A 70,952-nucleotide genomic window follows, 5' to 3' on the forward strand; every position below is an offset into this window, starting at 1 on the left:
GATTCGATTTCCATTTTGATTTGGGGCGCTTTAAATTTTCCCTCTGCAACATGCATGATTGATTCGTGGTGACCCTACCTTTCCCTCTCAATATCCTGGAGTGGGTATAAGCCTCAATGTTTCAAAAACCACAATGAGTAAATGTGCAGATGTTTTGCTTTTTTCGAATTAACTCACTGTGCCTCAGAGCACAGTGCCTCAGAGCAAAGTAATCTTCCCTGATTGGACAAGGCATCAGTTCAAAGACTTCCTGGTTCCCGGTTGCAAGGCTTCCCTTAAAGTGACTGCGCTCCCTTAGTCCTAATTTCTCTCAGCAGAGATTTGCCTTATTTCCCCCTCCTCTGCTGTCTCCAATTCCCCGCTTTCCCCCGCCCCCCCTGTTCAAGAAAAGAAAGAGACTCCTGCTGTGCTTGGCTCCCTTCCCCGCTCTGAGCTTTCCCAATGGAGTACAGAACACTTTGCATTCTGCACTTATTTTGTTTTTTCCACTGTGGATCCTGCTGAATTCAAATAGATTTGAACTCAGGTCTTCCTCTATTCCCCCACCCCACCCCCCGCTCCCATTGAAACAGAAAGTGTTCTGCACTTGATTGGGAAAGCTCAGAACGGGGAAGGAAGGCAAGCGCAGCAGGAGCCTCTTTCTTTCTTTTCTTGAATGGGGGGAGGGGATTATTCAGCTTTTAAAACATTCAGAACAAGATAAATGCATTCAGTGGTTCAGGACATGGCCTGGGCCATGTAAAAAAGGTGGCGTTATTTTATTTTTATTTTTATTTTTGCATATATATACCGCCCTCCCTTGCGGTTCAGGGCAATCTACAGGAAACATTCAATGAGTAACAGCGTGCGGAATAAGTTTGGTAACTGTGACCACAATCTTCATATCAACAATCTTTAACCCCCCCCCCCCCCCGCTCTGGAGGAGCGGGAGGAATAAAAGAGTAAGGGCAAGTGGGGAGGAGTTAGGGCGGGCCCTGTCCAGGATAAAAACTCGGGGGGCCCAATCAGGAGTCGTGAAGCGGCTCCTGATTGGGCCCCCCGATTGTCCATCCAAGGCCAAGCGGCCAATGGGGAGCCGTGCAAAGCGCGGCTCCCCATTGGCCGCTTGCCCAAGCCTCGCTTGCCCTGGCTGGGGAGTCACCGCACAGACAGAAGACGTTGCCTGCCCGGTGAGTCCTCCAGCCATCCTCCTCCCACTAGGGGAAGGAGCAGGGACGCCGCGTCAAAGACACGGCGTCCCTGCTCCTTTTCCACCCCAGGACCCTTCCTCACGAGGCTTCTGCCGGGCCCAGCTGCTCCCTTGCTGCCGCGAAGGAGCGCCCGGGCCCGGCAGAAGCCGCGCCCACCCACCCCAGCCTCGCCCGCCCACCGCCACCCTTTTCCCGGCTTCTGCCGGGCCCAGGCGCTTCCTCGCAGCAGCGAAGGTGCGCCTGGGCCCAGCAAAAGCCTCGCCCTCCCTCCGCCGCCGTTTTCCAACTTCAGCCGGGCCCAGCCGCTCCTTCGCGGCCACGAGGGTGCGCCTGGCCCCGCAACAAGCCACCAACCTTCTTAGGCTTCTGCCCGGCCCCGGATTCCCCTGGGCCCGGCAGAAGTCCACCCAGCACACACACACACTGCTCTTCCCCCTGCCCAACCCACCTCACCTCTGCCTTAACCCTCCCTTCCCGACCCACACGCACGCACGCACGCACACACACCTTTTACCCACACAAATGCGCGCGCGCGCACACACACACACTGCCATCTCCCTCCCACTTCCCCCCTGCCAACCCGCCCCTTCACATATACCCCTCTCCCATCCCATTCTATCTACCTCCCTGCCTTCTTCCCTTCCTTCCTTCTTTCCTTCCTCCCTTTCTCCATCTCCTTCTTCTCTCTCTGTCACTCCCTCTCACTTACTTCCTCTCTTAATTCCTTGATCCCTTCCTGTTCTTCTCCCTTCTATCCATCCCTGCAAAATCCTCTTCCCCTCCTTTCTCCCTCCCACTCCTCCTCCCCTCTTCTACCTTCCTTCGTGACATTCTTCCTCCCCACGCACTAGCGCCCGCTGTATTTCCCTTCACAGCGGGTTTTATTTCTAGTTGTAGCATAATTCATCATATTCAGGTAACCATATCCACAGTCTTAACAACAGTCATAGAATCACATATCGGGAAAGACTTTCCAGTGGGGGTCAGTCTGAAGTTCAGTGTCCCGACATACTATCTGGGAGACCCGGGTTCGAATCCCCACTCCATTCTGAAAGATTACTGGATGGCTTGCAATCAGCCACACATAAGGGGATTGTGAGGATGAAATCGGGCAGGGAGAAGAACGTGGATGGATTAGAACTGTGCCGGAATGGAACGGCTCAGAAGGTCACTTTCATAAGTGATAAGCAGTGGTGTGCTGGTAAATGTTTAACAACCAGCTCTCCAAACAAAATAAATAAATGTCCTCGCATGCCGAGTTATTGCACCTTTCACGCCGCTGCTCCCAAATGGCTTGTGGATAGAGTGGGGGTTCATTTGCACTGCGCATTGGTACGTACCGATCCCTCAGCTGCTCTGAAAGCAAAATGGCCAACCCCAAATTTAGCAAGGCAGCCCATGTGCTGGCAAGGAGAGTTCCTTCATAAAAGATCCACCCTGTGGACATTCCAAGCCGTATATGCCCCAGGGGTAGGGTTGCCAACCTCCAGGTGGGACAGGGAGATCTCCCAGTGCTCTGTTCTTTATTTACAGTCATTTAGACCAAAATTTCAGATGCGCTAATAAACAATGGCAGTAAAAAAAGGAAGGTAATACATAGGGAAAAGGTTAGAAATGCTTCAGCAGTAAAGCTTTAGAACTTTTAAAACCATAAAAGCAATAAAACTAATAAACTATTAAAATATAGAACTAAAAGCAAGATTAAGGGACGAACCATGAAAGCTACTAACCCAAAACATAAGCAATTCTATGGACCAATTGGCAAAGTTATTGCTAACTTTTATTGCTATTATGTCTCATTAAATATTGACTCTTCTATGGTTTTAAAAGTTCTAAAGTTTTACTGCTGAAGCATTTCTAACCTTTTTCTTATGTATTACTTTCCTTTTTTTACTGCCATTGTGTATTAGTGCATCTGAAATTTTGGTCTAAATGACTGTAAATAAAGAACAGAGCACTGGTAAAAAAGAGAGAGAGAGAGATCTCCCAGGATTGAAATTAATCTCCAGACGACACAGATCAGTTCCCTGTAGGAAAATCCTTTGGAGGGTGGATTATACCCTGTTAAGGCCCTTCCATTTCCAAATATCTAGGAATTTTGCCACCCAGGGTTGGTGACCTATTGTGTCCCTGTGTCACTGTTCATGAAGAACATGTTTCCCCTTGGGGAAAGGATCTTCAGAGGCCCTCAGCCCTGAGAACCAATATTTTTTGAAAACAAGATGTTGGCAGGCATTACCCAGAGGCTAATGTCAGGTGGAGGCAACAGAGTTTGCAGTGGATGAAAGGAGGGACCGAAAGCAGCAGCTGCGTTAGCTAGCACCCGCAAATTCTATATCTGTAAAAAGGGTGTACAGGCGGGGCAGCATTGTCGGAAAAGGCAACACTGTAGTCTGCATGATTTCATAATAAAGCTGTTTATCCAAGCTGCACCCTTCTTTGTGTATTTAAAGTCCGCCAACACCAAAAAAACAGGCAAGGACGCAGTACACTTCATAGCACTTTGTGTGGCCCACTCTTCAATTTGTTCATTTCTAATTGAAGCTAGGGGCAAATCCCCTTGCATTCAGGAATACCACGGACGCTAGATTGGGTATGTGTGTGTGTGGAAGAACTCTGAGGAATGGTGGGAGGGAAACGTTATCAAAGTGGGGGGGGCAGTGATTGCCCATAGAGAATACATGCTTGTCCATAGGGAATAACAGAAAGCATGATTACCTATAGGAAATAATGCAAGCATGCTTTCAATTATTCCCTATGGGCAAGCATATTGTCTATAATTCCCTATGGGCAAGTGTGGCTTGTACTATTCCCTAATGGGCAAGCATGGTTTGCCGCATTTCCTATGGGCAAGCATGGCTTGCATTAGTCCCTATGGGCAAGCATGGTTTCCACCATTCTGGCAAAAACTCTATGATAAATATGGTTTTTGCCCAAATATCACTGGATGTCACTGATGTCACTTCTGTATCCACAGGAAGAAACATGGTTATTTCCGGTGCCAGCTTGGTGTAGTGAAAAGCGGCATATAAGAACCAACTCTTCTTCTTCTTCTTCTTCTTCTTCTTCTTCTTCTTCTTCTTCTTCTTCTTCTTCTTCTTCTTCTTCTTCTTCTTCTTCTTCTTCTTCTTCTTCTTCTTCTTCTTCTTTTTATGGGCAAGCATGTTTTCCATTATTCTCTATGGGCAAGCATCCCTTCCTTTATTCTCTATGGGCAATTTCTGTCCCTAGTTTTAATATGTCCCAAACAGTGATCCCCCTGCCAAAAAAAGAATACCCTTTATGAGCTCCTGTGCACTTTTTGATTTGGAGAAGGGTGCCATCCCCCCACTGGAGGTGGGACATCCCCCAGCTCTGGGTCCCTCCACTGGTCAGCTGGCCAGTGGGGGGGATTTAATAGGAGGAGGAGGGAGGCCCAGGCTGTGTTGTTGGGAACCTTGACAATGTTGCTTCCTGTGTATACCAGAAGTGACATCAGTGACATCCTGTGATATTCGGGCAAAAGCCATTTTTATCATAGAGTTTTTGCCAGAATACCAGAACATTGCTGGGATGTCCCAACATGATGGCCTAACTTAAATCATGCTATGTCTCTGGGTGTATAGCCTGAACCTTCCTCTCATTCCTGGTAAGTCCCCCCCCCCCATCCCTCACCATTTGCTAGGAGGGACATGGTAACCTAATTTTGAGAGAGGGTGTTGAGCCCCACAAATGGCTGCCACAGAAGTCAGAGCCAAGTACAAAATGGCCACCTCAGGAGGCAAAGACAAATTCAGTGCCTGCCTGCTAATGAATCTGCTTTACGTGTAGATATACCCCAGCTTCAGAGAGTTTGTACTTACCCTGAGGTTCTGGAGAACCACAGCCAATCAGAATGTTCAATATTGAGCTAAATGGATCAATAATCTGACTTGCTATAGGTGAGATGGATGCACCGTGTATGATTTGCATTTGCAAGCTCTTGTGAGCAGCAGGGGAAGACCGTTTCATTACATATCATATCATTCAGCTGACGGGTCACTTCTTGACAGGTCATCATATGGTCAGCCAGTTGTGATCCATCTCAGCTCTGAAGGCAAGGCAGCTCATTGGGTGACCTTAATTGACAGTAAGGATGCCAGGTGGGGCCTGGAGATCTCCCAGAATTCCAGATAATCTCCAGATTGTAAAGATCCATTTTCCCTGGGTAAAAAATGGCTGCTTTGAAGTGCAGACTCCATGGCATTGTACCCCGCTTAGGTCCCTGTCCTCCTCAGGCCCCACCCCCAAATCTCCAGGAATTTCCCAACCTAAATCTGGCAACCCTAATCAACAGGTTTCTTCAGGAGCTAGCAATCCCTAAACCTTGCCCACCCCACCCTCTTTGCGCCCCACATGTCCCAATAACAGGCATTTCTTTCCCTGAAATAAATAGGACATCGTTTCATCTCAAGTGGCATTTCCAAGATGTTTAATGATGGTGGCAGCACTTTCTTCTCAGCTGTACCAAACGAACTGAAGTTACTCGTTTCTCCCCAACAGTTTCTCTCTAACGGGTACGTTTCTCTCTTGCTCAGTACGAGGTCGCAGTTTCTTATTATTTGCATGGCCTGTGTGTAAGGTGGCCAGGAAATTCTAAGACCGTCTGTCAGCCAGGCAAGAGATGTTCGGAGGTGGTTTCCCATTGCCTGCCCCCCAACGTCATGACCTTGGCATTCCTCGGAGGTCGCTCTTCCAAGGGCGTTTCTGAAGAAGATCATTTCGAAAGCTCTTCTAGCCGCTGCGATATGTGTGTGTGTGATTTGTAAGGCTTTCTGACTTTTTGTTTGTGGTTGCCTGTGGAATGTCTGTAGAATGACCTTACGCGGTTCTTCTTGTGCAGCTTCCTTGTTCGTGTTCGCTTGCCGAGTAGTCGTCGGAGCTGCCTGTTCCTAATGCAGCACAGGTCAATGGATGTGGCCTCCTATGCAAGTGTAGAAATGTTCCAAATAGATTTAAAAAATATTTTTCATTGGGAATGAGTGTCCCCTTTCTCCCGCTTTCCCCCCAGTGCTCTAGTGTAGTGATCCCCAACCTGTGGGCCGCGGACCACATGTGGTCCTTCGACTAATTGGAGGTGGGCCCCGAAGGATGCTTTCTCCCCCCCCCCGGCCCTTTACTTCATCCCCCCCCAGCCCTTTACAACATATTTCATTGTTGTGGCGTGTCTCAGAGAGCGCTAGGGCAGTGGTTGAGAGTAGGAGTAAACTACCCCCCCCCACCGGGCATCAGTAAAAGGCGTTGAGTGGTCCCCGGTGAGTGGTCCCCAGCATTGAGTGGTCCCCGGTGATAAAAAGGTTGGGGACCACTGCTCTAGTGTATGGTCGGATGTTTCAAGGAATCACCTTTTTCGCTTTCTCTTCTTATGATTTAAAAAAAAAAATCCATTCATTAAATATGAATAAAAGAGAAAGTAAGGAAGTCATGCATTTTACAGCAGGGGGATCAAGAGTCATTCAAAGGACCCAGAGTAGAAGATGGGGAATTGGGCAACAATATGTGCCAAGATGCAATTGTTTTATTCCCCCCCCCCCTTTTTCCCCACTGCTCTAGTTTATTGCAGGTTGTTTCAAGGAATCATCTTTTTTGCTTTGTCTTCTTATGATTAAGAAATCAATTTATTAAATAGGAAAAAAGAGAAAGTAAGAAAGTCAAGCATTTTAGGGCAGGTGGATCAGGAGTTATTCAAAGGAATCAGAGTAGAAGATGGGGAATTGGGCAACAATATGTGCCAAGATACCCCCTTTTTTACCCCCTTTTCCCCCACTGCTCTAGTTTATTGTCGGTTGTTTCAAGGAATCACCTTTTTTTTGCTTTATCTTAAGATTTTTTTTAAATGCCATTAAATAAATGGGGAAAAAGAGAAAGGAAGGAAGTAGAGCATTTTAGGGCAGGAGGATCAGGAGTTATTCAAAAGAACCAGAGTAGAAGTGAAATTGGGCAAAAGTATGAGCCAAGATGCACCCTGGGTAAATCAAGCAGGCTGGAGGCTTATCTGTATTCTACACCCATTATTTTAATGAGATGGATCAAAGTCTCCATCTTTGGAAATTTTTAAACAGAGGCTGGATAGCCATCCGACAGAGAGGCTGATTCTCAAGGAGGTGGCAGGTGACCATGTATGAGCCATAGGGTTGTGAGTGTCCTGCATAGTGCAGGGGGTTGGACTACATGACCCATGAGGTCCCTTCCAATTCTACTATTCTATGAGGCTATGATTTTATGAATGTCTACCTCTGTTATGAAGAAGCACGTAGAAGGCAATGTATGCAATTATGAACACAATCCCCAATCCAAGTGCAGCATGAGCAAACCTCCGTGCCATCTTGGATGCCTGCTGGGCACCAGTGCCGTCCCCAATGCGGTTGGCGTATCGGGTCTCAAGAGAAAGAAAAATGTCATGAATACATGAAACTGCACAACAGCAAAGCATCTCTGGCATGCAGAAGAATGTTTTCCAAGACCCAGCAGAACTTTCTGTCGGCTTACAAAAGACTGTTTCTATCTTGACCTCTGAAAGACTCGTCAGCCCCAAAGGAAAACTCATCTGTCATGAAATAGGCGACATATACAATGGCTCTAGCCGTACACATTCCAAACAACAGCATATTGTTGGGAGTTTCAACCAGGAGTTGTATAGACTGTTCACTGCTCCCATGGACCACCAGAGTCTCTAGCTGGAAGAGGGAGCTTACAGGCTATTCCAACCAGGATATTATCATAGCATTTATTCATTCAAATGTTTAAATCCCCATAACATGCAAAACTGAGCAAGCTTTAGACAAATATTTGCCTGTCAAATAAATGCCCTGAAAAGCACTCTTGCTATGTGCCAGATACCAATGGAGAGAGGGCAAGCTGATACCCCCATGGGAGTAACATCCAGAGTCTTGTGATGTGTGCTTTGGCCTTGTTCACGAGTGACAAGGGGAGAGGGGTATATATTGCACAGATTTTGAAGCACTGTCCAAGCAGTCTGAACATTCTGGGTGAAACCCTGGAGCCACCTGAACAAATGAACACAACAGAAAGATTTCAGGAAGGACGCCATGTTAATGGAGCCCTGAGCACATTGGGAAAGAAGCAAATGACTCTCCATGGGCCCCATGTTCAGAATTGCAGCAGGAAGCTATAATTATTCCAAACTGGAGAAAAGATAGACTCAAATACATAGTCCTGGTCTTATGGCCAGATATTCTATGCACCAGGAGATCACCTGCTAGGCGTCTATGTCCGTATACGTCAGTATTCTCTAGCTGCAAATGACGCCACATCAATAAAAACTAAACAAAAGTAACATCCAAAGCTGCTCTTTGATTCCAGATTCCAGCAGTGGCTTTGTGCCATTAAAATGTGTTCATCATACTGCAGCAAAAAAAAAAAAAAAGAACTAGCCCCACATCCCTGCCCTGCCCTCAGTTGAACTGACTGTATTGTTCTTTGGGGATTTTAAACGAAGGGTTTTTGCCTTCCTTTAGTCATAGAGCAGGGGTCATTGGGGAGGGGGTAGGGAGGCAGCTGTGAATGTCCTGCATTGTGCAGGGAACTGGACTAGATGGCCCTTGGGTCCCTTCCAACTCTCTTGTTTCTACATTTCTAAATAATGCTATGCCATTTTTCCATTTAAAAATGATGTACTCTCCAAAATGGCTTGCAAAACCTGATGCTGGCAGACAACGGTCATGAATAAAAAGTCAGCCCCTGTATGATCCCGGCAGAAGCCAGCTCTTTCGTTCCCCAAGGCACAGTAGAAAGGGGGGTCCTTGCTGGTGCTGGATATGAATATTAGGAAGAAGCAAGATCCTTAACTCAGGTCCCCATCCCCCAACTCCCCTCTCTCATTTTGCTTCTTTAAAAGATGAAACATAAACATAAACTTGGCTTGAAAATCACAAGCACTGAGGACCTCAGAGGAGGAACCGCTCCTTGAGATACTGAAGAAAATATGCCATTAATGATCCTAAAAGTTAAAACCAGCCCATTTCAATCAGGCTCTCTGATCAGTCACAGCAGGCCATCTCCCCCATCCCCACTGCCAGTAGCAGATCAGGAGAAGACTTACCTTTATCGAGTAACCCCAAGACACCAGACCCAGAGGCAAGAAACAACAGACTGTGGTGAAGATAGCATAAAACATGTATTCCGGTTCATGGGTTGGCTGTAGAGGTTCAGCAAAGGTGATGGGCTGTGGAGGTTGAAGGACCAACACTTCACCAGGGGCTGCACCCTGTGGGGCATAAGGAGACTGATACGGTAAAGTAGAGTAGGCCACGATGCCCAGGGCGGTGGGTGCTGGCCCACCAGCAGGAGGTGGCTGCTGTTCCAAGGTGTCATAGGGTGGTGGTTTCTGGGTAGATGGCACAACACTAGGGGTCTTCTCATAGTCTGGGTGGTCCATTGCTCTCTTCTCTTCTACTCAGCTCGGCAAGAAGTTTCTCGATCCGTTCTCCCTGAGCACAGTTAGGCGTTCCTTTCTCTCCCCTTGGCAAACATCAGTGTTGCATCTGCCTTCCTCCCATTCTGTGTGAGCTTTCTGTATCTTCTGGCTGCTTGCTTCCTTCTGCCCTGCTCCTCTGCCAACTGCTGCCTTAAGTAGCTCTCAGGATGCTGGATGAAGCTGCCTCTCTGTGCTTTCAGAGCTAATGAAAAAGAGAAGAGATGAGAAAGTCTGCAAGAAGTAGCCCCAAGAGACAGATAGATGAAAGGGTGGGAGAGCTCCCAGAAGAAGAAAGAAGAAATTGTGCCTTTCACACTCTTACTAAGCACAGGGAGCACATGGACAGGGAGCCCTGACCTGTATGACCCAAGAAAAGAGTCCAGTCACACATGAAAGACTAATAATGCAGCTGTATCTGAAGGGCCCATTATGCACGGAGTGGAAGGTCCACATTCGTGGTGGAATGGTGGCGGCTAAAATCACCAATTATGCACACTGCAGACGGCAACCGGGCGCAGAGTCAACATATGCCGCCGAAAAAGCCGCGTTAGCGAGATGCAGAAGAAAGTGGAGCTTCCCGGGACCAGGGCGCAACCAGAAGCGACTCCAGAGTAGCCACGTGCATAATCGGATACTCTGGGTTTTGCTGCCGTTGTGTTCCGTCCCATGCATAAGTGGTTTGCTTTGCTTCTTCCTCCTCCGCGTTCTCCATGCCGCCGTTTCAGCAGCTGTGCGTAATAGGCCAAGAAGTGAGCAGTGGCTCATGAAAGCTCCTACCTTACCGCAAATTTTGTTAGACTTTCAGGTGCTTCAGGACTCTTGCTCTTTTCTCCCGCTACAGACTGACTACATGGCTACCCATCTTAATCTATTTGGATGGCCCAAGCTAGCCTGATCTTAGTGTCATATCTGCCCTCCTGTCTTTCATGGGAGAGTTGAGTTAGAAGTATAACTGAGAATCATCTCCCCCCCCCCCATTTGGTGAAGTTCCTGACATTTTTTCTGAACCTTCCCCCTCGCCTCTAGTCACAAAGTTTTATGGTCCAGAGAGGCCCTCTCTCCCCCACTGTGAGAACTCGCTCTTATCTACTCATGTCCTCGGTCTGTCTAGTAGGTGCTGGAAATTTGCTGCCAAAACAACCAGTAGGGCAGACTGGATGTCTCCTAAGATTCGTGCCTTTTTAGATCAAAAGTCTTTCCTAAGTGAACCCTTATATATACCCCATAGGGGCTACCTATGCCTGTCTCTACCTTCAATAAAAGACGCCTGCCAATTCAACCCCCTTCAAAAGACCTGGCAAACAGGCAGGACTTTCAGCATCTCCTGAAGACCTCCAAGGAAGAGATCCACTCACTTCTTCAGGGAGCCCATTCTGTAGTGCTAGAGTCAACATACAAACAGCCCAGGCTCCTGTCAGTGTCAGAGGGACTACCCTGACCGGAGGGATAGCCTGTTGACACAGTTTAAATATGCAAGAGTGCAAAGCACCATATAATGTATGTGGACAACCTGTGCCACAGAGCTGTATGTAAATCAAGGCTTAGAACCTTCACAATCATAACCAATCATTCTCTGAATAGGGATGTTAGCTATGGTCCAATGAACTGCTCCCATTAAGGACCAATCAGGTCCTTTGAAGGGCATTCCAAAGTGCATAGAAATTCATGTTGTATCTGTGTTTCTTGTTCGGTGTTTGGAGTTGGTGTTGGATAGAATAAAGAGCTGTTTGATTTGGAAGAACCTCATGGCCTGTGTTTACCGAACCCACAGACTCTTCACACCAGCTGCTTGAAAGAGTAAAGTACTTTTATGAAGAAGAGAAACAAACTTTGTGAGTAAGACTCTGACTGGAAAGAAAGCAGGCATTCAGTGTACTCAAAGGAGCAGGGCAAAGGAGATTATTTGAAAATACCAGGACATTCGTCATCTAAATATGCTAACCACATATCTCCTGTGATGCCCCCTGTAGGATGTTCTTCTTGAACTGTTAAATCATGCATATTCTAAAATAGCCAACAGATGACTGCCTGATAACTGCAGTTGACACTCAAGGACAAGAAGAGACTGTGGATGCATTTTGACTTCCTCGGCAGTCAATAGTTATGTTTTTTGTATTAGGGATGGCAAAAAGCAAACAGTGAAAAGCAAAATGAATGAGATACAAAACCAGAAAGCAGGAGAAACCATGCTGGAACAAAATGAACAGGGAGCATTCTCTTATCCCTCGTTTTTGTTGATGTCATTCCAAAATAGTTAAGGTTGACTTCCTTTTTGACCCTTCTATCTACATAAAAGCTGCTTTTCAAATTTTGGGGCAGTCCAGAAACAGTCAAACATAGGGGCATGCAGATTAAAGGGGGCGCTGTGCAAAGATAGGCTTGGTCCTTCATGACTCACAATGAAATCTTCAGAATTTGTTGTTGTTATGTGCGAAGTTGTGTCCAACCCATCGCAACCCCATGGACAATGATCGTCCAGGCCTTCCTGTCCTCTACCATTCCCCGGAGTCCATTTAAGTTGGCACCGACTGCTTCAGTGACTCCATCCATCCACCTCATTCTCTGTCGCCCCCTTCTTCTTTTGCCCTCGATCACTCCCAGCATTAGGCTCTTCTCCAGGGAGTCCTTCCTTCTCATGAGGTGGCCAAAGTATTTGAGTTTCATCTTCAGGATCTGGCCTTCTAAAGAGCAGTCAGGGCTGATCTCCTCTAGGACTGACCGGTTTGTTTGCCTTGCAGTCCAAGGGACTCGCAAGAGTCTTCTCCAGCACCAGAGTTCAAAAGCCTCAATTCTTTGACGCTCAGCCTTCCTTATTGTCCAACTTTCGCAGCCATACATTGCAACTGGGAAGACCATAGCCTTGACTAAACGCACTTTTGTTGGCAGGGTGATGTCTCTGCTTTTTAGGATGCTGTCTAGATTTGCCATAGCTTTCCTCCCCAGGAGCAAGCGTCTTTTAATTTCTTTGCTGCAGTCCCCATCTGCAGTGATCTTGGAGCCCAGGAAAATAAAATCTGTCACTATCTCCATTTCTTCCCCATCTATTTGCCAGGAATTGAGAGGGCCAGATGCCATGATCTTCAGAATACATTGAATGAATTGCAGTCAAGGAATAAAGTTGGGATGTGGCAGATAGAAGGTTCAAGTAAAGGCTGGGAGGATAACAGCTAGTCTCTTTATTCCCTATAAATGTATGGGGATTAACTAAGCTGCTGCATTGGAAGATCACATTCTTTTCAAAGCCAAACATATCCACCTACTCCTCACAATGGGCTTCCACCTCCTGTTGACAAGAACATGAATTCACGCAGTCCATGCACAACAAGGAGCACAAAATCCTCCCACCCCTAAAAATCCTGTAATATTGATTCTGGAGAATGTCCAAGGTGGCTAACTAAAGAAGCTGATCGTACCCCTCATTAAGGCCAACAAGTGATAATAAGATCACTCTAAATGACAGCAAACAAATAAAAAATTGAGTGAGCTGTTAGGGTAATGTAAAGAACTGTGGAGGAAGAGGCTGAGAAAGAGTTCCATCACATCAAGGTGCTGTTCTGGAGAAGATGCTTTCAAGGAAAGAACTGTCGCTCAGTGGTAATAAATTTGCTTTCCATGCAGAAGGTTGTGGGTTCAGTCCCTGGCACTTCCAGTCTAAAGGACCACCAGCAAAAGATAGTGGGAAGGGCTTTTCTTGTCCTGAGATCCTGGAGAGCCACTGCCAACCCAAATTACCTATATAATGAACGGGATGGACCAATGGTCTGACTTGGCTTTATGCAACCCACCTTGCTTCTGAAAACCCGATGGAGGATGATCTTGATTTATGGTTAATTTTTGTTCAAAATCTACTATACCTTCATCCTCAAAACTGGTTTGCATTCTGTTTCTGCAATACACAAACACACACACAAGAGTAAAGGAACACAAAAAAAAGGAAGAGCTAAGTAGCAAATTATATACATCAAAAATCAATAAAGGTAAAGGTAAAGGTATCCCCTGTGCAAGCACCGGGTCATGTCTGACCCTTGGGGTGACGCTCTCCAGCGTTTTCATGGCAGACTCAATACAGGGTGGTTTGCCAGTGCCTTCCCCAGTCATTACCGTTTACCCCCCAGCAAGCTGGGTACTCATTTTACCGACCTCAGAAGGATGGAAGGCTGAGTCAACTTTGAGCCGGCTGCTGGGATTGAACTCCCAGCCTCATGGGCAGAGCTTTCAGACTGCATGTCTGCTGCCTTACCACTCTGTGCCACAAGAAGCTCTCAAAAATCATTATAGACCATCAAATATAGAACAGAAAGAGAGTTTGCTCCTTAACATCCCCTTCATTATAATCCTCAAAACATTCTCAACAACATGCAATACAGGTATTTTAAATTTCAAATGTCATAACCACATATTTTACAGCTATATTATTAATTTCATCATTACTATGTATTTCATATTCTTTTTGACATATTTGATACGATCAATATTCCCACTTAAATAAAAAGTCTATTATTTGTCCCATGTTGAACATAGGGATAATTTCTGTTCAAAATCTATTTTTCTTATAAAGGTAAAGGTAAAGGTATCCCCTGTGCAAGCACCAAGTCATGTCTGACCCTTGGGGTGACGCCCTCCAGCGTTTTCATGGCAGACTCAACACGGGGTGGTTTGCCAGTGCCTTCCCCAGTCATTACTGTTTACCCCCCAGCAAGCTGGGTACTCATTTTACCGACCTCGGAAGGATGGGAGGTTGAGTCAACCTTGAGCTGGCTGCTGGGATCGAATTCCCAGCCTTATGGGCAGAGCTTCAGACTGTATGTCTGCTGCCTTACCGCTCTGCACCACAAGAATATATTTTTCTTATATTCATCCTCAATACTTGTTTGTATTCTATTTCTGTAATATAATGCATTTATATACATTACAATACATTTTTATAAAACTTTTAAACTGTTTCTCCTTCTAGGTTTATCTCCTGCTTGCATAATGAACACTCCATCTCTCCTTGAATTTCAACATTGATCTATTTCTCAAATTAGTTAATTTTGCCACTCATCAACAGAGAATCTTAATTAACAAGAAGGTTTGTATGGGAGAAAGTGTCCCTTTTGTACCCCTGTTCTATCTCAATGGCAGACACTTCTTATGTTACAATAAACAGGACAGCATTTCATCTCATGTAGCATTTCAAAGAAATATAATGATTATTGAAGTTTCTTTTGAATTAGTTATATCCCAAAATGATCTTCCTAGCTGGTATAATGCAATTTACAGTATTAATTCAAAGTATGAAATGCAGAAAGGGTTCAAACAACTATCTTTTCAAATAGTTGATCAGCCAGTCTATGCTACTTGTATTCTTTCTTTGCTCCTTTTACATTACAAATGTTATAGAGGTTTGATTATAAGCCTTTAAGAAAATTGTTTTCTTCTTTGGGAACAGGCATTGGTCACAAGCAGATAAACAATGTTGCATAAATTGGGTACCACAAAGGCTCCATAGCATCCTGGTGAAAAATCAAAGGTTTATATTTTAACATTCCTAATTCATTGTCTAATTCACTGTGTGTTGATATGTCAGCTCTGTTGTTTCTAACCATATCATATCTCTTCATTTAACATCAGACTTGGAATAACTTTTTGTTGAAACTGTTACCGTACAAAACAAACCTTTAATTAAATAAAAAAATGCCCCAGAAATCACTGATTTGCATCATTTATGGTGTCGATACTAATACACTCAGGAAGTTCCTGGTGGCAGTGGTATCGTTGTTGATGATTGACTGAACTGCCTCAAAGATCAGAGAAGGACAGGGCAGGCAAGAGAGCCTTGAAGAACCATTGGCTGGATTTCTCTGAATGCAAGAGAAGGGTAGGACAAAAGGATTCAGGGGAGAGAAGGCAACAAGCCAAGGGAATCTGAGGCCATCTTAAGACAGGAAGGTCCAGAGTTGTTGGACAAGTCAAAGAAAAGCTGGCAAAAGAAAGAGCGGAGATCCACCTAGTCAGATGTGTGAAGATAAAGATAAAGAAGGCTGGGAGTTAATCTGAATTATAAATCCACTAGAAATTGAGCCTGCTGTATAAAAAATACAGCGGGCGCTAGCGGACAGTGGGTAGGTGCGGAAGGTTCCCCCCTGGGCCCCTCCCCCTTGCTGGGAGGGAGGGAGGGAAGGAAGGCAGGCAGGCTGACAGACATAGAGAAAGGGAGAGAGAGAGAGAGAGAGAGAAGGGGAGAAAGGAGAGTAAGCGATGGGAGAAAAATGGGAAAAAGAAAGGCAGAAGAGAAATGGATGGATGGGAGTGAGAAAGGAGATTAAGGAGTGGGTGGATAGAAGAAAGAAAGAAAGAAAGAAAAAAAGAAAGAAAGAAAGAAAGAAAGAAAGAAAGAAAGAAAGAAAGAAAGAAAGAAAGAAAGAAAGAAAGAAAGAAAGAAAGAGAGAGAGAGAGAGAGAGAGAGAGAGAGAGAGAGAGAGAGAGAGAGAGAGAGAGAGAGAGAGTGTTAAATGGAGGAAGGCAGGGAGGAAGGAAGGAAAACAGGCAGGAAGGAAGGTAGGTGCCATGAAAGGTCGACGGGACAGGGTGGAAGGAAAGGGGGAAAGGAAGGGGGGAAGGATTGGGCTGCTGTGGGGGGGGCGAGTTGCAAGGGGGGCGGGGAAGCAGTTCAGGGGGAGAGAAGGGTGGGTGGCTGGATGTTTGGGGGCAGGAAAGCAGCAGCGTCAGTGTGCAGCGAGGCAGCAGCAGCGGAATGCGGGGTTGATTAACAAGGGGGGCAGCGGGGAAACAGTTGGGGGGAGAGAAGCCACAAAGCCCTCTCCCCCCCCCCCGGACCAGCTTCCCGGGGCCTCTGGGCCTACCTTGCCTCTCGGCGGCCAGCACATGAATGGTTGCCATGGGGCAAAGGTGGCCCATGATGGGGGGAGAGCGGGTTGGGAGGCGCTTCACGCCTCCCAACTGGTGAGTCCTGGGGCAAGGGGCCGATCGGCAGCCGCGCTGTGTGCAGCTGCCGATTGGCCCCTTGACCTGAGACTGACAAGTGGAGGGCCCAATCGGAAGGCACACTCAAGGACCTCAGTGGAATATAATGCTATTGAGTCCACCCTCCAAAACAGCCACTTTCTCCATAGGAACTGACCTCTGTTCCTGGAGATGAGCTATAATTTCAGGGGATCCCCAGGTCTCACCTGGAGTCTGGCATCCCTATTTGATACATGAGTGATATTTAGGGTTGACATTTGCCTACCCCATGTTGTCCCTGCCATCTTTCTGGTGAGCGGGAGGGGGGGAAGGCAGATACCAGAATGGTACCCCGTGACATCAATTCTGGCTGTGTAACAGGAAGTGACATCAGGGTATGTTTTAAGAGAATGCTAGAGTATCTGGATGTCGTGACTTCACTTCCTGTTATGTGGCCCGGAACGATGTCAGGACTGGAGAGATGTCAGGACTGGGGAGAGCCAGTTTGGTGTAGTGGTTAGGAGTGCGAACTTCTAATCTGGCATGCCAGGTTCAATTCTGCGCTCCCCCACATCCAACCATCTGGGTGACTTTGGGCTCGCCACGGCACTGATAAAACTGTTCTGACTGAGCTGTGATATCAGGGCTCTCTCAGCCTCACCCACCCCACAGGGTGTTTGTTGTGGGGAGAGGAATGGGAAGGCGACTGTAAGCCGCTTTGAGCCTCCTTCGGGTAGGGAAAAGCGGCATATAAGAACCAACTCTTCTTCTTCTTCTTCTTCTTCTTCTTCTTCTTCTTCTTCTTCTTCTTCTTCTTCTTCTTCTTCTTCTTCTTCTTCTTCTTCTTCTTGATGGCCTGTTAACAAGGAACTCTGATAGCAAATATGCAAAGCTTTTGCTTCCAACTCTCTGATTCTATGTCACAGAATGATGTTAGAGTGGATCTCTGGATCTCCACCCCCCCCCCCAGTCTCTACTAGTTGTATTTGATCTTAGAAGCCTGCAATCTTCTGATGTCAGTCGTACATAGAATCATTTTGCAATGGGGGCTTGCATGCTGACCGGATTACGGGAATTGCAAGGAGGCATGTTGACATCGCAAAACCAAACATAGTGCCTTCCCTTTCTACGTCCATCCCTTATGCGGCATTTCTGCTGAATGAAGTTCCCCTTTCATATCTAGCTAAGCAAACTGAAGTCCAGAAAAGCACATGCTTCATCAAATATATTAGCCTTCCAGACTCCACAAAGAAGCCTTTTAGCTTTCATTATGACAGATTCCCACTGGCATTTGTGAACGCCCCAGCACCGATTTGACGTCATGGAGTCATTGATGCCTGTTATGCCTAAAAGGGCATTTTGCTGCAGTGGCTGAAACAGTGAATACAGCAAGGGAGGGGCCACTCTGATTGTCAACTGGCAGCTTTTTGCTCACAAGTATGCTTCTGCACGAGGGTATTGACTCCATATCTCTCCTTCCTCTTAATAAGGTCGCTGGCTGATAAGAATGCCAAAGGACACGAGACAGCCTTCGTACCACACAAGTGGTTTTGACAAGCATTGGTGTGAAGTTGTAGCAAGGTGAAACTCCCTTATATTTTTGGTCCATCAAGAACACTTTTGATGGCACGTCCAGACTTTGGGTTGAGCAAAAGCTTCCCATACATGTTTGCTGAAGAGAAAATTTACACTGGGGACCTTTGGTGTGCTCCACCATTGTGTTCTGGCTCTTGAAGAGAACAAGAGGACCTTTACCGCATGGAGGATGTCACATCGGGATGCCACCTAGTGTTTCAGCTGGGCGAGGTACCCCTGCCTCATCCCACTCCCAGACAGGGGAGCAATTGGCCTGCTGCACCCTGTCCACTCTGGATTTGCGTTCCCACACAGCAGCCAGGTTGGCAAGGTTCTGCCACACTGCAGAGTGGAGTGAGCCTTTTAAAGAATTATTTTTAAGACCATGGTATTTTAAAAATAATAATAATAATAATGCCCTAGAGCTGCCTGGGTCATTTTTTTGTCAATTCTGGGATGCTGTACTTGGGCATGGATGGGGAGGAGCTTAGCCACGTTGGCCTGATTATTCCACAGCCACGTAGTCCAGGCCTGAGATAGGCCCCCTTGACACCAGGGGCAAAAAAGGACTGTGGATGTCTGTGCTCCCTTGCTGTGGGGCAAATGAGAGCCTGAGTCCGGCAAGGCCTGGGACAGCCCCAGACTGGAACTGACATCATACGCAACAAGCGATGAGCCAGGCCAAATTCCTGGTGCAGAAATGGTTGCCCAAAACAAGACGAAACATGGGGAAATTGGAATTTATAGCAAGAGGCTGGCTAACTGCAGAATCTTTTTACCAATTTTTATGGGGTCCTTTTCCCAAGAAGAAACCCTTTCGAAATAGGGATGACAATTTAGCTTACAGTCAAGGGGATTTATTTGAGGAAAATATTGGAGTACATTCTAAACTCTCACACACAAGAACAAAACATACAGGTTCCAAAGAGGTGAAATGGAAGGGATGAAGGTGTTCATAGTATATTTACCTATCCAGAACTGTTGAGGAGTGGAGGAGACTGACACGTGACCAGCGGCATGACAGCGCATGGAGGCCTCTGGAGCCAATAGGCAGCCCAGGGGGGGCTGATCACTGAGCACACCAATGGGGCAAAAACTGGCCTTTTATGGCTAAAATGTAGCTTCTGGTCATGTCCTATAAACAATAACTTGATGAAGAAGAAGAGTTGGTTCTTATATGCCGCTTTTCTCTACCTGAAGGAGCCTCAAAGCGGCTTACATTCCCCTTCCCTTTCCTCTCCCTACAACAGACACCCTGTGAGATGGGCGGAGCTAAGAGAGCCCTGATATTCCTGCTCGGTCAGAACAGCTTTATCAGTGCCGTGGCAAGCCCAAGGTCACCCAGCTGGCTGCCTGTGGGGGAGCGGGGAATCAAAACCGGCTCGCCAGATTAGAAGTCCGCACTCCTAACCAAGACAACCAAGCTGGCTCGCTGATGGGATGAGTTGAGCAATACTAAAGAAAGGTCAAAAGGTTGGCAGTCTGTCCAGGAGTTATCATGATGTCACTGGAGGTTAATGGCTGGGGAAGTCCTGAGGACTGATTTCCCAAGAGGAGACAATATCTGTTAACTATTTGCATATGGTAAGAGACCCAAAGTATTTTGGATAAAGGGGGAGGGGTGAAAGATGATTAGCAAGAAGGAAGGAAGCAATAATTCCCTACCTTGATGGCATATTAACCACCTCAAGCTACAAATGGGGGAGGGGCAAGGAATAATAATAATAGTCATGCAGATGTGTTGGGAAGGGGAGTACATGACACATGTTCTGGAACACCCTGGTCTGCTTGTTCCAGCATGCCCCATCTTGTTTGGTTCAGCCACCATTTTCTGAACAGAGATACCCGCACAATCTGTAAACCGCTCCTGCGGGAGCGGAAAGAATAAAAGAGTAAGAGGTAAGTGGATGGAGAAAGGGCGGGGCGAGTCCATGTCAGAAACTCGAAGGGGCCAATCAGGAGCCTTGGAGAGGGCTTTGCAGCTGAGGCCGGAAGCCTGGGGTGGGAGGGAGCCGGGGAGAGGCCTCTGAGGACGGGGAAGTTCCTTTCCCGCCCACAAAGCAAGGAGCCGGGGGGGGGCGCCAGGGAGAGGCCTCTGCAGCCGGCAAAACTCCTTTCCTGCCTGCAGAGCCGGCAGTCGGGGGGGGGGGCGGGGAGACGCCTCTGCACCCAGCAAAGCCCCTTTCCAGCCTGCAAAGCCAGGAGCCCTTCCCTCCCCCCTCCCCTGTCCAGCCAGCCCATTCAGAGAGAAAACTGAGAGACAGAGGTTTGCCAGACAGCATGGAGAGCCCAGCATGTAGGCAGGCCGACACCTATAGATTGGAAAGACACAGAGACACAGACAGAAACGGCAAGGAGAGAGCTCCCAGGAACGGCCAGAGGTCCTAAGCAGTCCTTGCAAAAGCCCTTCCCCCTCCCCTAGCCAGCCAAACAGTTTACAATGAAAGCAGAGAGATGGATCTCTGGCAGACAGCATGGAGAGCCCATCAAGCAGGGAACGAAGAGACCAAGGCAGAGACACACCAATAGACAAACAGAGAGACACAGACATACACACACAAGAGATAGAGAGCTCACAGGAACGGCCAGAGGTCCAAAGCAGTCCCTGATACAGCCCTTCCTCCTCCCCCTTCCCCCAGCCAGCCAGACAGTTTAGCATGAAATCAGAGAGATGGATCTTTGCCAGACAGCATGGAGAGCCCAGCATGCAGGGAACGAAGAGACCAAGGCAGAGACACACCAATAGAAGAGACCAAGGTAGAGGCACACCGATCGACAAATAGAGAGACACAGACATATACACACAGGAGAAAGAGAGCGCACATTTCCCCCACCCACCCCCCTTAACAGAGAGAAAAGCCCAGATCCAAGGATGCATGGATGGAAGGAGGGAGGGAAACCGGGAAGGAAGAGAGAAAGACAGAGAGACAGAAAGACATATGGAGAGATACAAGCACAGATAGACAGAAATAGACACAAAGGACATAGAGAGATCATGCATCCCCTCCAGCAATAACACAGACGTAACCAGACATGGAGATAGGGCTGCCGGAAAGAAGGGAAGAAATACAGGCAGTAAGAAAGTTCGCAGAGATAGGGATCGCTGGCAGAAATACAGGAGATAAAGGGATAGATGGCTGCTGGGATGGAAGGATAGAATGAAGGGCAGAAGGAAGACACCAAGAGAGAGACAGAGAGATGGCGAGACTGAGACAGGAAACAAAACACGGGAGAGTGAAAACAAGCAAGCCAAGAAGGAAGGAGGACTGGAAAAAAGGAAGTCAAGAAGGAAGGAGGGAGGGAGACAAAGGGGGAAACACGGATGGGGCCAATAACGGAAGACATGCAGAAAGCCAGACATTTAGAACACACAGGGATGGATGGGACACAGAAACCAGGTAAAGAGATGGATGGGTGGACAGGTGCGTCGAATAACAGACGGCAGGAAGACAGACAGACAGACAGACAGACAGACAGACAGACACAAATAGAGCTACACAGCCAGTGATAACCCCTACTCCTATAAGGTCTCCCATTCAAATACTGGCCACGCACAGCCCTCCTTAGCTTCTGCTCTCTCATGACATCAGGCTCCACTGCGCACATCACCGACTATGAAACGAGCCCCAATGACATGAGCATGTGCCCTCTGACTATGCATCCACATTTTGGTGGCCATTGTATGATTACCACCCTTTTTCTCTTTCCACCAAAGATCCCTCTGCTGCCACCAGAAAGCACCTTCTGCTTCCAGGGGACATCACCGCACATCCTGAACCTCTCCCATCCATACTGCCCAAACACCTACAATTCTACTTACACAAACGCCCCGCCACAAAGGACACTCTCTAATCCACCCTCTCTAGCGCCCGTTGTATTTAAACATCCAACGGGCTTTATTTCTAGTATATATATATATATATATATATATATATATATATATATATATATATATATTATTTCTATGAGTCAACGAGGGATACCTCTTGGAGCCAAACTAGGTTATCCTGTTAGCCATTAAACCAAAGAGTCTATCACATTGGTATCACTGGGAAGAAAGAAAAGGCATGCTCAGGAATTATTGAGAAAGGAGGGGTAACTCCTGCCCGAGATGGCTGAAGCTGAACTCATTCACTTTCGACAAATGGCCCATGCTTGGTCCTAAAGTAATCCACAGCCAAGAGTGGCCTTATCAAAGGAGGCATTGAGGCAAATGCCACAAGGAGTAGAACTGGGGCATCAGTGTAGTAAATAGAAGAGAAAACAGACAAGACCTAACCCATGTGATAACATCTGTAAGTTTCAGTCATTTCAATGAGGTTTGAGCAGAACCTCTCAGTACACTGGCTTGTGCCTCATGTCATTTTTCAACCATGTGTTTCTAGTGACATTGACATTGATGATGGATGTCACGGGTACTGGTCAATAGGCATCTTTGGAACTCATGCAAATGCATGCCTAGAAGACAGAAATGAGCTCTGCTGGATTTACCCAGATCTCCAATAAGAAAATCAACATCCCTGCAAACAGCATCCATGTACCTTAGCTTGTTTAGCTTCCGCTGCACATCTCTTGAGTCATAAGACTGACAGAAGTGGGGGAAAGGACATTGCCAGCCTCAGCAGTAGGAGGCGTGCACAGTTTCACAACAAAAATATCTGGCATTTGTTTTTTCATACTTCCCCTTAGATCGGTGGTTCTCAACTTGGGGGGTCAGGACCCCTTTGGGGGTTGAACAACCCTTTCAAAGAGGTTCCGGCAGGGCGAGCAGTTTGGCCGGGGGGGGGGGGGGGCACTGTTACTGCTCCTCCTGCAGGCAGAAAAGAGCGAGATCAGCATGGTGGGGCAAGAGGTAGAACTGAACTGAAAAACGCCAGGGGGGGAAGCCCAATTTATATACAATCATGAACAATGGATCTTCACACCACTGGTCAGTTTCGGTTTAATTTCTGCGAAAGAACACTTGCATAATTTTATGGTTGGGGGTCACTCACCACCACATGAGGAACTGGATTAAAGTGTCACGGCATTAGGAAGGTTGAGAACCACTGAACTAGAAGGAGGTCCCTAACCTTGCTAATCCAGTTCCATCAGATCTCAGAAGCTAGGCAGGGCTGACCCTGGCTAGTATTTGGATGGAAGACCTCCAAGGATTTGGGTGGAGTTCCTCCAAGGAACATTAGAGGTCATGAGGCAGAGGCAGGCCATGTCAAACCACATCGCAGTGTCCCTTGCCTGGCTGCCAGACAGTCCCCAGATCTCCCGGCTACACTATACAGACTCCATACGATAAAGAAACAAAGAGCTGTCCCCTTTACTGCCCCCTGTAGGATTTCCCAGTCATCTGTCTGCATTGATGTATATTGGACCTTGCATATCCCAACAGAAGAAACATTAACCTGCAGCTTCCACAATCATCATTATCCAAATCACAGATGATGCAACTGTCAGTCGAGAAACAGCACATTTTCTTGAAAACTGGGAAACTTTGATGTTGCTACTCATGAGATAAATCCCCCTTGCAGAAGGAAAAGGCCAAATTGAAAAGATTATTTAACCCCCGTGGAGGGCGTGAGAGTCTTGCTCGAAAGCCTTGTGAGCAATCAGGTCCCATAAAAAAGAATGTTATGATGCTTTATGAATTTATTGGTCAATAAGCCTTTGTGGGACAGATGTAGTTGCTAGGCCGCAGCTCAGCTATACTTACGGTGGGGGGGGGGGGGGAATGACTCACGGATTCTGAACCGGAACAAAAACGTGTGCTGCAGCGATCCGCCAACTGTGGTCTGAAGGGGCATGGCCCATTCCACCCCTTCTACCAACCAGATCAACAAGCCCGTCCCACCTTGAGACATAACAAATTCTTTTAATTTATTTCTTCCGTATATTTATGTACCCTGTTCTCATGGCAGTCGTGCAAGTGCCATCTAGTAGTTAAGAGTGACGGGTCCATCCCCATCCCAAGTCTTGGGTCCATCCCCATCCCAAGTCTTGGGCTACTGGCTTTATTGAAATCAAAGCTGCACTGCATCTTCAAGAATTTAAAAGGCTGCCATGTAAAGGATGGAGCAGAGCTGTTCTCTCTTGCCCCGGAGGGATGGACCAGATCCAATGGGATGAAATTAATGCAAAAGTAATTCCATCTAAACATCCGGAAGAAGTTCCTGACAGTTAGAGCGATTCCTCAGTGGAACAGGCTTCCTTGGGAGGTGGTCGGTTCTCCATCTTTGGAGTTTTTTAAGCAGAGGCTGGAGAGCCATCTGACAGAGAAGCTGATTCTGTGAAGGTTCAAGGAGGTGGCAGGTTACAGTGGATGAGTGATAGGGTTGGGAGTGTCCTGCATAGTGCAGGGGGTTGAACTAGATGTCCCAGGAGGTCCCTTCCAACTCTATGATTCTATAGGTGAGGTAGAACAGATCACTCTATACTTCTTCAGATGTTAGATCTTACCAGAAGACCAGCAACCCATAATGCTCCCAATCTGCGCAGGCACCGTGTTATCGAAATATGGACAATGCGTATTTTGAATGCACAGACAGCCTCCATGAACCAAAAACCTGGAAAATCCAGCAGTCCCTTTGTGAATCCCAAACTCATACATGCAAGCGAAATAGGCATGTTGCCCCTATTTAGACACCATGGTGACCCTGTCTCTTGAGAGGATCAGAGTGCAGAATTGGGAAATTCCAAGTATGAGGGTTGGCAGGCCAGCTGAGTGTCATGGGAGGAGAAATGGGGGGGGGGGAGAAATTTGTCCAAAGTGATGTCACTTCTGGGAGACACCCTATATCTATGGTTCAATACCATAGAGATAGGAGGATTCCTAGAACATTGCCCTTCAGTACCAAGTTCAGACACCTTTTCGACACACATTTTCTACTACCACAATGATCAGTCTTGGCAGGCATGTGAGGGGATTAGCAGGCAAATGCCCCCTGGGTGTGAACAGATGGCAACATTCCCTGATTATCTGGGGATGTGAAATCTGAAAATCTACTAGGATTTGACAAACGCCATGGCTGAATCTGCACGGAGCTTTTATTCCAATCCCAGGTCGATTCCATCCCTGCCATATACAATGATTTTGATTTTAGGCAATTTAAATTTTTCATTTGCAACAAGCATTATTGATCCAGAGTGACCCTACCTTTCCCCCGTGATATTCTGGTGTGGATATAACCCTCGATATTTGAAAAATCGCCATCAGTAAGGGTGCAGCTTTCTGCTTTCCCCAAAATAACTTGCTGCCGAGCCTCCAACACCATAGATAAGCCCTGATTGGCCAGGGTGTCAGTTCAAAGGCTTCCTTGTTGCCATGTTGCAAGGTTTCCCTTAAAGGGGAAGCCCTAACTTCTCTCAGCAGAAGCTCCAGGAGCCCTAACTTCTCTCAGCAGAGATTTGCCTCTTGGATTTATTCCCCCACATCTGCTGTCTCCAATCCTCTCCCCCCCTCCTCCTTCAAGAAAAAAAAGAGGCTCCTGCTGCACTTGGCTCCTCCCTCTTTCTGAGCTTCCCTAATCACATGCAGAACACTTTTTGTTTCAATGGGGGGCAAAATAGAGGAAGACCTGAGTTCAAACCAATCTGAATTGAGCAGGATCCACAATGGAAAAACTAATTAAGTGCAGAATCAGCCCAGATGGGAGATAAAGATCTCCTGGAATGATCATTGATCTCCAGACCACGTTGATCACTTATTTATTCTTTATTTTAAATATTTATCCTCCTGAAGAAAATGGCTGGGTTGGAGGGGGCACTGTGTGTCATTTCACACTGCCAGCATCACACCCCTCCCTTAAACCCACCTTCTCAGGTTCTACTTTCAAATTTCTAGGCATTTCCAAACCCTGAGTTGGCAAATCGCTATTCCCTGCCCACTTCTGCCTGTTCAACAGCAGCAGAATGAGGACAAATCCAGAAAGAAAGTCATGCCATTCTGAGCACCCTGGAGACTGGACGAGAGGGAAAAGGGTTAACAGTTTGGGGGCTGACCTCCCAAAACAGAGCCTGCTGCCCTATGGCTCTGCCCCAAAGAGCCACCTGTGTCATACCAAGCATGCCTTTTCTCCTTCGCTCACCTTCAAGGCCTTCGCATCGAACACACCTGGGCGTGTTTCCTCCAGGAGGGTGGAAGGGTCGTCCCAAGGTGACACCCTTGGCTGAGTGTTTATTCAATTCCCTTCCAGGCTTGTCACCTCCTGGTGTGAGATTTCTTTAAACAGCACATACGCACACAAGAGGGCTTGGCTGTGCATCTGGGAACCACCTGTCAGCCCCAGAGCAGCGTGGCACCTGCAGGAATTTATAAAAGGGAGCAGCAGGAAGGGGGCACTGTTTACTCGACCGTGCAGTGCCCACATCACCCACGCGTCTGAGATCTGCTGCTTGGCCACAGAAGCGACCGGGCCCAAAGGGATCGAGATGGGGAAAGCGGTAAGGACCATGCTGCTTGGAAAGGGATGCTCGGAACATAGGCCTTTTTCATGCCTGGCGCAACGCCATTCTTCAGTCGCTCCATCCCCATCCCCAGTCTTGGGCTACTGAATGATCGGTTCAGTTTGCTATAGCAATCCTCAGCCGTTGGATTGTCTTGTGTGGCCAAGCCGGTGCAAACTATGGTCACAGACAGCAGGTGTGGGGATGAAACCGCTGAGCATCTCAGGTGTGGTGACCGCAATCCTGAAAATGTTTTCCTAGGAGCGAGCCTCATTGGGAAAAATGGCACTTGTTTCTGAGTAGGCCTGCGTAGGGTTGCTCCCTTTTTGTCTGGGGGCTGTATATTCAAGGAAAAGCCGGGTGAAACGTATAGTGCTGGGCTTGACAGTGTGGGTTTCCGTTTGTATTTTAAAGCAGGGGTAGTCAACCTGTGGTTCTCCAGATGTCCATGGACTACAATTCCCATGAGCCCCTGCCAGCGAATGCACTAGATGGAAATTCTGGGCCTTCATTCCTTCAGGGCCCTTAAAGGTCTTTTAGGACTCTCTGTAGGGTGCGTGGCTCAGTGGCAGAGCATCTGCCTGGCATGTAGAAGGCCCCACTTTCCATCCCCAGCATCTCCAGGTAAAAGGATCAGATAGCAGGTCAGCTGAAAGACCTCAGCTTGGGACCCTGGAGAGCTCCAGAGTAGGCAGACCAATGGTCTCATTCTGTAGAAGGCAGCTTCATGTGTTTCCTCAGGCAACCGTGAATGTTATTAGTCTGCCTGGTACATTTTGAGCTCATCTTCCCCTCCCAAAGAGCTCCCGATGGCATACATAGCTCCCCGCCTTTTGTTTAAACTCACAACCACCAGTCCTGAGAATGACCTTAGAGGCTGACATTTCTAGCTTGTTTCTTTCATCACGATGGGTCCCAAGAGTTCACAGCTGTGAGGATTTGAACTCAGGTCCAGTTGTGGCGTCGGTGTGCCACACGCCCTCCCAAACACCTGTAGTGGGGGTTTCAGTGGCTGAGAAGGGGGGTTTGCTTCCCCTTTTACTTTTGACTCTGGTAAAGTTCTCTCCTCTGTGTTTCACAGAAGGCCAGAGATTTAACCAGCCCTTCTCAAAAGGTGTCGTCGTGGCACATGTGAGGGACAGATAAACGGCCGAAGGGAAAGAGAAAAGAAAAGAGACGCTCATAGATCTAAGTGGGGAGGCAAGGGGTGGAGAATCACAGCTATGTGGGGCAGTGCTACAGCGAGAAGGAGAACTGAGAAAGATGACCCTTCTGCCCTTTTCGGGCAGCAGGAAGACTGGCAGGCATCCAGCCCGTAATCTCAGAGTGATTTTCTTTTGTGTTGTTGTTCTTTCCTTTGTTTGGCCGAGCCTCAGCTCTCTTGACAGATCAGACGTGTGAAGGTTAATCCAGAACAGCCCGCTGTGTTTTTCATGGGCAAATAATAACCGGGGGGTGGCAAGTGGGGGTGGCATCTTGGTTCAGATCTGAGGGGCTTTTCAGGAAAGAGGAATTAACTCGTTCTATCTTAAGACACCCTCTGAGGGGCTTCTTTTCTCTCTCAGGGAAAAGTGGTGAAGAGAAGGACCATACTTTTGCCATTTCATAGAATGTTTAACGGCTAACTCCAGGCTGGGCAATCGCTGGAGATTTTGGAGGAGGAGCTAGTTTTTGTACTCTGCTTTTCACGACCAGAATGTCATGAACTTCTAAGTTTTTTACCTGAGTTCTCACCCCTTTTTGAGATTTGCTTGATTGCCATATGTTCCCAGATCTCCCGCAGAGCTGTGGCACCTTCCCAGGGTCGCTCGAAATCACTCCTCCCATCTCCACCTGCATTTCAAAGGCTCATCCTGCTCTCACTCTCTTCTCTCAAGGCTGTTCTCACAGGGAGCTCAGTCTAAATACCAGATGGCCGATTGGGCTAATTTGGCACCTTCTAGATCAGATAAATGAACCTCTTGTGGCGCAGAGTGGTAAGCAGCAGAAGTGCTGTCTGAAGCAATGTCCATGAGGTTGGGAGTTCAATCCCAGCAGCCGGCTCAAGGTTGACTCAGCCTTCCATCCTTCCGAGGTTGGTAAAATGAGTACCCAGCTTGCTGGGGGGTAAATGGTAATGACTGGGGAAGGCACTGGCAAACCACCCTGTATTGAATCTGCCATAAAAATGCTGGAGGGCGTCACCCCAAGGGTCAGACATGACCCGGTGCTTGCACCGGGGATACCTTTACCTTTACCTTAGATCAGAGGAAATTGTATTGCTCTTTCTGTGTGAATAAATGTTCTTGCCAAATGCTGCCCCTATGACCGCCCTCTACTAGAGAAGGTATATATGCTTTGCAAATCCCTTGTCTAGCGTCTCTGTCAAGATTCCTGTCTAAGAGCTTATGCAATGTGCTGATCTTTGTCCTGATTCTCCAAATAAAGACTTTTACTTAAAGCTTCATCCTGAAGCCTGAGAGTGATATCTATGGTGTGAATCCACTTGGTTCCTGACACCAAGTACTCTCAAAGCTGATTACAATCATCTGCCCTTCCTTTCCCCACAACAGACATCCCATGAGGTGGATGAGGCTGAGAGAGCTCTAAGCGAACTGCTCTGTGAGAGCAACCCTAAGAGAACAAGGGTTGTAAATGGACAAGGTCACCCTGATGGTTGCAAGAGGAATCAAACCCGGTTCTCCACATTAGAGACCGCCACTCTTAACCACTATACCCTGCTGGTTGAGGGACCTCAGTGAGGCATAATGCTGAAGAGGTCACTGTCCAAAACCAGCCAAGGGGATGAATCCCACCAGTCTGGAGATCTGTTGTCATTTCAGGAGATCAGAGGACCCATGGCAGTTTAGATCATTCCCATCTCTTCCATTTTGTCTTCACAACAGCCCTGAGAGGTGGGTTAGGCTCAGAGAGTGTGACCTGCCCAAGGTTCCCCAGTGAGAGCCAGGTTGGTGTAGTGGTTAGGAGTGGGGACTTCTAATCTGGCATGCTGGGTTCGTTTCTGCACTCCCCCACATGCAGCCATTCTTCTTCTTCTTCTTCTTCTTCTTCTTCTTCTTCTTCTTCTTCTTCTTCTTCTTCCATGGCACAAGTAGAGATTCAAACCTATATCTTCCAGATACTAGCCTGACATTATTAACCTCTAAAAAGGGCTGTAGTTTTAATGTCTGGGTGCGAATTGAAAGTGTAATTGCATGGGTTATTAAATTGCACTGTGCCTATTGCATTGGTTTCCTCCATTTTTGCAATTTGCCTTGAGTCTCAAAGAGAAAGGTAAAGGAAAAATGAAGCCTATAAGCTACATGTTCACTGACTGTATATCTCCCCCAGTGGGACGACTCAGAGATTGGGGAAATGGCGTGGAGGAGGAGAATTAACCCCTCTCCTGCATGCACTGTAGTTCCAGTCCAAATCCTAAATTCCAGAGGCAGCTACTAAAGAATTAAAAGAGCTTGGGAGATCTATCTCTAAAACTCCTAGTGCCCCATCTGGTTCATGTGCAAAATCAAATTTCTGATTATAGTTGATACGCATTTATTTGTTTGTTTTATTAACAGAACAAAAAAAGACAAATAATGTAACAGAACACAACCAACATTGATCACATCCGTACAAATAACCAAAACAACCCCCATTTTTGCTTAATACATAAATTACATAATTATTTCCCATACATTGCTATCTGAACATTTCTTCTTTTATTTTACTAAATTTTCCCAGACTAAATTAAATTCATCCCTTTTACAAACTCCTTGGATCACTTTATTAGTCTTTTTTCCCCTCGAATCATAAATTGCTTTCTTTTATTCCACATTGGAGGACCCACATCCAGCCAGTGCTGCGGCAGCTGTGTTGGTTACCGGTTTGCTTCTGGATCAAGTTCAAGGTTCTGGTTTTGACCTTCAAGGCCAGGGGTAGTCAAACTGTGGCCCTCCAGATGTCCATGGACTACAATTCCCATAAGCCCTTGCCAGCATTTGACTACCCCTGTTCAAGGCTATATGTGGCCTGGGTCCTGCCTATCTGAAGGTATATCTGCCTATGCCCCCCACAGCGCCCTTTGCTCTGCAGGTATGAATTTGCTGGTGGTCCCAGACCCCCGGGACATCCACCTGGCCTTGACAAGGGCCAGGGCCTGTTTGGTCCTGGCCCTGATGTGGTGGAATGAGTTTCCGGAAGAGCTAAGGGCCCTGATGGAACTACCCAGGTTCCACAGGGCCTGTAAAACAGAGCTCTTCCACCAGGCATATGCTTGAGGCTGGGAGAGGGGGATGTCCAGGATTAAGATTAAGATCAATGGATCCCACCCTATATCAACCTTCATCACACCTGCCGGTTAATATTGATATTACACCCAGGAGGCCATGCCATTGGCCAGGCTAGAACAGCTGAGTTGGAGTTCTGGGCCATTTGAGTTACAGTGCCATCTGGTTATTTTACATGTTATTTTTGGTATTGATATTGTAATTGTAGGGAATGTAATGTTTTGAGGGGTTTTATGGGGACTTTTTGATTGTGTCTTATATTGTAAAACCTCCGCGAGGCGACATTGTCATGAGTGGTGGGGTTTAAATTAATGTATAAATATAAATAAATCATCTTATTACCAAGTTTTCAGCAATTGTTAGCAATAACCATTCTAGCAGCAACAATCATTGCTTACAACATACATTATGATTCAAAAATAAATTAAGAAGGAATAATGAAGATGACAGTTCTGTCTTGTCTTTTATAATTTCTTCTATTTCCTTAAAATCCCCCCCAAAAAATCTTTTAATAAATGGACAGTCCTACCACATATGGATATAAGTCCCCAATTGGTCATAACCTCTCCAACTATTTTTGTCTCAAGAGCAAAAGAATATGGTAATCAAATTGGTGCATAAATTCCATTTCTGTATTACTTTTATATCATGTACTTGAACATTCCTAGATATTGAGCTAAAGAGAATTTGCTTAAATGTTTTCTACCATTCCTCTTCCTTAATATTCATATGAAGTTCTGAATCCCATGTCTTCTTTATGAATAGAGAGATTGGCTGTCCAATATCTAATAATGTTTTATATAATATTGATATTAATTTACCTTCTATAATTTCTATATTATTCACTAATTGTCCAAATTCTGCTTAAAGGTCTGTTCATTTGTTCTTGATTTCTTTTTTTAAAGAAAAATATGTAATTTATATTTAAGAAACCATTTATAAATGGGAGGGAACTTTCTTCCTATATCTAATTGGGCGCTTTCTCCATTTAGTTCTAATGAATTTTTAATATTTGCTTGCCAGGGTATCCTTTAAAGGCCATAGCACAAGTTTTGAGTTCTTGAAAGAGAGGCTGATAAAAATAGGTATAAGAGGACAGATACAAGAATGCAGGGGCTTTCTACAGACTGTAAAGAGTGGACATCGAATTTAAATTACTTTTTCTCCAAATTCTTAGAAAGTAAAACCTGACATCCCCCTATTCCTCTAAATTCTGGCAATCAATATTCAATCTATTTAATTTTTTAGAAAAAGGATAAAAAGCATACCTTAATTGGTATGCTTCAAAATATAATGAAATATCTGGAATTCCCCAACCTCCTTGTTTTAGCTATTAATATTTTAAAGCCATAACAGATGTCTTTTAGTTTGAAAAATGAATTCTTTGTTTTAAATGCTTATTAGTTGCCTTTCTTCCCCATAGTAACTCAAGGCGCCTTAAAATGTCAGTAATAAAATACATCTATTTACTGCTTCCCAAGTGTGCCTCCTGTCTGTGAATATCTAAATCCCTGGATTGGGGTGACCCTTGTGCTAAAAAATTGGAGACTCCATAGGTGTGCAGAAAAATCCTGACATTAAAAAAAAAACATTGGAGAGGTTTCAATTCTCCCTCAAATAAAAGGGGGTGACAGGATGGAGAAAGAGGAAGAGGTAGAGAAGTAGGGGTAGAGAAGAGGAAACAAATATGAAGCAATTGTCTCCCCCACAAGTTTCTTGCAGGTCCCCACCTGTAAATACATAAATCCTAGATAAATGTCATCTGGGTTTGATTCCCCGCTCCCCCACATGCAACCAGCTGGGTGACCTTGGGCACCCCAAAGCACTGTTCTGACTGAGCAGTAATATCAGGGCTCTCTCAGCCTCACCAACTTCACAGGGTGTCTGTTGTGGGGAGAGGAGAGGAAAGGGAAGGCAAGTATAAGCCGCTTTGAGGCTCCTTCAGGTAGAGAAAAGTGGCATATAAGAACCAACTCTTCTTCTTCTTCCATTTCCAATGACATTCCAAGCACACTCCTTAGCCTGCATTATTCCAGTCTAAGCATTGTGTGAAAACAACATTCTTAGAGCAGAATAATTCTGTGTAAGGTTACTCTGTTAAACATGTGGGATTTCACTCTCTGTTCCTGGGATTACCAACAAAACTGGGTCCTGCTGGCCAAATGTTGTAAGCAAAACAATTGCCCCTAAACATGTGCAAAGTGCCTTCCCCTGTGCTTAAAACTGTAGTTGGGAATTCGCTTTGAGGAATGGATTCAGCTTTGCAGCTCTCATATGCTTTTTTCCCCCACCCCCTTCAGGACAAATACTCGGTAGAGATGGAGAAACATTCTGACGGGGACATGGAAGTGAAGATCAAGAAGAAAAAGAAAGGGGCGCAAAAGAAAGAGAAGCTGGAGAGCATGAAGAAAGAGATGGATGTGGTGAGTCGGAGTCCTTATGTGGACATTCTTGAAGCAATGGTTATCACTCCTGGAGGTTCTCCACCCAAGAGACTGTAGGAGAAATCACATTGTTCTATATCACCTATGCTGCCTACGCATTCACCTCATTCATTTACTTCATTTGGATATTGGTGCTTTCCTCTCATTTTATCCTGCTTTTTTCTCAAGGGGGACCCAAGGTATACATGAGTGCATCCCAGCCTATCCTTATGAAAACACTGCCGGCCAAACTATGTAGGTGTTTAGCTCCATGGCTCGACCAGAAAGGGACAGGCTATTTAACACTTTGTTGGATAATAAAATCAGAGTCCGGTAGCACCTTTAAGACCAACAAAGATTTATTCAAGGCGTGCGTGCAAGCACTCTTCCTCAGAGTATGAACTACCATCATGACAGTGGGAATATAAAGTTAATTCTGTTAAATTAGTAAACTGTGTCACAACATCCAAATACAGCCATATGATAATTCTTTGCTAAAACAGCCAATCAGTCCAAGTAGACATAACATTAGTGGGTATATTTTTTGCAACTTTTAGGATTTTTCCGCAAACCTCCACAGTCCCCCAGATTTGGAGGGAAATCTCCTTTCTCTCAACATGAGCCTGATCCCTAGATTTAGAGATCCCCAGATTTGCCCATACAAGAAATAGATATAGAGATGATGTCTATCCATGGGGGGAAAGTCTGAAGAGTGAGAAGTGCCTGACTCAAATAAATCTCCTCTGAAGCCACTCATTCCTCTTGGGGTCCCATTCTGCCTTTTAGGATGATCACCAGTTGTCTGTGGAAGACCTGGAGATGAAGTATCGGACCAGCACGACCAAGGTGAGGCTCACAAGAACTCATGAAGCATCTATTCTGACTCTGTCCAAAGTCTTTATCTACTGGCTGTGGCTATTGAGGATCCCCAGTCTTTCTCGGCACCACCTGCCTGATCCTTGTAACTGGGGATGCCAAGGATTGAACCTGGGACCTTCTGCATGCCAAGCAGAGGCTCTACAATTGAGCCACAGTCCCTCCCTTCAATGTCTCTCCAGCTGAGAGCAAGGCCTTACCCATCCTCCCCACTAGGTGGCATTGCCTCATTTCCAGGCACCACCTCAAAGAAATGCATACGAAATCGGTATTTATCTGTTTGCTTCTTTATTTATTATAACATTTATGTCTCTTCTTTTGCCGTGATTCAAAGTCAGCTTACAGTGATTTCCCCACAACCATCTAGTGTCTTCTCACCGATCCCAAATGCTGCTGCATTTTTATTTTTAGTGTTAATACAAATTAAGTAGAGAACAGGATTTATTTTTCAGCTTTTACTTCTCATGAACACTTTCCTTGCAGAAATACATATCATTTTTGTCCCCTTTTTCTATGCTCATGCTTAATATCTGAAGGCTCCACAAGGCCGAATCTGTGTCTTAGGAGGGCAATGAAGAACAGGTAAATGAAAAATACGATCAAGGGGTCAGATGCACTAACAGGCTGCAGGACCTCAAACTGATCGCTCAAACAACACAAGCTAAAACAGCCACTTCAAGCTCGGTTCCTTCTTAGAACTGTTTTCTGTGCTTTGCGGGGGTGTCCAAACTGTGGCTCTCCAGATGTCCATGGACTACAATTCCCATGAGCTCTTGCAGGGCCCTTGCAAGGACTCATGGGAATTGTAGTCCATGGATGTCTGGAGAGTCACAGTTTGGCCACCCCTGCCTTATACGCTGTTGCTGTGAAACACGGATATACCAGAACCTTCTTCTGCTTTCAGCATCAACATTAACCATTCATTGTTCATTGACCTTTCTTAATTGCGCTCCTACGACATAGATTCGACCACATGATTCAGTGCTTCTTTTGTTTGGCTATATTGTTTTCGTGTCCTCCTGTAGAGTTTCTGTTCTAATACCTGAAGGAGCCTATAGTTAGGGTTGCCACAGTTCTGGAATTGGAAATCCATGAAAACTTGGGGGGTAGAGTTTGGGCGGGGGTAGATCACCAATTCTGTCCTTCAAAGCAGTTGAACTAGCAAGAGATTTTCAGGCTCCGCCCTAGAGATGGTGCCATGCAGCAGAGGAGAAATTGTGTGGCCAAACCAACACGACAATGTTATTTCTAGTCATGTGAGCAGAAGTGAGGTCACACCTCATGGTCCTGCCCCCATATGCTTGCCTCATCCTAACTCAGGGAGGGCTTTCTGTTTGTCGGCCCGTCTCCCTACTTACAGGGTCTGACCAGCGCAGTGGCAGAAGAGATCCTTCTCCGTGACGGCCCCAACGAGTTGAAGCCCCCCAAGGGCACTCCTGAGTACGTTAAATTTGCTCGTCAGCTGGCTGGCGGGCTCCAGTGCCTTATGTGGGTGGCCGCAGCCATCTGCCTCATCGCCTTCGGCATCCAGTGCGGACAAGGGGATCTCACCAGCGCCGACAATGTAAGTACTGATGAAGCCTAGAAGACATGAACGTTCTCAAGGATAGGCCTCCAGGAAAGGAAGGGGGCGCAGGATAGCTCATCACATCTTGGAAGCTAAATGAGGTCGGAAGTTGGATGGGACACCATCAAGGAAGAATCTCCAGAGGAAGGCAATGGCAAACCACCGTGACTTCTTGCTTGCCCGGAAAGCCCCTTGCTCGGGTCACCATGAGTCAGTGGCAACCTGATGGCACTGAGGGACTTATGTGAGATTATCAAGTTAGATGAGTGATCTAAGTTGCCCAAGGACACCATTGCACCTACCATGACATTTCCTGGTGCCCACTTGTTTCTCCCCCATAGCATCTCTCCCCCCAAATTCTGGCTTTCATTGGTGTGCAGAAAGAGCCCAAGAGGTATTCCAATTCAGGGGGGTCACTATGTTGGTGAGAAGCAGCAGAACAGCCCATTGGCACGCTTAAAAGCAACAAAGTTTTAAACTTTCTTGTGAAAAAGTGTGCCTGCACACAAATGTTTATCTGTTCCACATAATGTATTTCTGGTAAGGCCTTGGAGGAGGAGCTGGTCTCATGATTTAAGTGCCACTCAGCACTTAACACCCACTCAGGGTGACTGTCCCGCCCCTAAGTGCCTCCTCCTCCAACCAGCTTGCCTGTCTGTCCAGCGGCCAGCCAATCGCCTTCCATTCCTCACCCCTGACCACCCCCTCCTCCTTCCACTTCCCTCAGAGGCTGCAGATCCCTGCTGCGTGAGAGCTGCCCCTGCCAGTGAGTTCCTTAACAGCTGCTTGCAGCTTCTCCAGGTCCTGGGGCAAGGGGGAAGCTGTCTGCAAAGTTCTTCTACCCCCACCCCACCTCCAATCTAGCGCCTGTTGTATTCCTGAACGCAATGGGCTTCACCCCTAGTACTTTGAATAAAATGTTGTTGGTCTTAAAAGTGACACTGGGCTTGGTCTTCGCAGCACCCACGTGGAATAAGCTGCCTCCCAACATTTTGTGATTGGACCCCGCCCCCCATGGAAGCCATTTTGTTGCAGTGCCTACTACCTATTCCCAGCATTCCCAAAGTGCCTACAGGCTAAGGAAGGCCTGAGTCAACACCTGGGTTAGAGTCTCCAGAAGGACAGGCAACAGGGATTTTCTGATCCTCATTGTTCACAGGGGTATTGCTTAGGACTAAGGATATTGACAGGATGGGTACAAAAATTGATTATAAATGTATAAAGAACTGGGATTTGAATAACAATATTAATTTTTATTTCCCTTTGACTGAGAGAGATATAATGGATGTTCTGCTTGGAATGTGACACATTGAAGGTCATATTTGATTAGTTACAGTTGATAGGCGGAGGTGAAGTGTCTAATATTGTGTATTAAGTAATGCTGAAGACTAATAGTATTGTAGTAAAAGATGGGTGGGTGGGTGGGTGGGTGGGTGGATGGATGGATAGATGTAAATTTTGAATACAATGATTTGTTACATATAACCCCTTCTGTCTTATGTATCCCTCTTGTGTTTTAATCTTTTTTCTTAAAATAAAAAAAAATATCCAAGTGGATATTGGCAGCAACTTTTAGCTCCCCCTCCCCCTTTTTTCTTCTCCTGTCTGCATAGCTGTACTTGGCCATTGCCCTGATAGCTGTGGTAGTTGTGACCGGCTGCTTTGGTTACTACCAGGAATTCAAAAGCACCAACATCATTGCAAGCTTTAAGAACCTCGTGCCACAGGTAAGGAGGTCCCCAAAGGGTTAGATCTTCTATTGTTGAAGACAGTGATGCACTAAACCAGGGGTAGTCAACCTGTGGTCCTCCAGATGTCCATGAACTACAATTCCCATGATCCCCTGCCAGCAAACGCTGGCAGGGGCTCATGGGAATTGTAGTCCATGAACATCTGGAGGACCACAGGTTGACTACCCCTGCACTAGACCATCACACAGACCTGGGTCATTTTTAAAAAATAAAAAACTGAAAAGCAGCCTTGGGGTGCCTAGTGGGAAGGCAGATTTCTAACCCTGTCTTCCAGCTCAAAAATGCCTCCATTCCCCTGTTTCTTGACTTCAACTTTAAAAGAGTATAAAAGGCTTAGAGTCCTCCTACTGCTTCTCTTCTCCCTCCATTCCACCCGCCCTCCAGCCAAATTGACAGCCTGCCAAGACTGCTTTTCATTTAACAGAAAAGCTAGGAGAAAGTTGCATGTTTGTTGCCGTGTCTGGTTTAGCCATAGCTGCGTCAAGGTGGGAACTTCATTCATTCATTCATTCGATTTATAGACCGCCTCTCCCAGCAAGCTGGCTTGCGGCCATTCACAAATTAATCTAAAACATAAAACAGCTCTCCTGTAAAAATACCCCAATATTAACATCCACGAAAAAACTCCAGCATGAAAATGGCGGTAAACAGTACCAAATAAAACTCTTCCTATGCTTCAGCCCTCCAGCAATTGGTCCAGATGTTATCCAGTGATTGATGGTCAAGACCCAGGTTGGCAAACAGGGGCGGGCATCAGCAATTCTAATACTGCATCCAAACTCGGAGGGGGGGGGGACCCTTGCCCCCAATGAGAAAGAGTTCTTGGCCCCCTGTAGTTGGACAGAGGGAGAGGGTGGGGGGTTAGAACTCTGTATTTGCCATCTTTTTAATGTTCATTGTTTAATGTTAATTGTCAATGGGTTTTAATGGGGTTATACTGGTTTTTATTGTTTTATTGTGAACTGCCATAAGTCCGAAGGGAATGCAGCAGTATATAAATACAAAAATAAATAAAATAAACAGTAACCAAGTAAGGCAGGCTTTCTCAGCCAGGGTTTTGTGAAACCCAGGGGTTTCTTGACAGCTCTGCATGGGTGGGAGTTAATTAATATGTTTGTGTGTGTTTGTGTGTGTGTGTGTGTGTGTTAAAACATTTATCGGATGATATGACCATATAGGGTGATATTGACCTCCTGCCCCTTCCCAAAATGGTCAACAATGGGCCTGGAGGGGATGGGAAGGGGAGGGACCCTGGGTAGGCATGTACTTGGCTATGCTTCCCAACCCTATTCTACACAATTGCACCACTTCTGGGGTTTCTCAAAACCTGAAGAATGTTTCAGGGGTTTCTCAGTTGTAAAAAAAGTTGAGAAAGCCTGCTGTAAGTTAATATAAGCTAAGAAAGAATGACTGGGCCAGGATCACCCAGTGAGTTTCCATGGCAGAGCAAGGATTTGAACCTGGACTTCTGAAAACCTAGTCCAACGCCCAGTCTAACCATGCTGGCTCCTGTCCTTCTCTTTTGCATGGTTCTTAACTAGGGCTAGTTGTACCTTATCTTGACGATGGTCAAACCTCAGTTCTTTTGACGTCTGAGCCTGATTTTCGCTTCTCCCAATCGCAGCAAGCCACAGTGATTCGAGACCGGGACAAGTTCCAGATCAATGCCAATCAGCTGGTGGTGGGCGACCTGGTGGAGATCAAAGGGGGAGACCGAGTCCCAGCAGACATCAGGATTATCACTTCACAAGGATGCAAGGTAACAATGAAGTACCTCTAGAGAAAGGCACAACCGGCCACCTTTTGAGAGCTGGGGAAAAATATGCCACCACTGACCTCTGCTGGAGGAAGTCATTAAGACAGCTACGCAGCTTCTGCCTAAATTTTTGAAGAGTTATAACTAGGGTTATATGTAGCCTCGATCTCTGATTTTTTTTGTAGTTGGCGTCATCTCCTGCAATAGCCATTTTGTGATGGCCCACCGGCTCAGAAAGACTAGGCAGCCCTGGAACAGACCTTCACCAGCATCCAGAAAAAGTCTCCTTGTTTTGCAGGAACCTGAACAAAATGCCCTCCGGACCAGATGTTAGGTCTTCTGTATTGAATTCTTTTTTAAGGCATCCTGAGCCTCTGGGGAAGGGCAAGCTATGAATGCAAAAATAAATAAGTTTAAGCCTCATCACTGGCAGTGGATCTTAAAGGAAGACTAAGGACTCCTCGTCCCTCACTCCTTCCTCAGGTTTCACACGGCAACTTGTTTCTCCCAAAGGGCTGCTCGGTTTCAAATGCCACACTGCACGTACAAATGTCCACATCTCTCTGTCTTTCTCTTAGGTGGATAATTCCTCTTTGACGGGAGAATCAGAGCCTCAGACCAGAGCCCCGGAGTGCACCCATGAGAGCCCCCTGGAAACCAGGAACATTGCATTCTTCTCCACTATGTGCCTGGAAGGTAGGGCAGAGAGGTCTCCTGTAAGGGTAGCCGACAATGAGTCAGGAAAATGGGCCTTAGCAGGGTATAATACCATAAAGGCCCAAGCTGCAAAGGAGCCATTTACTCCAGGAAAGCTCATCTCTGTAGTCCAGATAGCAGTTGGCTATCCACACCCCTTGACTTGCAGCTCCAGGTTGGGAAATACCTGGGGATTTTGGGGGTGGGGCTTGAAAAGAGCAGGATTTGGGATGGGGAAGGACTTCAATGAGGAACTGAACTTTGTCACCTGGAAGTTAGCCACCCATTCCCACCTAGCAGTTGACAGCAATCTCTCCTGTGCTGAGATAAAAGTGGGAAGGGCCCTTTGGTTGTCCCCAGCCAGCCTCTGAGGAAGTGTAAGAAGGTTTTAGGGGCTTCACACACTGATATCAACTGATCCTTATAGCTGACAGAGAACGATGTGGGTCTACGCCAAGTCCACAGGATCAGTTCCTTAGAGGTGGCCAATGGCCTTCTCAACATGCCCTCAGAGAGACTAAGCTAAAGTTGAGCTCTGTTGTCTTCCCATGCCCTCTCAGGCACGGCCACCGGCATCATCATCAACACCGGAGACCGCACCATCATCGGGCGCATTGCCAGCCTGGCCTCGGGTGTAGAGAACGAGAAGACGCCCATCGCCATTGAGATCGAGCACTTTGTTGACATCATCGCCGGCCTGGCAATCTTCTTCGGCGCCACCTTCTTTGTCGTTGCCATGGTGATCGGCTACCCCTTCCTCAAGGCCATGGTCTTCTTCATGGCCATTGTGGTGGCGTATGTCCCGGAGGGTCTGCTGGCAACTGTTACTGTGAGTCGTAATACTTTCTAGGCAACAAGCACTTTACTGCCTGGACATTCTGCATTATCCTAATATTATCTAAAGCACAAACACTAGCCTGAACTGGGCTAATAGTCCAATACTGCAAATCAAATGAGAGTTGGTTGCTTCCAGACCTAAGAGTTGTGACAGAAAAGGCTTTCTTTCTTTGTGTTTGGAAGAAGAATAGGGTTGCCATCTTTGTTTCTGGCGGGAAAGACTATGGTTGCCATCTTTGTTTCTGGCATGGCTCCTGTATAGAATTGCCAGGTCCATTTATGCTGCTGATGGGGAGATAAGGGGCACTCTTTGGGAGACTTTCCAGGAGATCTCTCACACACACACACGATAGCTTATGCCTGAAATGAAACTTTGTTCGTTTTAAAGGCACCATGGATGGGACTTTGTTTTTCTCACATGATCTCTCTCTCTCTCTCTCTCTCTCTCTCTCTCTCTCTCTCTCTCTCTCTCTCTCCCCCCCCCCCCCCAACACAAATGTAAAGGGTGGATTTGAACCAATGGAAGGAAGGGAGGCTTGGTTTTACCTTTCTCCACTTGACTGAGGAAGCCACAGGAAAGCAAGCTGTGAGGCAGCAACACCAGAGAAGGAAGCAGGAGGAAGCAATTGAGGGAACTTGGCAAAAGCTAACTAAGTTTTTTTTTTGGGGGGGGGGATTTTCCCTGGTTTCTTAAAGCCCTGAACTGGGGAGAGAAATGTGAAGCCAGGGGATCCCCAGACCCCAACAGGGAAATGGCAACCCTACACCTGTAAGGCTAACAGCCAGTAAGAAGCACAAATTCAACAACCGAAGCATTCGTCTTTCACTGCAAAAGGTCCAAAGATAAATCTTGTTAGCCAATTAGTATAAGTCAAGTTTTACACCAAGATACAACTGAGATTTTGTACACAGATCTGTATTTCTCTTATTCTGCCCGACCAGGTCTGTCTTTCCCTCACCGCCAAACGCCTGGCCCGGAAAAACTGTGTGGTAAAGAACTTGGAGGCCGTAGAGACTCTTGGGTCCACATCTGTCATTTGCTCAGACAAAACAGGGACCCTCACCCAGAACCGCATGACCGTCTCCCACCTCTGGTTCGACAACCAGATCCACACGGCAGATACCACGGAGGACCAGTCAGGTATGGTTCACCACCAGCCACATTTCCTGAAGGAAATTGCTGCATCTGGGGAATCTTAGGGCAGAGTGGAATGGATACAAATCAAGATTGTTTCATGAACTCAGACAGACAAGACATCAGAAGTTCTGCAAATGGAGCTCCTGGTGTTTCCTTGTCTCTAAAAAGGTATGGGAGGGGAATTTGGACTGCAGAGCAAAGGGAGGGGAATTAAGCTTTCCCCTGTCCAGGAGAACACACTCCTGGACACTTAATGTTGTTAAGTGATCTGTTGACCCCTTGATTCAAAGTAACCCAGGAAAGACTTCTTCCTTTAAGGCAGTGGTTCTCAAACTGGGTGTCAGGACCCCTTTGGGGGTCAAATGACTCTTTCATAGGGGTCCTGGGCACCGCCACTGTTGTCGCTCCTCCTGTAGGTGCCCGCCAATTTATATACAATTTATAACTAATTTATAAACAATATGTAACCAGTTTATATACAATCATGCCATCTTCATGCCATTGGTCAGTTTCGGTTTAATTTCTGTGAAAGAACCCTTGCATCATTTTCTGGGTGGGGGTCACCACAACATGAGGAACTGTATTAAAGGATGAGGGTATTAGGATGGTTGAGAACCACTGCTTTGAGCGTATCCCATGACTGTATAACACACACGCACACACACGAGTTTGCTTATCAGCCTGTTACATTTTTATCACACCCTTCCTACCAAGGTTGAGAACTGCTGCAGTAGATGGTCTGGTTCAACCCAGATTGTCCTTTATCTAAAAGGCATTAGTTCTGCCCGGATGGTCCAATATGGAATGGAAGTGAATAGCTCATTCGAATGGAAATTCCAGGGGACCATGATCTCAGACTCTCTTGAGCCTTAGTTCTAGAGTTTCCAGCTGTAGGGAACAGAAGCTGTGCATGCCTCTAGCTCTGATTCATTTATTCCATCGGTCTTTCTCTCTGTGTGTACCTTTCAGGTCAGACTTTTGACCAGTCCTCCGAGACATGGAGAGCTCTATGCAAGGTGGTAAGCCTTTGCAACCGTGCTTTTTTCAAGTCAGGCCAGGACAGCGTACCTGTGCCAAAGGTAACAAAGTCTGCGGATGCATGGAGATATAGTTTGGTTATTAAGGTCTGGTCACAAAAGACATCTGATATAGTTTTGCATGTGGTTCAGTTTAGGGTTATTGGTAATCTTCTTATGGGGACGTTATGCTAAAGAGCTTCCCATTATAGAAGGGTCTTCAGGGACACGACCTCATTTCCTACTTCCATTTTTCCCCAACCTCAGCGGATTGTGATTGGAGATGCCTCAGAGACGGCCCTGGTGAAGTTCTCCGAGATCACCCTGGGCAACGTGATGGAGTACCGGGAGCGTTTCAAAAAAGTCTGCGAGATCCCCTTCAACTCTACCAACAAGTTCCAGGTCAGCCAGCCGGCATCTCGTCCCCTGGGCTCCAGAGGGTAGAATGAGCTCCCTCCACTGATGGAAACCCTTCTTTAGTTCACTGGTATTTAACTGGGAAAAGAGAGAGAAGGCAGCTTTCAACACAAGTGGCCTATTGCAATATGGTGGCCACAAATCCCTGGTTTGGTGCCCAACGGGTTTTTTTAGAAAGTGGGTGGGGCCAGCTGGGACTTCTGTCCAACGAGGCTTCTGATTGGTCTCTGGTGTTCCAGTTGGCTGGGTATGTTAAAATAACATTTCCATGGCAGCTGCCCCCACAGCATTGTTTTATTCTCTCACTAGTAGTTAAGCTCGTTGCATGCTGTAATGCAACAGGCGCAAGCTCATGGCTTGGTGTGGGTTTAGTGCCTCACTTGAAAGCTGGCAACCCTAAGGGGAGGTCTCTCTGTGCCCAGCAGTCCTGACCCAAGTCATGTTCAACCACACCTAGGAAGTGTGGAATTCCAGAACATGAACCTACACCTATCTGGCAACCTTACCTCCCCTCAGCAATGATTTCTTGACCTAAAATAGGCCCCCGGGGGGGGGGCTATGTGGCTGGTTGGGTGGCTGCGGAGGCATTACACGCTTTTGAGGCCCCACTTTCAAACCTCAAGGAATACCTCCAAACACTTGAGGCCTACTGCACAGGGTTGTCTAGTTCATGCGGGAAATAGTTTTTGAACTAGTCCTCATGATTCCTCCGATCCCCCTCTCCAGCTGTCCGTCCATGAGCTAGACGACCCTCGCGACCAGCGCTACCTGCTGGTGATGAAGGGAGCCCCCGAACGCATCCTGGAGCGCTGCTCCTCCATCATGATCAAGGGCCAAGAGCTGCCCCTGGACGCACAGTGGCAGGAAGCCTTCCAGACGGCTTACATGGATCTCGGCGGCCTGGGCGAGCGCGTCCTTGGTAAGGGGGAACAATGACCAGGAGCTGAAACTGGGACCTTGTAAAGGCAAACTGCTGAGCTGCAGATAGATGAGTTCCCGGCAAGCCTGTGTCAAAGAAGGATGCCTGCAGGTAGAGCATGGAAGGCCGAGAGGTTGTAGCATACGAGGTATAGAATACCGAGAAGTCTGTGTTGATCTTGTTGGCAGAGTTTAAATTTGCCTAGAGGAAGCTGCTCAAAAGAATAAAATAGTTGTATTGTGAAGAGAGCCTCTTGTGGCGCAGAGTGGTAAGGCAGCCGTCTGAAAGCTTTGCCCATGAGGCTGGGAGTTCAATCCCAGCAGCCGGCTCAAGGTTGACTCAGCCTTCCATCCTTCCGAGGTCAGTAAAATGAGTATCCAGCTTGCTGGGGGGTAAATGGTAATGACTGGGGAAGGCACTGGCAAACCACCCCGTATTGAGTCTGCCCTGAAAACGCTAGAGGGCGTCACCCCAAGGGTCAGACATGACCTGGTGCTTGCACAGGGGATACCTTGACCTTGACCTTTACCTATTGTGAAGAGAAACAAACCAAAAGAGGAGAGGGGAGAGAGTCCTAGCAATATAACAGTTCTGTAGGCTGCTTTAAGATTCCTTCGAATTGTGAAAAGTGGGGTATAAAACCAACTCTCCTTCTTCTTTATTCGGTCTGTCTGTTCTGGAGGCCAGCTGGGAGGAAGTGTCCTCCCAGGAGCAGGAAGTCTCCCATTCAACCAATCAGTAAACAGGAGGAGCATATTTGAAAAAATTCCCGGAAGTTCCTAAGCTCACTAGGCTAAATACACATCTCCTCCAATGCTCCCTGGAGTTTATCCTCCACATCCTTATGAATCATGCACACAACAGATCTGGCATATCCCAAGAAGTTTTCAGAACGGAGTCCCGGCCCTTCCCTCAATTTGCTTTTTCCCTGTCGACCGCAGGCTTCTGTCACCTGTACCTCCCCCAGAGCGAGTTCCCACGGGGTTACAACTTTGACAGCGAAGAGATGAACTTCCCCACCAGTGGGCTCTGCTTCGCAGGCCTCATCTCCATGATAGACCCACCGAGAGCCACTGTTCCCGATGCCGTTATGAAGTGTCGTACCGCAGGAATCCGGGTAAGCGCCTGGTTCATCGGGAGAAGTCCAGAGGTCCAAGTGGGCAGCACTGACCTTGAGAGACCAGTGGGCAGGCCTAGTTGAAAGGAAGCACGTTACTGGTCATATTGTCATTTTACCATGAAAGATCTGTGTCGCCAGGAGGGTCTAATACAGGGGTAGTCAAACTGCGGACCTCCAGATGTCCATGGACTACAATTCCCAGGAGCCCCTGCCAGCATTTGCTCATGGGAATTGTAGTCCATGGACATCTGGAGGGCCGCAGTTTGACTACCCCTGGTCTAATAGCTGGGGTCCCCAACATGGTGCACCTAACAAATATTTTTAGAAAGTGGGTGGGGAAAGTGGGGTTCTGCTTAGCAAGATTTCTGATTGGCTGGGCAGATTTTTTTTTAACCATTTTTTTGGCAACAGCTGCCAAACAACACAAGGATCTGCACCATGTGACCAAAGCAGCCATTTTGTCAGAATTCCAAAGGTGACTGCAAGCTCAAAAAGGCTGGGGACTGCTGGCCAAGACAGATCAGATATTTTATATGTAAAAAGGGTTTCTGATATCTGTAGACCCTCTGGGCAGCACGTCCTTCAGGAGATAGATAGATTAGAGCAGCCTTCCTCAACTTTTTTAGCATTGAGGAAACCCTGAAACCTCCCTTAGGCTTTGAGAAACCCCAGAAGCGGCACGATAGAGTGGAATATGGTCAGGAAGGCCCCTCCTCTTCCCATCCACCCCCAGGCCCATCACTGGCCATTGGGGGGGAGGTCATATCACCTGATAAATGTTTAAGAAATTTTAAATATATGTATATCTCTATCTCTATCTCTATCTCTATCTCTATCTCTATCTCTATCTCTATCTCTATCTCTATCTCTATCTCTATCTCTATCTCTATCTCTATCTCTATATAGATATAGATATAGATATAGATATAGATATAGATATAGATATAGATATAGATATAGATATAGATATAGATATAGATATAGATATATAGATATAAAAATTACCTCTTACCCATTTGGGAAACCCTTCCAGGACCATCAAAAAAACCCAAGATTTCACAAAACACTGGAGTCTGTGTGTGTGTGTGTGAGAGAGAGAGGGAGAGAGGGAGAGAGAGAGGAGATGGTAATGATGGTGAAGGTGAAGGTGATGGTGGTGAAGATCAGGTAGATAGATGGATGGATAGACAGATGGAAGGACAAGTTTTTACTCTAATGTAGATTTGTAGGTAGGATTAATGTTAACCAGAATCTAAATGTCTGCGTTAATGCCAGTTCCCAACCTGAGTTCTATCAGTCATCAGTATTTTATAAGTACTGTTGCATTTCCCTCTTCCACCTGACCTGCCCCTTCCTCTTCCAGGTGATCATGGTGACAGGCGACCACCCCATCACTGCCAAGGCCATCGCTGCCAGCGTGGGCATCATCTCAGAAGGCAGCGAAACTGTTGAAGACATCGCCACCCGCTTGCGCATCCCCGTGGAGCAGGTCAACAAGCGGTGAGCGTCTGAACATACAGCGATGTCAAGGAGCCGGTCGTAATCCTACACTAGATTTAGGCATCCTTTGGCATCCTCCGGAACAAATGGGATATGTCTTGGGTGGGAAGGGAACCTTGCAAGATGGGGGTGAGGACTAGATTGACAAGTAGGGAGAGGAAAGAGGTCAATCTCAAACCCAAGAATTTGGAGGGGCTATTTAAATAATAGAAGTAGCACTGGCCAGAAGAAAGATTCTAGCCGGCCTTGTGGCAAATACTGTGGGCTAATGAGCAGAATGTACGGGTTAAGTCTAATTTTTATTCTGGTTAAGTGACAACCATGACAGATTTGTGATCGCCTATGGCCTAGTGCAATAAAGTTTGATATTCCAATAGAAGAAGCAAGAGTTAACGCCTCCTTTCCCCTTCTTCAAAGCCTGAGTTGCCAAAAACCACCATGGGACTCCCCCCAAAGATTCCCCCTGATTCTTCCTCTCACCACGCAAACTTCATAGTGCCACAAAATTGTTGGGAAATGGGATGGAGGACAGAGTCAAACCCCCCTTCTCACCGCTTTCTCAGCATTGCAGCCCCATTCCAGATCAGCCCCTCCATCCCCATACCGCATTGCTCTGTGACCAGAACCACAAAGCTGACGGACAGCAGATTTGAGATGGACGCAGAGAAATGCTCCTTTACACAACAAGTTGTTAAAAGGTGGAATTCACTGCCAGGGGATATAGTGATGGCCGTGGACGTAGACAGCTTTTAAAGGGGGCTTAGAGATATCCAAGGAGGACAAATCTATCAGTGGCTGCCAGCCATGGTAACTGAAGGAAACCTCCACATTCAGTCTCTGACTCTCACTGCCAGGAGGCAACCTCAGGAGAAGGCCTCGGCCTCTATATTCTCTCATTGGAGTTCCAGAGGTTGGCTGCTTTGTGGGACAGGATGCTGGACTAGATGGGCCACCGGTCTGATCCAGGAGGGCTCTTTTTCAGTCCCTATTTACGTGCCCTGGTTAAAATCGATATGAAGCATTTCCTGGGCAAACCACATTGAAGTAAAGGAGGCATGGTAGAGCTCTAGGATGGTCTCCAGATCTTATGCAAGAGAGGGTTCCAAGTTCTCATTCCTTGATGCCCCCTGGGGAGCCTTTGTGTACCTGAGTATTTACGAGAAAGATGTTTGCCTCTGTGGTCCAGGGATGCCCGGGCCTGCGTAGTGAACGGGGGCCAGCTGAAGGACATGGAGACCGAAGAGTTGGTGGAGATCCTCAAGATGCACCCGGAGATGGTCTTTGCTCGCACGTCTCCCCAACAGAAGCTCATCATCGTGGAAAGCTGCCAGAAGCTGGTGAGGCCCCTCGAACCCCAGAAAGAGCTTGGGAGAGGCCATGCTCACAAACACAAGGAGCTTCCTTAGGCTGGAAGGCCATTAATCGAGCACTCACAGTGCCCTGCTCTGGATAGCCCAGACTAGACTGATCTCCTGATGATCTCAGAAGCTGAGCAGGGTCAGCCCTCGTCAGTATTTGGTGGAGAGATCACCAAGGAAGTGCAGATAGGCATCAGCTAATGACCTCTGAAGGTCTCCTGTCCTGACAGTCCTTTGGGGTTACCATATGTGAGCTGCAACTTGACAGCAAAAGGGGGGGAGTTCTCTGCTCTGATTGACAGCACCTCTCTGAGACTGGTCTTGCCCATGGCCTACTACTTTATTTTTATACTTGTATACCTCCCTTCCTTCAGGGCAGTCTCCATCGGAAGTGCAACCTCAACACAAAAATTTAAAGCACACTATAAAGAAACATTTAAATAAAAAATATCCTTGGACTTTCGACTGAATCCATGAAAAACTATTTAAAAGCCACTTCTTCTACCAAAATTCAGACTCCGGAAATTAAAACTCACTTGCAACATTCAGTTTGTCTGGTGGATTTTAGGCAGGGAGGCCAGCATTCCTAAACGTTATTTCTTGGCCTCAACCCTAGCCCTGACGTAACAGCTCTGTCTTGCAGGCCCTGCGGAAGGTCCCCCAGGGCCTTGATCTCACTTGGCAGAGCATTGCGCCAGTTTGGGGCCAGGGCCAAGAAAGCCCCAGCTCCTTGGGCCTGGGGATCCTGAGCGTATTTTGATCACTTGATCTTAATGCTCGGGGGTGTGGGGGGGGGATGAAGCTGGGATCTTTTGCAAGCCAAACAGATGTTCAATGGGTCAACCCTGGAAGAAGATCCTCAGGATGGACTCGTTCTGGAATGGAATTACGTCGGGGAAGCGGAGGCTCAAACTTTCTTTCTCTTTGCAGGGGGCAATCGTGGCCGTAACGGGGGATGGGGTGAATGACTCCCCTGCACTGAAGAAGGCTGACATTGGCGTGGCCATGGGCATTGCCGGTTCCGATGCAGCCAAGAACGCTGCCGACATGATCTTGCTGGATGACAATTTTGCCTCCATTGTCACGGGCGTCGAACAAGGTCTGTTACGGGGAGATCCAAGGGGGTAGGGGAAAGCACTGTCGGTGACCAATCCACCTTTGATGATGATCATTGCCACCAATGATGGAAACTCTTCAGTACAGATATGGAAAGTGTAGATCGAGCCCCTCCTGCAATACTGGACAGTCTCAAACCTCAGTGGATGGGAGACCATTCCCTCCTCAGAAGAAGCAGAGGTTTCCTATCCATGTGCTTGAGAAAATGAATGAACCAAGCCCAAAGCTCCATGTGGAATCACGGAATATTGAATAGACCTGTAGCTAGACGCTGCTTTATGCTAGCATGCCTCAACTCCCTTCCATCGACCTGGTTGACAGGAAAAGTTCCCCATGCCCTCTTGCTCCTGTTGGACCAACCAGCCTGAAATAGCAGCACATATCCCGCTTCACTGCCCTATCCATTCAGTTGCCCGTGAACATTCCCTTATTACGCCATGGTTGAGCAGAAGATCGGTGCATGCTGACGAAGTCCAGGTGTGGTTTCTTTTAGAAGACAGAGACTCATTGATTTCAGAATCTGTAGCGGTTTCCTATGGAAAGCCCTCTGCCACCAGCCAATAGGATAATTCTCATCTATCTTTTTAATGCATATAGATTATGATGCCGCTGATGATCTAATTTTAGCGTTGTTGTTCTTTTCCGCTTTCAACGTGCCGTTTTATTCTGATCTACTGTGACCCCGTTTCTTTATCACTCATGCCATTCAAAGATGGTTGATTGAACAGGCCCGTAAGCAAGACCACCAACCGTGGGCGATCTCGTAATCACAAAAGGGGACTCACAAGTCTATTGCAAAAGATGGGGGACAGAGATTGGCCTAGCATGGGGAATGGTTGGTTACGCCCCTCTGTCTTCCTCTGCTGCAGGGCGCCTGATCTTTGACAATCTCAAGAAATCCATTGCCTACACTCTCACCAAGAACATCCCCGAGCTGACCCCGTACCTGATTTACATCACAGTCAGCGTCCCTCTCCCCCTCGGCTGCATCACCATCCTCTTCATCGAGCTGTGCACGGACATTGTGAGTGGCAAACGGGTTCCTATTGCTATCCCTGGGTTGTTGTTTTGTTTTTTAATGAGTTCAGTGACCCTTGAAAGAGCAGAGGGGAGATATGCAGAAAGGAGAGCAGTTCGATAACTGGGGAATCACTAGCAGGTATCTGCTAGGCATGCAGTAAAGGTAAAGGTAAAGGTGTCCCCTGTGCAAGCACTGGGTCATGTCTGACCCTTGGGGTGACGCCCTCCAGCATTTTCATGGCAGACTCAATACAGGGTGGTTTGCCAGTGCCTTCCCCAGTCATTACCGTTTACCCCCCAGCAAGCAAGCTGGGTGCTCATTTTACCCACCTCGGAAGGATGGAAGTCAACCTTGAGCCGGCTGCTGGGATCGAACTCCCAACCTCATGGGCAAAGCTTTCAGACGGCTGCCTTACCACTCTGCGCCACAAGAGGCATGCAGTGAGTGACACAAAGCTGATTCGCTGGAACTTACCTTAGTGGGCCACCTTGATGTTGAGCCTCTACTTGGTTGTTGTCAGTGGTTGTCTCAAGCTGTGTTGTACCTAAGTAATAGCAGCAGGTTTTTAAGAGTCAGATGGGTGCATTTTGTGGCAGCTGTGGCCAATTGAGATTTGAGGCACCCGTCTTCCTTATAGTTGAGTCAATCAAGTGACTGACTCCTATTGCATTCCTTCCAAGCTTTTGGGTGCATCCTTTCAATGACTGATACTGGCTAAATTGTTCCATCTGTGGGTTTTGTCAGAGAAGCGATCGCAAAAAAAGTGTTGCCAAATTTGCAGGCTTCGTGGACAGACACAGGTGGCACACAGAGATCCTAATAGTAAGTCTCAGTTCAAGATTTCGCAAAGCTTCCCCACCACCACCCTTTCAACTATGCGCCTTTCTAAAATCTGAGGGGGGCAGCAGACGAGTGCAGAAGCTTCACAGCAGGCAAGGAAGCATGTCAATGGTGCAAATATCTTACTGAAATTCATTCGGGCCTAGCCAAAGGGTTTGCCAAACGCCGTGTTCCTTGCTTGTGGTTGGCAAGCTGGAATTCAGCTGAAGAACTGGGTTTTGAAGCGTGGCTGTTTGGGACCTCCGTGGACCTCTCTTGGTGGCCTTCTTGCTGGGATGGAGTTGGTGCAACCACCCAACACCCCCTTGGTCTTCCATGTCCTCCCTCTCGCAAGGTAGCCAAGGTGTTTTCTCCTCTCCTCTTTCAGTTCCCCTCAGTTTCCCTGGCCTACGAAAGGGCCGAAAGTGACATCATGCATCTGAAGCCACGAAACCCCCGACGGGACCGTCTGGTCAATGAAGCATTGGCTGTCTATTCCTACTTCCAAATTGGTGCGTAGAATCACAGAATCATAGAGTTGGAAGGGGCCACTCAGGCCATCTAGTCCAACCCCCTGCTCAACGCAGGATCATAAAATCATAGAATCATAGAGTTGGAAGGGGCCATACAGGCCATCTAGTCCAACCCCCTGCTCTGTGCAGGCTCAGCCCTAAGCATCCTAAAGCAACTGGCAATAAAGACTAGGGACTAGTGGTTAAAGGGAGGAGGGGATGGAGGAAATGTTTCCTCTGTTGGGAATTCCCCCCCAGGATGGTGAAGGAAGGCAGTGAGGTTTTGATATCTGTCGTGGGGAGAAGGAGGGTAGGTGATTGTGAGCTGCTTTGAGACTCCTTCGGGTAATAAAAAACGGGGTACAAAAACCCAGCTGTTCTCCTCCTCCAATTTCTTCCCCCCAAGTTTGGTGTAGAGCCAGTTTGGTGTAGTGGTTAGGAGTGCAGACTTCTAATCTGGCGAGCCGGATTTGATTCCCTGCTCCCCCACATGCAGCCATCTGGGTGACCTTGGGCTCGCCACGGCACTGATCAAGCTGTTGTGACCGAGCAGTGATATCAGGGCTCTCTCAGCCTCACCCACATCACAGGGTGCCTGTTGTGGGGAGAGGAAAGGGAAGGCAAATGTAAGCCGCTTTGAGACTCCTTCGGGTAGAGAAAAGCAGCATATAAGAACCAACTCTTCTTCCTCTTCTGCCTGTGTTTACATCTTCCACAGGAGCCATCCAGTCATTTGCAGGGTTCACCGACTACTTCACCGCCATGGCCCAGGAGGGCTGGTACCCACTGAAGTGCGTGGGCCTTCGAGCCGACTGGGAGAACGACCATCTCCAGGACCTCCAGGACAGCTATGGGCAAGAGTGGGTGAGTTAGGAGCCAGGTCTGATCTGCAGTCCCCGTCACACATGAGCGGGAGGTCCCTTGTAGACAGGACTGGCTTAGGGCAAGGATTCCCAACCTGTTTGAGCCGGCAGGCACATCTGAAATGCAAATCTGATCTGAAATGGAATTCCACAGGCTCATGTGAAGTCAAATCAAATGTTCATCTATTCTTTCAATAGTCAGTTCTCATTTGTACACCATCAGAACGGGTTCCCGGGTTACTCAATCACTCAATTCCGTGTCTTCTTCAGTGAATGTGAGACTTCCAATATTCTCAAGTTACAGCGTATCGGCTACCACTTTGGCTCTCAGCTCATCAAGTTCTGGAGTCCTTACTAGGGCTAACCCATTTGGAATGCAGGCATGGCATGGTGGGAGTGGCCACGAAAGGGCTGCCGCAGCTTAACTTCAGTAGCACAGTGCAGAGCCTTGCACCAAAGCAACTCCTGTGCAGCCAATCAAATCTCCGGGAGGCAATCTCCAGGAGCCAATCAGAAGCTTTGCTGGGCCAAAGTCCTACCTGGCCCCGCCTGCTTCCTAAAAACACTCAGCAGTGTACAAGCGTTTGGATAGATCTGTTGAATATAGGAAGTATTTTGGAATTTTTAATCAATCTTATATTGTAATGCAAAAATAAAGGTATCCCCTGTGCAAGCACCGAGTCACGTCTGACCCTTGGGGTGACGCCCTCTAGTGTTTTCATGGCAGACTCAATACGGGGTGGTTTGCCAGTGCCTTCCCCAGTCATTACCATTTTACCCCCCAGCAGCAATCTGGGTACTCATTTTACTGACCTCAGAAGGATGGAAGGCCAAGTCAACCTTGAGCTGGCTGCTCAGATTGCACTCCTAGCCTCGTGGTCAGAGCTTCAGACAGCATGTTGGCTGCCTTACCATCCTGCGCCACAAGAGGCTCTATATTGTACTGTACTGGTTTGTATTTTGCACTGGTCGCTGACTCAAATAAATGTGTCTATCTACTTGGCAGGCACTGTGTTGGAGATCTTGGGCTTAGGAAATGCAATGTGTAGCCTGATGAGACACTTGGGGATGTCCAGCCTGGGGAAGAGGAGTTTGAGAAAGGACATTTAGGGTGCAGAATGGACCCTCTATTCCTGGGACGGTGCGGGGGACTGCTGGCCCTAGCCAGGGTTTCAAGGGATTTCTGGAATGGATGGGAGTTAATTTTTTTAATTGTTAAGCATTTCTCAGATGATATGACCATAAATGGTCATGTTGACCCACCCTCTCTTTCCCAAAATGGCCAATTGTGGGCCTGGACAGAGAGGAAAGCAGAGGTGTCATAGGGGGAGAGGGGCATATACACAGCTACAATTCCCACTATATTCAGCACGATCCCACTACCTCTGGGGTTTCTGGAAGCCCGAAGCCTGTTTCAGGGGTTTCTCAACCGTAAGAAGGCAGAGAAAGGTTGCCCTAGGCTGATGAAATGGGAGAGGGCCTATGAAGCTGAGCATTCAGACATGACCGCAGGCCACGCTATTCTCTTGCAGACCTTTGGGCAGCGCCTCTACCAGGAATACACGTGCTACACCGTCTTCTTCATCAGCATTGAGATGTGCCAGATCGCTGACGTGCTCATCCGCAAGACACGACGTCTCTCCGTATTCCAACAGGGATTCTTCCGGTAGGTGGGAGCCCAACAGACAGGGCCAGATCGTTTTTGTGTCCTCGCCACACCCTGGCTAGAGCCTTTCTGCCTTGCCTCCTTTAATGCAAACTCCCATTGATTGTTTCCACTGCCGAGTGTGGCCCGGCTTCATATTTTGGTGTGCTGCTAACCCATGCACAGCAAACATGGCTTTGCTTTTCTGCTTATATGGCTGGATGTCAGGCTGTTCCCCAGAAACGGGTGCATCTTGGTTTCTCCAGCTTCCAGCCGCACTTCTGGGGAAGCACCAGAGTAGGACCACAGAGGAACTTGGAGAGACCTCTTTAGTCCAGCCCCCAACCTGCATTTTCAGGAGGCAAACCAACTAGTGTGACCTAGGAATGAGTTCTAACCCACCTGGTGGCTCTACATCGATTCCTCACCCAATGTACCCAGCCTTCCCCTTTTTTCTGGCCATGACTCAATGTGTGCTTGCAATATCCCATCTATGGCTGAGCAAGAGTTACTTCCTTGATGGCCCAAGGCAGAGGGGACCTCCTTTGCCCTTGTGTCTCGGCAGCCTCACTCTCAAGTCTGCCCCCTACTCGACAGAAGCCACTAAGCCTGGTGTCTCTCTTCTTCCCTTTCCTGTGTCCTTCCCTTTGCAGAAACAAAGTTCTGGTGATCGCTATCGTCTTCCAGCTCTGCCTAGGCTGCTTCCTCTGCTACTGCCCCGGGATGCCCAACATCTTCAACTTCATGCCCATACGGTAAGGACTTATTCGCACCCCCTTTGCATTGGGAAGGAGTCGAGTTCTCAAGGAGTCTCTGCTGGATGACTTTGTAGGCTTGTAGATCGAGAACAGCCCACAGTCTCTGTCAACTGAATAGCTCTAAAATGACCCAGAACATCTCCTTGGAGTCCACTGACCTTTCAAGAAGAGAAGCAGATAGTGGCAAGGGATGGCTCTCCAGATGTCCATGGACTACAGTTCTCATGAGCCCTTGCCGACATGATGGGAGGGGTTCATGGGAATTGTAGTCCATGGACATCTGGAAAGCCAGTCTGGCCACCTCTGGAGTAGGATCTTGAGAGAGCCCCCACTTCTACCATGGAAGATCACTTGATGACCTTGAGCCCATCAAAGCTCTCACAAAAGTTCTTACTCCACAGCAGTCTGTTTATGGCTAGCTTCAAGCTAAGGAGTGTTTCGAGAGGAAGGACATCATGATTTCAAATGTCCCCCAAATGACCTGGAGAAAAACCATCCACAGGACATTTCAGAAGGGGCTGGACACTGGGGGGAGTCCAGGGCTGAGGCTGAAGCTCCTGTTCCATTGATTGGACCCAAACTTAAAGATGGAAAGTTGGATCCTATTAGAACTAGTAAGGGATACTCAGGCTGGCTTCAGTCAATCCAAGCTGATGACCGTCAAGGTCAATAGACCGTCCTAGGAGCATGGCATCAAAATGACCTTTCCTTTCCCGGATCTTACCCAGATTCCAGTGGTGGCTGGTGCCACTGCCCTACGGCCTTCTCATCTTTGTCTATGACGAGATCCGGAAGCTGGGAGTCCGGAGGCACCCGGGAAGTAAGTAGCCATAAGCCAGGCCCTCTAAGGCTGTGATCCCTTCAAACCCCCCCCCCCCAATACCCACAGTCCCTGCCAAAACAAGGAGCCCCACTCCCACCCCACCTGCAATTTCTGTTTTTACAGCACTGGGAACGTCTGATCTTTTCTTTAGTCCTGTTGATTTATTTGTATCCCAATGAAACTTGTTCCCTTTGGTTTCTCTAGATCAGATACTCCCAATCTAACATTGCCATAAGAGGTAACAGTAAAAAAGAGCAAGAGACCAGGAGCACCTTAAAGACTAACAGAATTTGTGGCAGGGTAGGAGCTTTCATAAAGCAGATATGTCGCCAGAGCCAGTGCCTTACAAGGAAAGAATGTGCTATTCACCAGCTCACAAAAACTCCCAACCTTGCCACAAATTTTGTTAAGTCTTTAAGGCGCTCCTGGATTCTTGCTCTTTTCTGTAGCCACAGACAGATTAATGGCTACCAGCTTGGTGTAGTGGTTAGGGGCATGGACGTCTAATCCGGTGAGCTGGGTTTGATTCCTCCTCCACATGCAACCAGCTGGGTGACCTTGGGCTAGCCACAGCACTGATAAAGCTGTTCTGACTGAGCAGTAATATTGGGACTCTCTCAGCCTCACCCACCTCACAGGATGTCTGTTGCGGGGAGAGGAAAGGAAAGGCGACTATAAGCCGCTTTGAGACTCCTTTGGGTAGAGAAAAGCAGCATGTAAAAACCAACTCTTCTTCTTCAGTAATATCAGGGCTCTCTCAGCCTCCCCTTCCTCACAGGGTGTCTGTTGTGGGGAGAGGAATGGGAAGGCAACTGTAAGCCATTTTGAGACTCCTTTGGATAGAGAAAAGCAGCATATAAGAACCAATGAGCCAGGCTAATTGCCACCACTTTTTTGCTACCATCTCACTTGGTTAATTCTCCCTCCCTACAGGTTGGTGGGACAAAGAACTCTACTATTAAAGATGGAGCTTTCTACCAAGAGCCGTCCCCTCCTTCACTGTGCTCTCATTGCACCATCCAGAACCAGAAATGACAGTGATGGGGAATAGCCTCATCAACCAAGCTTTCTGCATCTTGTGTCTTCAGATAAAGCATTGTGCCACAGCACCTTGCCGGGAACGAACTTGCTGTTCACCAAGCCATTAATAGGGATCCTGGTAACCACAGCTAACGTGATCTGGCAGGAGGGCGGATTCCACAGGGACACACCTGCCAAGGACAAGCTGCTATTTGGCACAGAATTTTGCCACAAGGGAATGTCATAATGCTCTTAAAATGGCCAAGGTTCTCACCCTCAATGTCATGGAGGTAAACGTTAGCCCCATCAGAAAGATGGCTGATAAAAGCCACAAGGATCAGAGTAGCAAGAGCCGAGAGACGAGCAAGATTTTCAGCCGTCAGGGCTTTTGCACCCAGAGAATCTCTTTCCCTTACTCCTGTGTAGCAGAATCAGAATAAATTATGTAAAGTACGAAAAGGTTTTGAGTTATTTATGTGAAACTTGGGGGGGGGGGGAGCGGTTGGATGCTGAATTTGGTTAGGAATTGTGCTAATCTTTAGGCAAAGATAAAATTATCCCCTGTGCAAGCACCGAGTCACGTCTGACCCTTGGGGTGACGCCCTCTAGCATTTTCTTGGCAGACTCAATACGGGGTGGTTTGCCAGTGCCTTCCCCAGTCATTACCGTTTACCCCCCAGCAAGCTGGGTACTCAACCTGGGTAAGAGCCTCTTGTGGCGCAGGGTGATAAAGCAGCTGACATGCAGTCTGAAGCTCTGCCCATGAGGTTGGGAGTTCGATCCCAGCAGCCGGCTCAAAGTTGACTCAGCCTTCCGAGGTGCTAATCTTGATAGGCACGCAAATACGCGAAACCTGCCTTATGCTACTTCAGACTCTCTACTCAGATTGGCAGCAGCTTTCCAGTCTCAGGCTAAGGCAGGGATTCCCAACCAGGTTCCCAGGGAACCTCAGGATTACACAAGAGCTCCCCCGGGGGCCACGCGGCTTTTAGTCCAGGTGGCCGCTGGCATCACTCGACGTCACTGAAGCCCACTTCCACTGTTGCTCTACAGGCCTAGCACCTTTCTCCGGTGGAAAAACGTTCAACAATCGATCAGTTGACTGTGGCTCCTCCATCTTACTTCCCTGCCCCCTTCTCTGAAGGGAGAAAGAAAAAAACCTATCCCGAGGTTAAAGTTATTAAAGTTATTAAAATTATGACAAAATAAATGAAGTAAAGGGTTCTGTTTATTCTCGTGTAGGATCCAACCAGAACGGCTTCTAGATATGTCCCGTTTTCAAAGGGTAACTTTCCTCAATGGTTGTCCTTCGCATGTAAATATCATGAATATCCACATTGTGAAATTCAACCTAAAAAGGATATAATCCTCTATTGAATAATATAACATATATATCATCCTTTGGCTCCTCAATATGGGGATGCTAGCAATACCAACTGCAGTTGGATCCCGGTTGGATCCTATACGACAGTGGTCCTCAACCTTTTTATCACCAGGGACCGGTCAACACTTGACAATTTTACTGCGGCCCGGAGGGGGGGGGGTAGTCTTTTGCCCAGGGACGTCACCGCCACCTGAGCCCCTGCTCCACTTGCTTTCCCGCCAGTGCCCCTGACTTCCTGCCACCCGCTGGGGAGTGCTGCTTTGGAGAGCACCAAAGGTGAGCTGGTGGCATAGTGGCAGGGCAGCCCCCAAAGCAGCAGCCACGGAGGAGGGCAAGGAGGAGCCGCGGCCCAGTACCGACTGATCCACGGCCTGGTACCGGTCCCCGGACTGGGGGTTGGGGACCACTGGTCTAGAGGTTAAAGTGTTAGACTAGTATCATGAAGACCCAGGTCTGCCATGGAGGTTTGCTGGTGATCTCAGGCCAGAAGTACCCTTTCAGCCACATCGACCTCCCAAGGTACCTCCCAAGGTTATTGTCAGGATACAATGGAGGATAGGAATGCTATACACTAGAGAGAAAGGTCAGGTATAAATTAAGAAACAAAGTGTTATTGTACTGCTGGCCTGCCTGAGGGGGTCAGGAAGGCTCCCGTGATACTGTCATACTGCAAACTACGCAAAACATACCTGTTGGAGGAGACATATATATTAAGTAATAGATCTAATAAGATGGTCCTGGAAGATACCTTATTAAAAGGACAGTGCATTATATTATTAAGTGGACAATGGACTGTACTACTGAATATTATCTGTCTACTGTATGTATCTTCCGGCATCCATCCCAGCACTTTCTACTTGTGTGATACCCTTACTGAATTGCTTAACATAACAGCTCCAATATTTATGCTCTGCTTCGGAATTATGTCTCTGTGTTAGCTATCCTTTCTCTGTCTCTACTAAAAGCAAAGATTTTTGGGTGAGTAGGTCCATTGAATTGATAGATTCAATATAGTTATTTGATGTTGCAGAGACAAAAGAGTACAATGAGTATATTGAAGCATTAGATCTGGTGTTCATTTATGTCAGAGGTGTGTTTTTAATCTCATGTTTAATAGAAACAACACTAAAACTTTATTACAGATATTGTAAATATTCATAACTTCAGGGAGATCAGTCACTCTCTTGATCTTCTTCACCTTCACCTTGACTTTCACCTTCACCTTCATCATCCCCCACTCCATGATAGGTAATGAAGTACATAAGTAAATCCACGCACGAGGATGAGGCAGAAGAATGCCAAGTTGGTACATGGGACTGTACTATTTCAAACTGCAGGGGAAGATTCAGGAGCCCCATGTATTGCAGCTCTTTCCCTTATCTTCAAAACTCCCTGCATTCAGAAAAACAGCCCAACCATAGAACCGTTCTCCTTGTTGGCCAAATTTTCTACTTGCACGGAGGTCTCACAGCAAAGAAACAGTCAAACCTGGAACCCACCATTTGCAGTTTGAAGTGGCACAGTCCATTCCTCCACCTCAGGGTTCTACCTCATTGTCACCTCATTCTTTCATGTCTCTTCCCCACAGCATCCTGGAGTGGATACAAGCCTCAGTGAATGACGCAGAAGTCAGGAGCATTCTTATTAGATAAGAGCCCACAGGGAAGGGCAATATAAACATTTTAATATTAACAAATCTATAAATAATGAATGACTGCTCTTTCTACAGATGGAAACATGACTGCAGATTTTCAGTCAAACCCAATCAAAACACTTTATGTCATAGCTGTGTTTTTAATCACATGTTTAATAGAAGCATCACAAAAACTTTATTATAGATGATTGTAAATATTCATAATGCGAGAGATCAGTCACTCTCTTCTTCTTCATCTTCAACTTCACGTTCACCTTCACCCTCCTCATCCCCCTCTCCACTTTCTGGTCCTTCACCCATCACTTCTGTTGAAGCGGGGTTCTCAGATCTCTCAGCAGAGCTCTCTATGTCTTCCTCTGCTGTTGAAGATGCTGCTTTTGGACTGGTGGCCTCTGTTGTTTCCGAACTCTTTTTTTCAATGGATTTATCAGAAGGAGTAGAAGTTGGGGGTGGTGGTTCAGGAACAGGTGGTGGTGGTGGTGGTGGTGATGGTTCAGGAGCAGTCGATGGTTTTTCAGGAGCAGGTCCTGGTGCTGCTGGGGGTGGTGGTTCAAAAGCGGGAGGTGGTGGTGGTGGTGGAGGAGGAAGAGGAGCAGGAGGAGGAGCAGGAGGAGGAGCAAGTTCTGCTGATGATGGAGGTGGAGTAACAAGGGGAATCAGTTGTTCCAGCATTGGTTCAGATAATATTTTCTGGGCTCTCGTAATACTGGGCTCTCGTAATGGTGGTGTTCCCATGCTCCAAGTGGTCATATCCACTATTTCAAAGGATTCTTCATTATGCACTTTGAACAGTGTGTTATTCTGTAGTTCATCCGGATTGGAATAAATATATTTGAGCCAAAAAGGCTTATCCCTCAATGGAGAGGGTGTTCTGGGAATCTCTTCATCTGGCAGCGTTTTCTTTTCTTTGCCCAGAATGCTTTTCTCCATGGCTGTAGAACGCTGAGACCAGACAACAATTAAGCAGAGAACAACAATAATAATCAGAATGCCGATGGTCACTGAAAAAGCCAAGAACAGCTTGTTGCCATATCCATTTGCTGGAATTCCCGCATTTGTTAACCTTCCTGAAGGCTTCTCCCGTTTTGGTGTGCTTCCTGTGGTCGTATCAGCCGCATCCAAGGAGGGAAGAAAATTCCATAGGGAGGAGGTTTCCTTGAGGTGTTTGCTAAAGAGTTTGATGAGGTCTGTTTTAGTGATGAGTTTTGCACAAGCCGCCCGGAGTGTGGGAGACGTGCAATCAATTTTCAGGATGCGGATCATGCGAGAGATCAGTTTCCTGACTGGGGTATTTGGTAGGAGGTCAGTCAACTTCTTGTTTACCTGACTTTCCAAGGCTTCACCCTCACCCTGAATGATGGAATCTTCATGCGGCAAGAAGCCCGAAGGGGGAGAAGCAGAAGTCTCCTGAGGGGAGGGCTCATTCAATGAGGGTTTTGCGTCACCTGCCGAGATTTCTCCTGCAACGTGCGGAGTTCCCTGCAGGAGGGTTTTCAGCAGCTCTTCTTTCGTGGATCTCTGTGACCCAAGTACCTTGTTTAGCAGTAGCACAGAGTCTTCTCCATTAGGGAGGTTAGTCAAGCTGTCTCTGTCCACTTCCATGGAGCCCATGGGCTCTAGAACTTTTGCCTGAGAGTCCCATAAGAGGCACCAGGAACATGCAAACAAAGAGGTTAGCATAAGCCACGTCAACATGGTGTATGCCACCGAGCAGGTCTTTGCAGACTGCACAGCAACCACTGTGGGCAAGCTTTATGCATGTCTTTAGACGGTTGTGACATCATTCAGCAGGATACTCCGCATTATAGCCTAACCATCCCTATGGCAACGATGAGGGCTTTGCTTGAAAGGCAAGGACTGATGGGCTTGAGACACTGAAAGCAGCTCGGTATTGGCTGAAGGTTGCAGAATCATAGAATCATGGCGCTGAAAAGGTTCTCCAGGGTCACCTAGTCCAATCCCCTGCACAGACATAGCTACCTTGGCTCCCACAGGGATCCCAATTCCATGCCCAGATGACACATCTTTTCAAATGTTTTAAATTTACTATCACAATAGTACAATACAAACGTTGTTCAATACTAGCTAACACAGCAACGCAAAGCAGAGTTACACCCTCTTAAGTCCTTTCAGCCTCATTCAGAATAATGCTGTCCTGTAAGTCCCTCTAGCCTCAGCCATGCTGATTATCTGCCTGGACAGGATACGCTGATCTGGCAGTGTGGTCTAGAGCAGTGGTCCTCAACCTTTTTATCACCGGGGACCAGTCAACGCTTGACAATTTTACTGAGGCCCGGAGGGGGGGTAGTCTTTTGCCCAGGGACCTCACCGCCACCTGAGCCCCTGCTCCACTTGCTTTCCCGCCAGTGCCCCTGACTTCCTGCCACCCGCTGGGGGGTGCTGCTTTGGAGAGCACCAAAGGTGAGCTGGTGGCATAGTGGCAGGGCAGCCCCCGAAGCAGCAGCCACGGAGGAGGGCAAGGAGGAGCCGCGGCCCAGTACCGACTGATCCACGGACTGGTACCGGTCCCCGGACCGGGGGTTGGGGACCACTGGTCTAGAGGTTAAAGTGTTAGACTAGTATCATGAAGACCCAGGTCTGCCATGGAAGTTTGCTGGTGATCTCAGGCCAGAAGTACCCTTTCAGCCACATCGACCTCCCAAGGTAGCTCCCAAGGTTATTGTCAGGATACAATGGAGGATAGGAATGCTATACACTAGAGAGAAAGGTCAGGTATAAATTAAGAAACAAAGTGTTATTGTACTGCTGGCCTGCCTGAGGGGGTCTGGAAAGCTCCCGTGATACTGTCATACTGCAAACTACGCAAAACATACATGTTGGAGGAGACATATATATGAAGTAATAGATTTAAATAAGATGGTCCAGGAAGATACCTTATTAAAAGGACAGTGCATTATATTACTAAGCGAACAATGGACTGTACTACTGAATATTATCTGTCTACTGTATGTATTGAGCCTCTTGTGGCGCAGAGTGGTAAGGCAGCCGCCTGAAAGCTTTGCCCATGAGGCTGGGAGTTCGATCCCAGCAGCCGGCTCAAGGTTGACTCAGCCTTCCATCCTTCCGAGGTCGGTAAAATGAGTACCCAGCTTGCTTGCTGGGGGGTAAACGGTAATGACTGGGGAGGGCACTGGCAAACCACCCCGTATTGAGTCTGCCATGAAAACGCTAGAGGGCGTCACCCCAAGGGTCAGACATCACTCGGTGCTTGCACAGGGGATACCTTTACCTTTACCTTTACTGTATGTATCTTCCGGCATCCATCGCAGCAGTTTCTACTTGTGTGATACCATTACTGAATTGCTTAACATAACAGCTCCAATATTTATGCTCTGCTTCGGAATTATGTCTCTGTGTTAGCTATCCTTTCTCTGTCTCTATTAAAAGCAAAGATTTTTGGGGTGAGTAGGTCCATTGAATTGATAGATTCAATATAGTTATTTGATGTTGTAGAGACAAAACGGTACTATGAGTATATTGAAGCATTAGATCTGGTGTTCATTTATGTCAGAGGTGTGTTTTTAATCTCATGTTTAATAGAAACAACACTAAAACTTTATTACAGATATTGTAAATATTCATAACTTCAGGGAGATCAGTCACTCTCTTGATCTTCTTCACCTTCACCTTGACTTTCACCTTCACCTTCATCATCCCCCACTCCATGATAGGTAATGAAGTACATAAGTAAATCCACGCACGAGGATGAGGCAGAAGAATGCCAAGATGGTACATGGGACTGTACTATTTCAAACTGCAGGGGAAGATTCAGGAGCCCCATGTATTGCAGCTCTTTCCCTTATCTTCAAAACTCCCTGCATTCAGAAAAACAGCCCAACCATAGAACCGTTCTCCTTGTTGGCCAAATTTTCTACTTGCACGGAGGTCTCACAGCAAAGAAACAGTCAAACCTGGAACCCACCATTTGCAGTTTGAAGTGGCACAGTCCATTCCTCCACCTCAGGGTTCTACCTCATTGTCACCTCATTCTTTCATGTCTCTTCCCCACAGCATCCTGGAGTGGATACAAGCCTCAGTGAATGACGCAGAAGTCAGGAGCATTCTTATTAGATAAGAGCCCACAGGGAAGGGCAATATAAACATTTTAATATTAACAAATCTATAAATAATGAATGACTGCTCTTTCTACAGATGGAAACATGACTGCAGATTTTCAGTCAAACCCAATCAAAACACTTTATGTCATAGCTGTGTTTTTAATCACATGTTTAATAGAAGCATCACAAAAACTTTATTATAGATTATTGTAAATATTCATAATGCGAGAGATCAGTCACTCTCTTCTTCTTCATCTTCAACTTCACGTTCACCTTCACCCTCCTCATCCCCCTCTCCACTTTCTGGTCCTTCACCCATCACTTCTGTTGAAGCGGGGTTCTCAGATCTCTCAGCAGAGCTCTCTATGTCTTCCTCTGCTGTTGAAGATGCTGCTTTTGGACTGGTGGCCTCTGTTGTTTCCGAACTCTTTTTTTCAATGGATTTATCAGAAGGAGTAGAAGTTGGGGGTGGTGGTTCAGGAACAGGTGGTGGCGGTGGTGGTGGTGATGGTTCAGGAGCAGTTGATGGTGGTTCAGGAGCAGGTCCTGGTGCTGCTGGGGGTGGTGGTTCAAAAGCGGAAGGTGGTGGTGGTGGTGGAGGAGGAGGAGCAGGAGGAGGAGCAAGTTCTGCTGATGATGGAGGTGGAGTAACAAGGGGAATCAGTTGTTCCAGCATTGGTTCAGATATTTTCTGGGCTCCCGTAATACTGGGCTCTCGTAATGGTGGTGTTCCCATGCTCCAAGTGGTCATATCCACTATTTCAAAGGATTCTTCATTATGCACTTTGAACAGTGTGTTATTCTGTAGTTCATCCGGATTGGAATAAATATATTTGAGCCAAAAAGGCTTATCCCTCAATGGAGAGGGTGTTCTGGGAATCTCTTCATCTGGCAGCGTTTTCTTTTCTTTGCCCAGAATGCTTTTCTCCATGGCTGTAGAACGCTGAGACCAGACAACAATTAAGCAGAGAACAACAATAATAATCAGAATGCCGATGGTCACTGAAAAAGCCAAGAACAGCTTGTTGCCATATCCATTTGCTGGAATTCCCGCATTTGTTAACCTTCCTGAAGGCTTCTCCCGTTTTGGTGTGCTTCCTGTGGTCGTATCAGCCGCATCCAAGGAGGGAAGAAAATTCCATAGGGAGGAGGTTTCCTTGAGGTGTTTGCTAAAGAGTTTGATGAGGTCTGTTTTAGTGATGAGTTTTGCACAAGCCGCCCGGAGTGTGGGAGACGTGCAATCAATTTTCAGGATGCGGATCATGCGAGAGATCAGTTTCCTGACTGGGGTATTTGGTAGGAGGTCAGTCAACTTCTTGTTTACCTGACTTTCCAAGGCTTCACCCTCACCCTAAATGATGGAATCTTCATGCGGCAAGAAGCCCGAAGGGGGAGAAGCAGAAGTCTCCTGAGGGGAGGGCTCATTCAATGAGGGTTTTGCGTCACCTGCCGAGATTTCTCCTGCAACGTGCGGAGTTCCCTGCAGGAGGGTTTTCAGCAGCTCTTCTTTCGTGGATCTCTGTGACCCAAGTACCTTGTTTAGCAGTAGCACAGAGTCTTCTCCATTAGGGAGGTTAGTCAAGCTGTCTCTGTCCACTTCCATGGAGCCCTTGGGCTCTAGAACATTTGCCTGAGAGTCCCATAAGAGGCACCAGGAACATGCAAACAAAGAGGTTAGCATAAGCCACGTCAACATGGTGTATGCCACCGAGCAGGTCTTTGCAGACTGCACAGCAACCACTGTGGGCAAGCTTTATGCATGTCTTTAGACGGTTGTGACATCATTCAGCAGGATACTCCGCATTATAGCCTAACCATCCCTATGGCAACGATGAGGGCTTTGCTTGAAAGGCAAGGACTGATGGGCTTGAGACACTGAAAGCAGCTCGGTATTGGCTGAAGGTTGCAGAATCATAGAATCATGGCGCTGAAAAGGTTCTCCAGGGTCACCTAGTCCAATCCCCTGCACAGACATAGCTACCTTGGCTCCCACAGGGATCCCAATTCCATGCCCAGATGACACATCTTTTCAAATGTTTTAAATTTACTATCACAATAGTACAATACAAACGTTGTTCAATACTAGCTAACACAACAACGCAAAGCAGAGTTACACCCTCTTAAGCCCTTTCAGCCTCATTCAGAATAATGCTGTCCTGTAAGTCCCTCTAGCCTCAGCCATGCTGATTATCTGCCTGGACAGGATACGCTGATCTGGCAGTGTGGTCTAGAGCAGTGGTCCTCAACCTTTTTATCACCGGGGACCAGTCAACGCTTGACAATTTTACTGAGGCCCGGAGGGGGGGGTAGTCTTTTGCCCAGGGACGTCACCGCCTCCTGAGCCCCTGCTCCACTTGCTTTCCCGCCAGTGCCCCTGACTTCCTGCCACCCGCTGGGGGGTGCTGCTTTGGAGAGCACCAAAGGTGAGCTGGTGGCATAGTGGCAGGGCAGCCCCCAAAGCAGCAGCCACGGAGGAGGGCAAGGAGGAGCCGCGGCCCAGTACCGACTGATCCACGGACTGGTACCGGTCCCCGGACTGGGGGTTGGGGACCACTGGTCTAGAGGTTAAAGTGTTAGACTAGTATCATGAAGACCCAGGTCTGCCATGGAGGTTTGCTGGTGATCTCAGGCCAGAAGTACCCTTTCAGCCACATCGACCTCCCAAGGTACCTCCCAAGGTTATTGTCAGGATACAATGGAGGATAGGAATGCTATACACTAGAGAGAAAGGTCAGGTATAAATTAAGAAACAAAGTGTTATTGTACTGCTGGCCTGCCTGAGGGGGTCAGGAAGGCTCCCGTGATACTGTCATACTGCAAACTACGCAAAACATACCTGTTGGAGGAGACATATATATTAAGTAATAGATCTAATAAGATGGTCCTGGAAGATACCTTATTAAAAGGACAGTGCATTATATTATTAAGTGGACAATGGACTGTACTACTGAATATTATCTGTCTACTGTATGTATCTTCCGGCATCCATCCCAGCACTTTCTACTTGTGTGATACCCTTACTGAATTGCTTAACATAACAGCTCCAATATTTATGCTCTGCTTCGGAATTATGTCTCTGTGTTAGCTATCCTTTCTCTGTCTCTACTAAAAGCAAAGATTTTTGGGTGAGTAGGTCCATTGAATTGATAGATTCAATATAGTTATTTGATGTTGCAGAGACAAAAGAGTACAATGAGTATATTGAAGCATTAGATCTGGTGTTCATTTATGTCAGAGGTGTGTTTTTAATCTCATGTTTAATAGAAACAACACTAAAAATGTTATTACAGATATTGTAAATATTCATAACTTCAGGGAGATCAGTCACTCTCTTGATCTTCTTCACCTTCACCTTGACTTTCACCTTCACCTTCATCATCCCCCACTCCATGATAGGTAATGAAGTACATAAGTAAATCCACGCACGAGGATGAGGCAGAAGAATGCCAAGATGGTAAATGGGACTGTACTATTTCAAACTGCAGGGGAAGATTCAGGAGCCCCATGTATTGCAGCTCTTTCCCTTATCTTCAAAACTCCCTGCATTCAGAAAAACAGCCCAACCATAGAACCGTTCTCCTTGTTGGCCAAATTTTCTACTTGCACGGAGGTCTCCCAGCAAAGAAACAGTCAAACCTGGAACCCACCATTTGCAGTTTGAAGTGGCACAGTCCATTCCTCCACCTCAGGGTTCTACCTCATTGTCACCTCATTCTTTCATGTCTCTTCCCCACAGCATCCTGGAGTGGATACAAGCCTCAGTGAATGACGCAGAGGTCAGGAGCATTCTTATTAGATAAGAGCCCACAGGGAAGGGCAATATAAACATTTTAATATTAACAAATCTATAAATAATGAATGACTGCTCTTTCTACAGATGGAAACATGACTGCAGATTTTCAGTCAAACCCAATCAAAACACTTTATGTCATAGCTGTGTTTTTAATCACATGTTTAATAGAAGCATCACAAAAACTTTATTATAGATGATTGTAAATATTCATAATGCGAGAGATCAGTCACTCTCTTCTTCTTCATCTTCAACTTCACGTTCACCTTCACCCTCCTCATCCCCCTCTCCACTTTCTGGTCCTTCACCCATCACTTCTGTTGAAGCGGGGTTCTCAGATCTCCCAGCAGAGCTCTCTATGTCTTCCTCTGCTGTTGAAGATGCTGCTTTGGGACTGGTGGCCTCTGTTGTTTCCGAACTCTTTTTTTCAATGGATTTTTCAGAAGGAGTAGAAGTTGGGGGTGGTGGTTCAGGAACAGGTGGTGGCGGTGGTGGTGGTGATGGTTCAGGAGCAGTTGATGGTTTTTCAGGAGCAGGTCCTGGTGCTGCTGGGGGTGGTGGTTCAAAAGCGGGAGGTGGTGGTGGTGATGGAGGAGGAGGAGCAGGAGGAGGAGCAAGTTCTGCTGATGATGGAGGTGGAGTAACAAGGGGAATCAGTTGTTCCAGCATTGGTTCAGATAATATTTTCTGGGCTCTCGTAATACTGGGCTCTCGTAATGGTGGTGTTCCCATGCTCCAAGTGGTCATATCCACTATTTCAAAGGATTCTTCATTATGCACTTTGAACAGTGTGTTATTCTGTAGTTCATCCGGATTGGAATAAATATATTTGAGCCAAAAAGGCTTATCCCTCAATGGAGAGGGTGTTCTGGGAATCTCTTCATCTGGCAGCGTTTTCTTTTCTTTGCCCAGAATGCTTTTCTCCATGGCTGTAGAACGCTGAGACCAGACAACAATTAAGCAGAGAACAACAATAATAATCAGAATGCCGATGGTCACTGAAAAAGCCAAGAACAGCTTGTTGCCATATCCATTTGCTGGAATTCCCGCATTTGTTAACCGTCCTGAAGGCTTCTCCCGTTTTGGTGTGCTTCCTGTGGTCGTATCAGCCGCATCCAAGGAGGGAAGAAAATTCCATAGGGAGGAGGTTTCCTTGACGTGTTTGCTAAAGAGTTTGATGAGGTCTGTTTTAGTGATGAGTTTTGCACAAGCCGCCCAGAGTGTGGGAGACGTGCAATCAATTTTCAGGATGCGGATCATGCGAGAGATCAGTTTCCTGACTGGGGTATTTGGGAGGAGGTCAGTCAACTTCTTGTTTACCTGACTTTCCAAGGCTTCACCCTCACCCTGAATGATGGAATCTTCATGCGGCAAGAAGCCCGAAGGGGGAGAAGCAGAAGTCTCCTGAGGGGAGGCCTCATTCAATGAGGGTTTTGCGTCACCTGCCGAGATTTCTCCTGCAACGTGCGGAGTTCCCTGCAGGAGGGTTTTCAGCAGCTCTTCTTTCGTGGATCTCTGTGACTTCCCACCACCCACTGGGGGAGCTGCCAACAGCAGCTGCACAGTGCCACACCGAGGGGGAGCCCCAGCCATGGCAGCCACTGGAGAGCACCAAAGGTGAGCCAGCAGCAGAGCGGAAGGGCAGCCCCTGAGGCAGCAGCCGGGGAGGAGGACGAGGAGCCACGGACTGGGACGGGTCTCCAGTCCAGGGGTTGGGGACAGCTGCTATACGAGAATAAACAAGAACGAACCACCCTTTACTTCATTTATTTAATAACATTAATAGTAGCCTTGGGTTAGGTTTTTTCTTTCTCTCTTTGTAGGCCTCCTTGGCCGCCATTGTCTCCGAGTCGATGCGGGGGAAGGAGCAGGGCTGCCGCGTCACAGCCGCACAGCCGCACAGCCGCCCAACTGTCCGTTCTCCCGGCTGCTGGATCGCTGTGGGGGGGGGGGGCCGCGCCGCTTTCTCCCGCCTGCTCCGACGGCCGGGAGCCACCTGAAGACTGCTGCTGTCACCGGGCTGCGCCGTCCGTTTTCGCCTCAAGAAGCCTCTCCATGGCTTCCAATGGCCGGGGGGCGGCTGAAGATCGCTGCCGTGGGCGCCCGCCACCCTCCCGCCTTCTCCCCGCCGCGCTGGAAGAAGCCTCTCCATGGCTCGCGCTGGGGGGGGGGCACGCCGCCTTCGCCCGGCTGCTCCAATGGCCGGGGGGCGGCTCAAGATCGCTGCCGTGGACGGCCGCCGCCCTCCCGCGTTCTCCCCGCCGCGCTGGAAGAAGCCTCTCCATGGATCGCCGGGGGGGGGGGGGGCCGCACCACCTACTCCCGGCCGCTCCAATGGCCGGGAGACGCATGGAAATGGCTGCCGTTGCCGCCCAGGGCCCTCCCGCCTTCTCGCCGCCGCTGCAGCGCCCTTGCAGCTTTAGGATCGTCGCCCCACTGCACCTGAGCTAACAAACAACCACGGACGACGCCCACAAGGTCATTAAAAACTAAAATGGGCTTGAAATCTAGTAAATCAATAAAGGGACAGCTTAGATGTCCGTCGTTGCAGCCAACAGTGGCTCAATGACAGAAGATACACCATCTTTGACTACCAGCTACAGTCATCACAAAACCTCCATAGTCAGAGGCAGTGTACCACTATGCATGAGCTGAGAGATGGGATAATTCTGCTTTAAGAATCACATTGGATCATCCTTTTAAAAGCCATGACGAAACAACTGAGGTCACAAAAGCAGAATAAAAGCAGAGACACGTTAGCCTCTATGGCTGCCTGGTAGACCTACCGAGTTCTCATCACAGGCTTAACCAGCATACTAGAAGAGGCGGACCGCTGCTCAGATCTAGCAGAGCTTCTTTTCCATCCACGCCTTCCCAAGGGGAGTTTTATCAAGGGCCATACCTGAACATATCACCGACAGGCCACATTCAGAAAGCAGCCATCGGAAAAAATGCCTAACTCACAGAAAGTGTGTGTGGGGAAAACAAAAGGAGGTTTATTATTATCGTCGTCGTAAGTGAGTAGATGCCTGAGATGGGCAGGACCGAGCCGTGCGTTTCCTACACAGCAAGGGACCCGGCTGGACATTTCTAGGCGGACCGGCAGGTTGCTCTGCTAACTGGGAAGAGGAAGAGGGCCGGCCCCTCAGTTGCCATGCACCAGGGTGACAAAGAGCGTCAGGGAGCTGAGGGAAAGGAGGCCCGTGATGACGGCTTTGACCAAGAGCG

The 70,952-nt window shown here is 47.4% G+C and overlaps 2 protein-coding genes and 1 long non-coding RNA gene across 5 annotated transcripts in view; 1 reads left to right on the forward strand and 2 right to left on the reverse strand.

The window, feature by feature from the left end:
* Positions 1-6,021: 6,021 nt before the first annotated feature.
* LOC143837297 (uncharacterized) lies at positions 6,022-20,847 on the reverse strand. 2 transcript variants are annotated; one of them, XR_013230950.1, is made up of 5 exons: positions 20,743-20,847; positions 13,500-13,531; positions 9,271-9,847; positions 7,443-7,587; positions 6,022-6,132 (listed from the first exon to the last, which is right to left on the reverse strand). It is a non-coding gene; the product is annotated as an uncharacterized LOC143837297 (long non-coding RNA). The 2 variants fall into 2 exon arrangements; XR_013230951.1 differs by having other exon boundaries at positions 20,723-20,789.
* Positions 20,848-26,450: 5,603 nt separating this feature from the next.
* Positions 26,451-57,276, forward strand: ATP4A (ATPase H+/K+ transporting subunit alpha). Its single transcript, XM_077336936.1, has 23 exons — positions 26,451-26,598; positions 33,167-33,289; positions 34,076-34,135; positions 35,526-35,729; positions 37,346-37,459; positions 39,108-39,242; positions 39,818-39,935; positions 40,496-40,764; positions 41,715-41,913; positions 42,880-42,989; positions 43,194-43,328; positions 44,070-44,262; positions 45,204-45,379; positions 46,746-46,882; positions 48,069-48,219; positions 49,171-49,339; positions 50,226-50,380; positions 51,585-51,708; positions 52,427-52,572; positions 54,104-54,237; positions 54,870-54,971; positions 55,703-55,794; positions 56,731-57,276. Exons 1-23 carry the CDS (start codon positions 26,587-26,589, stop codon positions 56,757-56,759), a joined length of 3,087 nt encoding a protein of 1,028 aa, XP_077193051.1. The 5' UTR covers positions 26,451-26,586; the 3' UTR covers positions 56,760-57,276.
* Positions 57,277-70,698: 13,422 nt separating this feature from the next.
* TMEM147 (transmembrane protein 147) overlaps positions 70,699-70,952 on the reverse strand; it is a 10,474-nt gene continuing 10,220 nt past the window's right edge. For both annotated transcript variants that reach the window (XM_077336937.1, XM_077336938.1), the window contains one exon: positions 70,699-70,952. This exon is cut by the window's right edge and continues 38 nt beyond it. In XM_077336937.1, coding sequence (XP_077193052.1) covers positions 70,870-70,952 — 83 coding nt within the window. In that variant the 3' untranslated portion in view covers positions 70,699-70,869.

This window comes from Paroedura picta, chromosome 5 (assembly GCF_049243985.1).
Source record: "Paroedura picta isolate Pp20150507F chromosome 5, Ppicta_v3.0, whole genome shotgun sequence".
Lineage (NCBI taxonomy): Eukaryota > Metazoa > Chordata > Lepidosauria > Squamata > Gekkonidae > Paroedura > Paroedura picta.

Excerpts from the sequence above, each read along its gene's own strand:
- ATP4A (XM_077336936.1), top strand. Across the intron at positions 37,460-39,107 it reads TTAAGAACCTCGTGCCACAG|CAAGCCACAGTGATTCGAGA; the intron begins GTAAGGAGGTCC and ends TCCCAATCGCAG. Across the intron at positions 39,936-40,495 it reads CTCCACTATGTGCCTGGAAG|GCACGGCCACCGGCATCATC; the intron begins GTAGGGCAGAGA and ends ATGCCCTCTCAG.